The sequence below is a fragment of the Cyphomyrmex costatus genome, unplaced genomic scaffold (genome assembly GCF_001594065.2).
Source record: "Cyphomyrmex costatus isolate MS0001 unplaced genomic scaffold, Ccosl1.0 scaffold235, whole genome shotgun sequence".
NCBI lineage: Eukaryota > Metazoa > Arthropoda > Insecta > Hymenoptera > Formicidae > Cyphomyrmex > Cyphomyrmex costatus.
In genome coordinates, this window is record NW_017276422.1 from 128,366 (window position 1) to 199,278 (window position 70,913).

Genomic DNA, 70,913 nt, shown 5'->3' on the forward strand with positions numbered 1-70,913 from the left:
TTATCTGTCGAGGGCGTCCATAGTTGAGTTACAAAGAACAGCCTACCGTATTATTGGTGTCTCTTCTTGGTAAGCTTCCAGGATTTTGTTTGCATTGCATACTCCAACCTCGAGTGACTTCGAGACTGACGATGTCGACGCACGACACTTTCGTTATTATACCATTCGACACTGTACAACATGACGCTTATACATCTTGTACGTTTTCAGCAAAACACTCGCGAGACAATCTCAACCACGCGCGAACGCGATCGCGAATTCGAACGATTTCCACTCCGCGATCTTTCACGATAGCGCACTCGCTAAGCAACGCGCGAATTTAAAATATCAAAGGAGGCGCGAAATCGTCTTTTAAAGCGCCGCGCCGCAGCGAAGAAGAAAAGTATTGGCTGCGCTCAGTGATTCTTTAATATAATTGGCTCCTTTCTACATATTCAAATCCAGCGTAAAATTTGAATGAAATATTAATTATAATTATAAAGAATTACTATGTACGTGAAGAAGCGTAAAGTGTCTAACGACACATCACAGGTCTAAAGAATTAATTGTCGATATATTTCTTGTTTTATTTTATAAATTATTAAACATATAATTGAGTTAATGTATTTTTATTAAAACGAGAATTATATACCTCTCTCTGATTTGTGTATAATAAATTTCGGAACAGCATCTTTGCTTTCTTTTTTTTTAACGCTCAAATATACATAACAAAATTTATTCACAAACAATATAAACTATAAATGGCACTTAAATTATTCAAAATGGCCGATTGCTTTAAGAATAGGTATTTATAAATCACTTGGTGCTTTGAAATGATAATAAGATATTTAAAGCACTTTTATATTCTTTAATTTGCACTGAAAAACTACACAATATCGCAAATAATTTTTCGTTTTCACATTTTTGTGCATTTTTACTGCGTTAATTTTAACGTTAGAATGTAGATTTATCTATATTTTTTTCAAAGGATGCTAAAGTCCTGTGTTCGTAAGTGCTAGAACTCAGTCCGAGTTTTTAGGTCTAGGAAATATAATATATCAACATGTAATTTTCAACGAAAAACGGCAAGTTGATTGGTTATACATTTCTCGGTCTGAGAATTCAGATCGAATTCTAGCACCGTGGACGTGAACGCGGCTTAATTCAAATCGTATTCACGATTGAGAATTTTAAGCAACACGAATATTTATAAACTTAATCTTTTCCCTTCTGTCTCCACATTAGAAGGAAAAGGAGGAAAGATTCGTGCGCGGGAACGATGCAAAAAACTCAGCTGAAAAAACAAACCTATTCCGCGACTCGTTTCAGCTTTAGCCGGATTTCTTGTCCATCTCTTTTATTCGCAAAGTTTCTCGAGTAATTCAACAATTTTTTGCAAACAAATTCGTCAGATTTTGCGACATCATCTCATTGACGAGAAGAGGAACTATATTCTCACGGCGGAGGAGCCACTACATGCGTAACCCCGGATCTACAATAGACTTTTATGCCTTAAGCCATAAGAAATGGACGAATCATAATCGATTATTCTCCTCGAATTCGACTGTAATTGGTTAATTTCTTATGGCTTAAGCCTTAAGAACACATTGTAGATCCGGAGTAATGAAATTATCAAACGCGCAATCGTAGTCGCCGCGCAGTCGCAGTCGCCGTGACGCACGGCGATTGTTGTCGCGGTTGCGAGAGTTCTATTCACTTCTATTCGAGAATCGTGCTCGTGACGTTCGTGTCGATTCAGCGACCGTCGCGGAAAGCAAATTAGAGGGAAAGAGAGAGAGGGAGGAGAGTGTACGCGCGCGTGTAAACGAAAGGGCGAGCTACGGAACGCAGGTGAAGGCTGGTAAAGGAGGCTTCGAAGGAGAGCGTCGTCGCCGTCGTCGTCGTTGTTATTGTGCCGTGCGATTCGCTCGCAGACGGGGAGGCAATGAAATTCCAGTACAAGGAGGAACATCCATTCGAGAAGAGGAAGGCGGAGGGCGAGAAAATCCGACGGAAATATCCCGATCGGGTGCCCGTAAGTACAAAGCACTTCCCTCCTCCTGGATGATATCCCGGATGGTTAGCTTCCCGAGAGGAGAGTCTCGCGAACTGTTGTCGTCGAGAGGAGGAGACGGGAAGTCCCCTCCGTCGGCTGCTTTCGTAATGTCGCCGTTCCTCGACGGTCCCCCAGTGAAACCCAAGGTCGTCCTCGTATTTTGCGTCGCATATCGTTTCGAACGAGGCCGCTTCTTCCCGACAGGGCCTCTATTTTCTTTTTTGCGCACTTAACAGCGAAATCGCGCTGCGCCTCGCGTATATGTCCTTCCTCGCACGCGTATTGATCTGCTTCACGACGTGCGATCGACCAAGTTTCCCAAGCGCGTCGAAATCCACTTAGAGCTATTTATCTTTGGAATTTATATTTACGTCGGGCTTGCAACTCGATCGCTCCGCGTCTCGGTCTCGAACGGTCTCGAATGTTCTAGTCATTAAGTAAACTTCGAGCAAAAACGTTCCTTCAAAATTATTGGTCTTGTTAACAATTCAGGAAATGATTTGCAATATTTTGCTACTATAGGTTAAACCTAAGTTTCCTCTTTCGAAGCTACGTTAAACATGTGTAAATGTTCTTGAAGCATTGTTTTGAAGCATTATTTTTATTTTTTAATCCAGACATTGTAACAGTTTACACGTATAACGATATCGATTTTTTCATTGTTATAAATTGCCGTGATTTCTCCGCTTTCAGAATCGAATTATTTATTAATTCTCATATTTATATTAATTTTTATTAATTCTCCTCAATTTTTGATGAGTAACAAATAAATTGACAAACACTCACGAATCGAATATATTTTGGTATTAATTTTTTAGATAATTATTTAAGTATTTAATTCTTTTTAAGTATATTTTTGCCTTTCGAAATATATTTTGAATTGAACGTTAGGAAGATCTTTCTGCAAACAGATACGAATTATATTTGCATATTTCGTGAAAAAAAAAAACATGGGTTAGAGATCAAATATTCCGCAAATAAAAAAAAAGAAAAAAAAGTAGAAAAGGATAGACTGATCTTAATGGCTGCTAAAGTTAATTCCTGACAGATTAATCTTCTTTCAATCAACCATTTTTTAAAACACTGATTCATTTCAAAATTTGTCTTAACTCCTATGGTCTGTTTTTTGTTCCTGTACTAGATTGCACTAGAACTGTCGAGAACTCGCTTTCAACAAATATCAAACATATGTCTGTCTCACTTTAAGTTCCAACAGTGTACACTAGTTCAGGGCTGCGTTCAGAATTATCATCTGAGTGCACCCAGGTATCATGTTATCCTTGTTTATCATTCACGAACAAGGATAAAACAACATCTGAGTGCATGTGACGACAATTCTGAACACATCCCAGCCACAGAAAACAGACCTGTAGTACTTTCACGTTCACAATTGTGATTGTTACAAAAGAAACAATAAGTATGTTTATCTTTGCTATATATGAATCATCGATCGCATGACGGTAGTTTCACTCCAAATTATCATCGAATTACACATGCGTTTGTCAGTCCAACAGGACTCGAATTTGACTTATTCAACAGTTGGATGTATTTCAACCAATTCAAATCATTTCACAGCATTAAATATATCATTAAAACTTGACTGTAGTGAGCCAAACAAATTTTTTTAATGATTTTTTTTAGCAAAGGCTGAAATTTTAATTTGCCAGTCAAGTAACAACTTTAATGAAGATATACAGTGATTGATTCGTTTAGTGCTTTTGCAATGACTAATTAAGATATCCTCCTAATGTTGTCAACTAGTATTACATCTTTGTATGTTTAAAAAATATTTGAGAGACATAATATAAATGTTGTTATAGGTAATAGTTGAGAAGGCACCTAAAGCAAAGATTAGTGATCTGGACAAGCAAAAGTATTTGGTACCTTCTGATTTGACTGTTGGTCAGTTTTACTTTTTAATTCGTAAAAGGATTCATTTACGTCCCGAAGATGCTCTGTTCTTCTTCGTAAACAACATCATTCCTCCAACAAGCGCTACCATGGGTTCTCTTTATGCGGTAATTAGAATGATTATTATTCTGAAATGCATATATTAAATGAAATGCTTTGATTTGTACGTTTCATAGTCGCTTGTCTAATCTTATAACTTTTCAACAGGAACATCACGAAGAGGATTTCTTCCTATACATAGCGTATAGCGATGAAAATGTATACGGTCACTAAACCCCTGCAGGATGAGCAAATTGCCAAAACAGCAAAGAATTCAACAACAAATCTACCATCTACCAACGTAGTCCTCATAGACGCTTTCGAAAATCGAGCATACAAAATTACATCTACCGATATACTTTATGTGAAATTTTGTCTTGATACTGCACATTCGCTTCCATAAATCTACATAACTATATCCTTGGATGATAAAAAAAATGCTTATCGATTTCATTCTTTTTGTTTTGCCTCCTAAGAGGGCTTAGTTCACCGTATTATGTAAGAATAACTAATTTGTGTAAAATTATGTGATCATGTAATGTCTAGCCTGGCCATTTAAAAGAAAAAAACAAGAGAAAAAAACCAAAATGTCTGCATTGCCATCATCACTAACATTCTCACACATGGAGTATGATCTAATTTTTACTTGGATGCTCGAGTGTTATATATCTTTGTATAACGTTCAGTAAACAAGATACATAACATCTGGGGAACACTCAAGTAAGAATCCGAATATGCCCCGAAAATTATTTTTTTCACTGCACGTTACAGTCATAATGGTTTTTTTTTTTTTTTTAGACTATAGTAACTATATCGTACTGTATTATTATAAATTCGAAGTATGGTATAGATGATGGAAAGATTCTATCGTGATATCATTTTCAATAATATATATTAGATTAATGTTGTATTATACATATGATTTTGACGTTATTTAATTAATGAAAGAACGAAGAGAAATTGTTGGATATGCGAGCGAGAAAATTTTTCTGTAATCTTGAAAATGTAAGGCCAATAAAAAAAAAGCTAAAAACATGAGAACGTGTCTAAGTCTCTGTTATTCTAAAATATTATTTTCGTCTCATTTAATGTTTCGCTTCTTTTAATAGTGTCGCTTGATCGGTTGCTGACAGAAGTTCTGACATTACTATCAATACCAATACCAGACTTGTTTTGTCCGTACTTCCTAAATTTTTAATCTGTTTGTCCCGAATGCACTCCGCGCTCAATACATGCGAAGACATTAGCAGTCAAACTCTTTCTAGCAACGAAGTAACAGTTTGTACATCATGGATCTGGCGAGTTCTGAGAAAAATGATACAAACGTTACTGTTGAGAGATATGTTAGCTCATTGTATAATCTTACGCAAGAAGATAGCAACTGGATCGTCACGAGTTCCTTCATGATTTTTACAATGCAAACAGGTAATGCTAAAAATAATCTTTCCGAAATGTAAGTTATTTTATCTGTCTGATTAAGATATGAACTATTTATTACTACCGTTATTTTTGTACTTTTATTAATATGCGCGCGAATATTGATTCTCTTGCAAACTGTAGGTTTCGGAATGTTAGAATCCGGCTGTGTATCTTTGAAAAATGAGGTCAATATCATGATGAAGAATGTAGTCGATATAGTTCTTGGTGGCTTGACTTATTGGATTTTTGGATTTGGATTCAGCTTTGGCTTGAGCAAACCCAACAACCCTCTGATCGGCATCGGAGGTTTACTCGTTGATCCTCCCGTCGACGACGAGTACATGGGATCCATTTGCGCCGCATTTTTGTTTCAACTGAGCTTCGCGACCACCTCTACGACTATCGTTAGTGGTGCTATGGCAGAACGGTAGTTATTTTCACAAAGATCTCACCGAAAACGTAGTCGATTATACATTTTGTAATTCTAGATGTAACTTTAAGGCATACTGCCTCTTCTCATTTTTGAATACTATCGTGTACTGCGTACCAGCCGGGTGGGTGTGGGGCGATCATGGTTTTCTGAACCACATGGGGGTCGTTGATATTGCTGGTTCAGGTCCGGTGCATCTTGTTGGTGGTGTTTCAGGTAATACGATTTACAAAGATATCATTGCTAGATAATTAACATAAATATATAAATTTCAATAAATGCATTTACCTGTTAATACAGCTCTCGCTTGCGCTATCATGCTCGGTCCTAGAATAGGCAGATACGATAACGGCATCGACCCTCTACCGCTCGGATGCCCAGTTAATGCTATTATGGGACTGTTCGTGCTATGGTAAAATAATCATAGATTACCGCAATGCTAAATGCAATAAATTGTAAAATATAAAAAAAACTGTGAACCGTAGGTGGGGCTGGTTAGCGTTCAACAGTGGTAGTACTTACGGAGTAACCGGTGATCGGTGGCAGTATGCCGCTCGAGCGGCTGTCTCCACGATGATAGCCAGTATGGGAGGTGGTCTAGTCGGTTTAGGATTCAGCTTGACTAATCCGAATGGAATTGATATCCTTAGTCAGATAAACGGTGTTCTTGGCGCACTGGTGGCAGTTACCGGTACATGCTTAATTAATGTAGAAAACATGAGAAAAACAACCGATTTTTAAGCATTTATGTTGCGTTAGGTGGATGTTTCCTCTATAGAAACTGGGAGGCGATAATAGTTGGAATGGTAGGTGGTTTTATCACGTGTATGGTAATGCCAGCATTAGACAGAATTCATATAGATGATCCCGTTGGTGCAGCTGCTACTCACGGTTCGTTTACGTTAATTCTATTAATACATAAAATTTTTATAAGTTTTTCTCCTTCGCGCGATAATAAACATTCGTATTCGTTTCAAGTATAGGCGCAAGTGGTATTTGGGGAGTTATTGCTATCGGTTTATTTGCTGACAATCCTTATCCTCTTGATACCACAAGTGGAAGGAAGGGCTTATTTAAAGGTATGCTACAATGATTTTTATACATCTTTCTTATTCCGAGTCATCTACAGTGACTCATCTACACAAATTTTTTTCTTTCTCATAGGAGGCGGCTGGTACCTTTTAGGAGTACAAAGTCTATCTGCACTTTGCTTATCGATTTGGAGTTTCTTCACCTCTATCATATTGCTATGGGTTTGTAACTTTATAGTCCTTCAAAAAATATATTATATAAACCATAAATAATATCTGTATAAATATGTTTATCTGTAGATAATAAATAAAATAATACCAATTAGAATGGCTGTTTATGAAGAAGTACTCGGAGCAGATCTTGTAGAGCACAGAATACGCCATTCAAAGGTACGAATTTTCTTAATATCCTAATTTTTTATACGCAATTTTACTTACAATATGTAGTACAAAACGTGTTTATTTACAGATAGGTGTGAGTCGTGCTATGTCAGCTCTTCGACCGTTTACTATGGAAGAAGTACTAAGGAATGTACCTCCTGTAGGCATGAATCCTGGTAAAAGAATTATATCTAAAATCTTTGCCGCGAAATGTGTAGTAATGCGCTCTTTTGATACAGGTCACGATTCATATATTAATCAGCATCAAAAGAAGAAATTAATGAATTTCTCTAAATCTGGGAAACCTCAATTGCCAAAGAAGCTGGTGGCAAAAAATTCCCAAACCAGGACGATCGCGGACTCTACGATAACCGCGGAAGTGAAACCGCAGTTTGCTTGGATAGATTAAAAAAACGAATCCACAGTGAAATTTATACTTTATCAGAGATGTAAATTTATTACAAATGTATAAACATAGATACGTGCACAATGTAATTTCGTTGCATTCTAATATGTCTGAATAATATGTGTATGTGTCTGTGCGAGAGACACACGTTTCTTAATAAGAGTACCTAAATTTTTATTCATTCACACATAAATATTGATCGCGGTCATATATACATGGCTGCGCGTTCGCACACACGACACAAAGATAAATAGACATGATAAGTGGATCACAGACAAACTGAATTTTAACACTGTTTAGTCAGTGGCACAAATATGGTTTCAATCGAATAAATGAAACTAATCGTTCATGACATTTGATAAGATAATGCTTGTTGTTGTAAGAAATAAAATATTTCGATAAATATTTATGCATCTTCCTTAATATCTTTTATATATCGAAGATGCGTATATTTCTACTTTCGTTTGTATATTGACAGGAACTGTTCCTGGAAACCATATTTAGTATATATAATATTCACAAAATATTAGTCCTTTTTTTCTTTTTAAATATTGTACTAATGTATGTTGAGAATATTTACAATTTTATTGTATTTTTGTGATATTTCTTCCAATTTTCTATTCTATTGATATTTCAAAAAATTTTCTAAATTAAATTTAGAAAATGTAATTGGACATATGTATATGAATGATAATATTTGAAAGATATAAGACTAGAGTATCACACGTTTTTTGGATGGCATAATATGTAGACGAAATGTCGCGTATCTTCTTCGTACAATACTTCATTTTTATGACGATTATTAACTAGGAGTAAGAGAGAGATAAGTTTAATAATAATATTCAACATATAAAAATGTATCTAAAAGATTATTATCGATTCCTACTACTAGAAGTATATTCCTTACTAGAGTGATCTAAATATCTATATCTAAATCTTTGTCCTATAAATATGCTAATGAAAAAAAACTTATTAATTACGTGTCATGTATAGTTTTATGGAACACAACAGGTTGAATACTTGAAACTATTGTTATTAAATACTGCTTGACGCCCACTGAGAAACTTCCGTGGGAAGACCAGAATAATTTTTCACAGCCTCAATAACTTGCTGCGATGTTAACGTAAATTTGTAATATTGATATTCTTTTTCAAACTTCGTATTCGTATTTCCAACTGGCAGCAAGATCTCTAAATTCTACAGAATATTATGTTTATTCATATTTTCTTTTCAAGAATCAAATAATTTTAATATGAAAATATTTCTTACCTTGATATGCTCAAAAGCTTTCATGATAACTGGTTTCTGGACAGACTGTACAGAGGAATTCTGATTCGCAAACTTCATATAGCGATTGTATATCGCCTCGAAATTCAATGGCTCGCCGTCGTAAATCTCCGTTTCGTGTTTCATTGCTATTATCTGTGATTATGTCGGAATATAGATAGTATTTGTTATTATTATATAAAGTTGGTTTTAAGAAATAATCGTAAAAAAACATACCAAACACATTTCTAAAATGGACAATCCTTCAAGTATCAACAACTTATCATCCTCCGAAAAGATTTTACTCGCTTCTACAAAATCATTAACTTCTAGTTTCTGATGTTTTTCGGACAACGTCGAGACAGCTACCGCTAAAAAATTTCTAAAGCTCCTCTCACTCACATCAATATGATACATTCTCTTGAGTAAATTCACCATCGTAACGTTGGTAGTTAAACTCTTAATATAGTCATTCCACATAGAACCAAATTGCGGATCTATCGTACAATCATCATATTGTTGCTCTAATTTATTTACATTCTCATCGTCAGGTAAGCTGAGGAGGTCCCGAAAAAGTTCCAGACGATCATCAAACGCGGACATAGGTTGTTCCGATGATGACGTATCGCCGGGAAATAAAAATATTTGGCGATGCGAGAATCTTGATTTGACTCTCTTCTCCAGCAGCTCCATGACGTCTAATCTACAGCTTATTCCAACTACACATATCGGAACCTACAAAAATAAAAGTATTCATCTACATCAAAATTTATAAGATTTTCTTATTCTTCTTTAGCTCGATATTAAATATTTACCTGTGCAGATTGAGCAACATCAAACAGATTATACAGCAATGTCTGATTATGATGTCCACAAAACAGATCAAACTCGTCGAGTATGAAGATGACTGGTTTAGAGCGATGTTTATCACCAGATTTCAGACAATCTAAGAGGAAGCTTAGATTTTCTGCAAATGTACCAAAAACCTTATCCTCAACGACATTTTCTAATTGCATCTGACGAGTTAGATCTTTAAGCGCTAAACGGTCATCAGTGTGTACTAATCCATGAAGATTCACTATTATCGCATTATCTTTAAAACTTTTTAAAGCAGATAATTCCTTCAAGACACTATTAACAAGCTGAAATTATATATAAATAATTATCATTAATTAGAATACAGGATATATTGCCAGGAGTGTGTCTAGTGAATGTGCAATACATGCAGTGTGTAAGTGACAAAAATCAAGATTCATTGTGAATTATATTTGAATATACTACAAATACAACGAAATCGTTTCCTAAATAATTCATCTTCTTAATTCATCGTCTTCATTAAAATTATCTTCCTCTATTATTAATTTTTATCAATGTAGCTTAAGGGGCTATGCAGAATAAAAGGAAACAGAGAACAGAGAATAAGAATTTCAACCTATCAGAAATCATATACAGTAGAATAAACAGTGTGTATTCTATATTCTATAGTACATGATTTCTGATAGATTGAAATTCTTATTCTCTGTTTTCTGTTCTCCGTTCCTTTTATTTTGCGCAGCCCCTATACCTCTATTATCTATTTCTATCAATATAAAGCCTCCTTACATGGTCAATAATACTGAGTCAGTATTACTGATCAGTATAAGATTGGGTCCACAACCTCGCTTTAAGAGGCTCTAAGCTGTAAAGCCGTAAGAAATTAATCAATCACAATCGATTATTTTTCTCACAGTCAATTATGATTGATCAATAACCAGCCTTACTGACAGTATGTATTAGCAATAATCATAAATAATAAAAAGGACGACGTGAGAGTCAAATCAAGATTAAATTGTAGAAATGTTGACATATTTAATTTAAAACTACGAATACATAATTATTAAAAAATAAGATTACAAAAAATATATCTACTTAAATTCTACTTAAATGATGTAAAGATGACGTGACTAGTTTCGACTCTGAATAGAGTCCTCCTCAGACTTGTGAATATGTTTGATGGATAGAATTATTTAAGAAATATATATCATTGTTAATAACTATTTCTGTAAACATTAATCACGAAGTTTTATAATGATATAAATATAGTTAAAAGTAAAAAGAAGATTTACTTACAATAGTTAGTAAATTTAAAATGAAAAAAATGTTCCGGTTTATGTAATAATACAACATTATATATAAAGTGCTGATGAAATATTGCTAACAATGATTGACAAGACGGATCATTGCGAACTGTATGTATTAGTTTTTACAAACTTATACGAACAATATTATTGACAATATATATATTTCACTTCAGTTTGATGTGGTTTGATGTACATTATTATCTATGGCAACATAGATCTTAAGGAAAAAGCATGTATTCAAATCCAAATTATTGTCAGTCTTCTACATCAATCCATCAATATTAATCATGTACAATCAATAATACTATCAGTATTCGTTAATACTGACAGTATTACTGACCATATATAGAGGCCTTTGAAATTATCTTCCTCTATTATTAATTTTTATCAAAGTAGCTTAACTTTATGTCCAATTTTATCTATATATAGATTTAATCTTGATTTAACTTTTTATCTCTTTTTAATTCTCAATATAAGGTTAATCTTGACTTAACTTACTGTTTATTTATCTTTTCCTAAGAAAAAGATAAACTTCTCAGAATGAAAACAAAAAGATAAAAGCTTATAATTAAAATTAAAGCTATTTATATTGATAGAAATAGACATTATATTAAATATAGCTTATTTTTTATCTTTTTCTGGTTTTAAGAATGAACTAAAAAAGGAAAAACAATAAAAAAAAGAAATACAATCTATATTTAGATTCCTTTGTTATCTCCTTGATCGATTTTTACATGCAAATAATTATATATTTACACTTTTGGGACAATAAAATTATTTTTGCAATGTGGTCAACTTTTTACATGCTTTTGTTTCACTATTTTACAATCATAAAGGATAACTATACCGTTGTCTTTCCACTGCCTCTAGGTCCAACTAACAGGACAGAATTACTTTCACCTATTTCAACAGTACGTTTCACTAAATTCATCACATGTAGCCGCTCATTAACGTGATGCCTGAACTTCGTTTCAGGACACATTATTCTACGCTTCAAATACTTTCGCGTAAGCAGTATCATATTGTCTTGAAAATCGATTGCCATATTTTTCTTCTTGCTCATTGTTCTTATTGGTCTTAGACTATTTTAGAAAATTGGAAGACCTGCAAATAATAAAGTCTATCGATTTTTTTTTTCTTAAATACCATTTTTAAAACACTATACAAATTATAATGCAATACTATAAGCAAACTATAAATAAAAAATATATATATATAACATTATATTAATACATATTTAGATATGGAGTCTCTTGACTAATCCCTAATAAATTATCCATTCTTCAGAATAATCAATAACCGACATCACATCCTTTATCCTCACAGATATATCATAATTATGTTAATATATCATAAATAAAACAGTTATGCTCGTCTCTTTATCTAAACTAATTGTAAAACACAATATTTAAAAATATAACGCCTATACGATAGGCTTAAAAAACATAACCCGGGCAATCCGGCCATCTCAAGTTCGATGACACCGAAAGCTTCTTTAATGTAAACTCACTCAAGTTGCTGAGCCTGAATTATCAGTCGATTTTTCGGTCACTTTATTTTGACGCGAATAACAATGCCTAGCGAGTAGTGAAAAGGAAACAACAGGAAACAAACCCGGCTGAATGAGTGTCAGAGGGATGGTGTTTACGTGCGTTTACTAGTGTTTACGAAACAAACATGGACGACGCGGTGCAAGAGCCGGAGAAGAAGAACTGCACCTTTCTATTTAAAAGGCGTAAAATTCGCAATAATGCCACGAGAAAGCGGAGAGGAGCGGACGGCAGTGATAGTGAGTAGTCGTTAACAAACGTCAATTTAAGTACATACTATATATCTGGATATCGCAATTATATCTCTCGGATAAGTTTAGCCAAACCGAAGTTTTAGGTTATGTATAAAAAGAAACATCGTGTGGATAAACGTTTGTATTGATTCCTACGTAGATAGCAGCGAAGATGAGACCATGGTGGTTAAGAAGGAAAAAAAGCAGGATGATCACAATCCCATGATACAAAGCGTAAGTATTCTGCACGGAGACACATAACCTCTACATGGACATTTAAATTGCATAAGTAGTTGCATCAATAACTCTACAATTAATTAGGTCTGTTTGAATTTCTAATTAGACTGCATTGAAACTTTTTGCTTTCGTCAAATGTCAAGCGTATTTCATTTTAAGTTTCCAAAGTGTATGTACACTAGAATTCAACTATAGAAAACAGACCTATGAAGTCCCAAAGCCCGTTTCTAGTAATTAATCTCTGTTTAACTTACTCTTTATTTTTTTCTAATTTTTAGAACTAGAAAATGATAAAAGTAAGTTATGACATATGTAATATTTAAAAAAAATACAGTTTGATACCTGTTTTTGTAGACAAGTGTGAATAAACATCAGAAGAAGATTAATTGCGATGATGATAATAGCGAGGATGACAGCATAACTGTGTCATATAAGAGTAGCAGAACGGCTCTACCGGCTGGTCCAAGTGACCAAGGAGCAACGGCTATTCTGCAGACAGAAACAGAAAAAGATAGAGACGCGCAGGCACTGTTTGAGAAGGCCCAAAAAATAAACGAGGTATGTTTTAAGTGAATAACATTAAGTACTTGTGTGATTATAAAAAAAAGACTCGTCAAGTACATTAGGCGAGTTTGCAATTGACTTAAAAAAAAGTAAAGTTGATAATACGTCTTATTCTTTGTCTTGATCATTAGGAATTAGAAGGGAAAGAAGATGATAAAATTTATAGAGGCTTGAATAATTATGTACAATACTATAAAAAGAAGGATACTGCGGCTGGAAATGCATCCAGCGGAATGGTACGCAAGGGACCAATTCGAGCACCGTCTAATCTTAGAGCAACAGTCAGGTGGGACTATCAACCTGATATATGCAAAGATTACAAAGAGACTGGTTTCTGTGGTTTTGGAGGTATGTCATATTTCAGTTATTCTTTAAATAATCATACTTCTGATTAGTATTAATATAAATTTTTCTATTGTGTTATACAGATAGCTGTAAGTTTTTACACGATCGATCAGATTATAAATTGGGATGGCAATTGGAAAGAGAAGCTGCTACTGGCGAATATAACGACAGTGGAGACGAAGACGATAAGAAATATGAGATTGACAGTGATGAGGACAATTTGCCATTCAAATGCTTTATTTGTAGAAATAGTTTCACGGATCCTGTTGTTACAAAGTATGTAACTATTTTTAGAGTATATCCTTAATCGTTAACTTTTTCGGTGTATTTTTAATATATAATATTTTTTATGACATCCACTTTTTTTTAGATGTAAACATTACTTTTGTGAAAAATGTGCTTTGGAGCAATATAGGAAAAGTACACGATGTTACATCTGCAATGCCCAAACTAACGGTACATTTAATCCTGCAAAAGAACTTATTGCACGAACTAAATTGGAAGAAAAGGAGATAACCGCAGCAAGCGAAGATTCTAGTGAAGATTAAGGAGTAAAACTACTCTAGCACGAAAATTAAGCTTAACTTAACTTTATGAATTTTTTTCGGGAATGTAATGAAAAAAATAAAAATATGTATTTTAGGTCTTTGTTGTATATACATTAAAGTGTAAAATAATTTTTTTTATAATTTTATTACAAAATGGCGACGCTACAGCTCTGCAATGTAACATCTTCTCATGGACAATGCTCTGCGACCGGAACGATAACTCCAGCAATTTTTAATCTAAAATAAAAAAAACAAAAATTTTTTTAATCTACATTCCAAAAGCTAGAGAAAGACATACGAAAATTGCAATATACCATTTTTTTACCATTTAAGCAAAAAAAAAACGATTTTTTGAAAATTCTAGAGTGGCTTTACCCCTTAATAAAATTTTTTACAAGATTATATCTCAGTAGTTTTTATCAAATTTTGTAACTATATATATGTATACATATATATATATAGTGACCGCGCTATACCTGTACGAATGATAAACGTCTGACATCCAGCTTAAAAGTAAATGAAGATAACTCTCATTATTAGTAATCAATAGGAAAAACAATTAGTGGTGAGTAAGCAATCATACAACTTTCCGAATTTTTTTCTAAACGGCAACATTTGTTAAAAATGCATTTTGTATGAATCCATTACAATAAAAATCTGTATATGCACGTGCTTTCATATCTATTCATATTATAAATATATATCATACTATAAATAATTCCAAATATATATTTTTTTTTTCAGAATTAAGCAAGTTCAAATATATAAGCAATTTAAACATATTAAAATAATACAGTATGCAAGCAATATAAAGCACACCGTTTACTTATTAGATAAATAAAAAAAATTTTTGTTATTACATAAAATTTTCAAGTTATTTGTACATCTTCGATGTTTTCAAATACATGAAATATTATACATATTTACAGAATATTTTACTCAGAATCACTCGAAAAACTTCGAGTTTAGGAACCATCTCATTATAGTAATTATCGGATTAACGATTCGCAGGGGGAACTCCGGTCGGGGCGAAGGCGCTACCGATGACTCGCGTCGGGCGTCGCGACGCAAATCGATACACGGCGCAGGCGGCGTGTCGACGGCAGTGTTTGCGGCGGCAGTGTTGTTTCCTTCGTACTGCGAAATGTTGCTGGGCTGTTCGTTTTTCACGGGCTACCACCGAGAACAAGCGGTACGACCGTCATGCCCGTGGCATGCTATCGCGACATAGAGACCACGCGAGATAAGTCTGTGCTTCCGTCGACAGCGTTTTGCAATCTCTTTCATTCGGAAAGGCGCGTCGCAACCGATTCACCGCGCGGCGCCGCCTCTCGTTCCGCCGAGAATCGATCCCTAACGAAAGGACACGGCGCGCGAAACGCGACAGGACGTGAGCTCGACGTTATAATTGTCCTGGTGCGCCGCATTCTTCGGTAAGGAGGAGCATTAATTGACGAGAAAAATTCCGTTACATCTATACATACATTTATAACGGGGAGATACGCGTCCAAGTGTACTCGGATGTGATACTCGCCTCACGGAAGATTTAATATAGTATCGAAGGTCCGTGGCGGTCGCTCGTTGAGGTAGGTCGGTGCCGAAACGACGAAGAAAGATACCACTTGTGTTGAAAGACAGAGAGACGTAATCGAAGTATTCGCGATACGTCTTTAATATATGTCTTCTCGTCTCTTCAATGTCTGTATCATCCGTTATGTAAATATTGAGATTAAATCCCGACGAGACGTTGAAAAGTAGTTGGACGGATTACCCAGCTGTCTACATACGGAATCGTTACGTAAAATTATATTGCGCGTTCGATTGCGTTCGCACTTGTGCTGCCGACGACATATGCTGACGTATTGTAAGGACAGGAGTGCGGACGACTCTGTGACGAACGATCGACGGCAGAGTGTTGGCGAGGAGGTGCGCCGCGTCGCACGCTGTTGAATTAAACAGTAGTCTGCTATTATCTCATTCTTGAGTTGGACTCCAAGTGCCGAAGTCCTCACCGTCATATCGATGGCAATGCTCTTGATCGATAACCCAACGTTCTACGATAGTTAATTTCGACGCACCCGATTTTCTTCATCCCGGTGAAATCTGCAAACAGAAAAACGGCATTATCATTGGGAAGGTGCAGTATTTCACGGCGACTCCCTATCAACCAGGTGGGTGATTTATGCATGGCGCGATAAGAGAGTCGTGATAACTGATTCAAATAATATTAATTCGCACCTGACTGCGACGATGACATACATATGCGTCTATTTCCCTCTATGCTTTCTATGGCTCTCCTAATTTTTTTCTCTTTTATCTGCAAAGAGGAAAAAGATCAAATAAACGACGTGGCGCGTGAAGAGATAGACCAGCCTCGATGAGAGTTTGATGAAAAAAAGAAAGTAATTAATAAATGCTATGAGGGAGTCAAGTTCGAATCCCGATGATTTTATGCGCAATAAATTCTTTACAGTGTTTTACAGATGTCCATTAGCGTCAATAACGCATTAAATTACTTGTCAATTTAATTTGTAATATTATACATACTCCAGCTTCAGTTTAGGACTGTTTCAAAACGGACGAATAATCGAAGCGCAATTTACTTGAGTTGGAAATAGTAAAGCATTTTACAATTACGTAAGTGTACTTGTAAGTGATTACAATTGTAAGAATTGATAAGTCACAGTCGAATATGAAGAAATTATTTGAATGTGAGATTGATCAATTTTTACAAACACAACCACTTACAACTACGCTTACGCAATCATACAAAAAGAAATTATAAGATTACTAAGACCCGCTTTGACCGGATATGACCTTTGTGTTGAATACATGTATTACGCTTAGAAAATGTTCTTGATATTTCATTAATGCGCTATTTGATAAAAAATTGCGTTGACATCAATACCACAACTGCGCTACTTTATAAAACCGTTTAAACGTGAAGGTCTCAGTGAACAGATTTCCTCTTATTCCGATCTGGTTTCCTGTTTATAAGTAGCGTTAATTCCAATCAAAAGAAACGAGTTATTAGTAATTAATAGATACATGCTGTTCTCTTGACGATCAGTTTTGCGCGATAATTAGAATAATCTCGCATTTGTGTCCAAGAATAAGCTTTATAAATTGCGTGTCTCGCTCCTCTCTGCACGACGTATCGTCATTTGGCTCGTGTTCATCGGTCGTATGTACTTATCTATGCATATCGCGTTGGTCCCACGTGCGGTGCATATGTGTCGACAGCATAATACGGCCGAATACGGTGATAATGAGCACGCAATCGTACAAGTTCAGATAACTGCGCGTCGACATACGCGAGACCATCTCATATTAATGAACTATGAAATATTTTTCTTACCTCATTGACATTATGATAAATTAACTTACCGTAAGTATACATATTGATAATATCATGTCTTATAACAGTCTTAAAATTGTTACCTAAATTTTTTCAAGGCAAACGCGTCTTCGAAAGTTATATTTCTGCAATATGAAATAATAAAATGTTGCGTTCGCATGTGTAATTATATGTCCCAGACAAATTTCTGGCATGCAATTCGAAGCCAATCTCCTTAACGAAAATGTCGCAGGACGTCATTCGTCATTCGTCGAGACTTGCGACACTGAATATTTTAGCAAGTACCTCGAATGAAATTTCTGTCTAAACGTGTTCCAATATAAATCAGATGTCTGGTTTTGTTATTTACATGTAAAGTGCGTTGAAAATTTAAACAAGAAAAATAAATCTTCGAAACGTGGATACATCTCTCGCTGTCTTAGCAATCAATAAGAGATCTGTTGCAATTATCCGAAATCGATTTGATTCTCTCTTAAATGTTATTAAGCACAAAAAATGTAAGAAGTACATATTTTATTATATCGACCCAATTTGAAATTTATAAAGGGTGAAACAACTTCTCAAATATTTAGGTCCAGAAATTCGTTTTAAGGGGAGATATTGACGCGACCAAACAAAATTTTTTTAAGGTCTCTCTAATGTAAAAAGATAAAATATTTAAATTATTATTAGTGTTATATTAAAAAAATTATTATTTAACTGTATAAACATAAAACGTTTTATTTAAAATTATATCAACTAAAGAAAAAATAATTAATAAAATCTATATATTTTTTTATACTCAATTTCTTAAATTAAAAAGGGAGAAATTATAGAAACATTAACAAAAATGTGATTAAGCATTTCAGAAATATTAGAAATATATAGTAACATTCTGCTATAAATATTTTTTAAAAAGAAGAGAACTCCCTCTCCGTGGATCCACCAGTCTCAAAGCTAACGTTTACGTTTCATTCTACTCAATTATTAAAAAAAAACAGTGAGATATATAGAAGAGTGTTTCCGACAAAACTTTTATGGTTTTTATATATATTACTTTATAATCGTGTATTTACAATTTTTTTTTAATATCTAATATTTTAAAAATATCCCCATTCCATATTAAGTTTCTAGGGGTTGTTTCATCCATTAAATCCCAAGTTGGGCCAATATAAAACAATATGTCTCCGGATAACTGTGACACTCCCTTAATTGTGAATTTGTGAGTAAACTATTTCTCCTACAAGAGACGCTCTCGTGTGTAAAGCCGAGTACAGACAAAACGCTAATGTCTGCCGATGACGGACGCTACTGTACAGTCGCGTTTCAAAAATAACTAACGGCAAGAAAATAGAGGACTGCGAAAAAGCGAGTCCCCTCGCACGACCATGACTGTCGACGACATTGACGGTTGCGAGGTTGACACGTGCACGTGCATACACGCGGGCGCACACATATTCAACTAGTGTATGCTTGTGTTCGCGCTCGCACTTATATCTCTCTGTGTTCGGAAAATGTGTACACGGGTTTATGCGCGCTACGGAACCGTGTAATCGGTTTTGGATCGATAAATCGCGTACGTATGCGGTCGTAACAAAGCGCCGACGCGTTTCGCGAAATGTTACTAATTATAAACTACATACGCGAAAATCCGGAAATCGGAATCCCGCTACGACGTTAACGTACGCGTGTAAGCTCCGAAAGAGCTCCGATATCGCCACAGAGGTGGAAGAGTACAATTTTAACACCTTTTTTGCGATCGTTGACGTACTAGACTACTAGAGCGTCTTTTTGTTCTTGTAGCTGGGAACCCTTGACGTAATTTCACACCTTTTCACGAGATAAAACTGATAAGGGCGAGCATTTGTCGTGCCGCGGTCATCAAAGCGTTAATGAGAAACTTCCTATAATATGCATTATTTTTTATTACAATTTTATCATATTAATTTTTCCAACATTAGAAGAGCTTCTGTTCTTTCGCATAAATTCGCGGATCTATCTATACTTCTATGCATATTTTGCAGTTTTCATCAAACTTTGTGTATACATACTGAAAGCCGTGTAAAGTTCAATACAGATCGATGAATTATAGTATGTAAGGACACGCGAAAAAGAGAACTTACGCGCGTTGCCGGCGAGTTTTGCACCAATTCCGGGAATTAGTCAGCCTTGGTAGGACACACGACCTCCGCGTGTGTTTCAATGCGGACTCACAAACGGTGAATTATAGCCACGAAAGTATAAGTGCACGCGAACGCTGCTCCGGTTGTGACGGCCAAGTAAGGTCAACAGTAAGGCTGTAGATCTATCGCCGTAGAATACTCAAAGAGTTTCCAAGAACACAATTTTGCATAAACTATCTGTAAAATATACATTACACAAAATTATTTACGAAAATACGTAAACCTATAAAATGATATTTAGACTAATCTTTCTCGAGCATTATAATTTATTCTTATTACTGTCGCGATATGTAAATACAAAGCGCGTTTCTCTTCCACAGTCTTAAATATGTAAATGCTGATTTATCGTTAGCTCATAACCACGGATACAAAATAAAGTCGCGAATGTTGAATATTTCACTTGTCACTATGACGAATATCGTGCACAATGAACCTTGGTCAGTGAACTGCGTTTATAGACAAAGACGTGTAACACATGCCTTTCTATATACGTGCAATGCGTGACAAATCTTACAACTGCAATTCGATTAAGTATTAATTAGCAGTTAATTAGTACCATAAAATTTTTAACAATGCTCGATATCTAGTAAGATACAATTATAATATATCTAATTATTAAATATATTTTCCGAGGATCGTTTTTTTACGCTCCGTCACGATGCAAAGTACCGTTTAATGTTATATCGATAGCGTCAGTCAAACGAAGCGTCGCGAATAGAAATAAAAAGCAGCCGCGAAAGTCACGATGACGCGCACGCATGTATATACAATATACATATATATAATAAAAAAAAATAGGCTCTGTGGCTCTATCGAAGAAGAATTAGCTCTTATTCTAGCAAATTACTTGCTGCTTCTTATTTCGCCCTCTGTTCAACTTCCGGCTTTGTCTTTTAAACGTCAATATTGATTCAGTATTCCTACCTTTATTTCGATTCGCTCATTTTATCTTATCTGCACTAATGCAGAACACAATCTCTCGGTAGAGACAACTTATCTTACTTCCATTGTAGATATCACGATTTCAAGTTCAGTTCGCGGAGAACATCTAGAATGGAAGTAGAGACACATTATAGCAAAACTACGATAGCCATTTGTCCTAAGAGACATGGGAAGTGTAATTATAGCCAGTACTACCGGTAGGATACGTCAGAGCTAGGATAGGATTAACGAGGCATTCGCCGTTCAGCACCCCAGTCATTGTCTCATTATCCGTTAATCCCGCTTCCAGATGGTTTCTGGCAGTGATGCCCTCATCGGAGGAGGAAAGCCAGTGGCTTGTTGGCAGCGGGGGCGGCCTCGCACCCTCCAGCGGCAGTACGACGAAAACGGGTGCCGGCGAGCACGGCGTGAGCACTAGATCCGGCCTCTACACCGAGGAAATGACGACGCAGCCGGCGAGTGTCGCCACAGCCGGCGTAAACTCGGCCTCGGCCGATTCTGCGGAGCATGATCTCATCGACTCCACCGCGGACGCGACTCTCCTGGCGCAGTTTCACGAAGATGCCATCAAGCAGGTGATGATGCTTTATGGATGCAGCTTATGCTTCGTTACCTCGGAATAAAATCTCCGAATTCGGCAAACCTCCGAGAAGACTCGTCATCGTTTTATTTATTTTTTTCTAAATTATGGTCCTGTCTGATAAAAAATTGAAATAATATTTTTAAAATGTCGCTTTTATTCTCACAAAAATCCAATAATGACTAATTTCATATCTACATATAAAACACAGATCATTCCAGTAATATTGCAATGTTTCAGCAATAGAGAATATATATATAGAAATTAAAGAGATGAAAAATAGAGAGGACGAATAGAAAAAAAGGAGAGCTGTTGAAGAGAATAAAGAAAATAGTAGATAAAGAGGAAGAAAAAGAAAGGAATAAAGGAATAGTAATAAAAAGATTATTAGCAATGTTACTACAAATTTCTATATGCTGTACTAAATATTGGTCAATTTAATCCTGAAAAATGATTGATTACTAATTAATATCAAGAACTGAACAATAATTGGTGCTTTGCAACAAGAAAAACACAATGATCATTTCAACTTTGTTTAATATTGACAAACAACAAGGATAGACATTTTCCAGCAAGGACATTGCAGAGTGTAACACAGTGAATCATTACATTCTTGTTTAACATTGACAAACAAGGATGTAATTTATGTAATGATTCACTGCATCACTGTGTCCTTGCTGGAGAAAATGTACAATGTTATTTGTCTCTTACTAGAAACCAGCCAGTTGCACAATCAGTACTTTTAATCAAAATAAATCGTTAATATATATCTATTACTATCCTCCTGCAGTATTAAATTTCTACAAGGATATGACACAGCAAGTCTTTTAAACTCATAAAAAGTAAAATTACCGACTGCCTACCTAACCCTCTCGTCGCAGCTACGGCGTACTTCCTTGACAAAATTAACGCGTCATTATCTCTGTATTCATGATAGTAGCTATGAGTCATTTCTGATCATTTCAAACGTGGTGGATCTCAATCACTGAATCATTATCGAAACGAGGCGTAGCCCCAGTATCGATCATGTTGCTCGATCATCGTGATCGAGAGTTGCCACTCGATTAGCTCTGTCAACGTCAAATACGATATAAAAATATATACAGGGTGCTAGGCGGAACAAAAACATAACCTAGACGAAATGGCGTCGTCGTTCATTTACTTGAAGTGAATGATTTCGTCCTCGTGATTCAGAACGTCTCTTTCTCTCTCTCTTTGCAAAAATGGGCGAAACTCTAGACGATTCTATCGTCAAGGCAAAATACGTACCGCGTGAAGTACCGGGCTATTTGAAGGATTTTCCAGTAAATATTTTTTACTTGATTTTACATAACGGAGGTTACGTTCCGCGGAGCAAAAAAAACTAATACATACCCTTGAACAATATTTATTAAACAATTTATTGTTTATTTGTATTTAAAAATACTAAAAGGAGCATCTTTTTCAGTTAACACTTGAAGAATTATAGGACTGTTTTTTAATAGTTAAAACAGTGTACACTCTGTTCTTAAAAAGTGACATAAATAGAAAAAATCCTAGTGTAATCCAGTGTAGCAATAAAAAAGCAAATCTTATGTGTTCATCCATATCTTTTACTCATAAAAGTTTGATAAATGTTAACTTTATAATAACATATAACTGCAACATACATAATAAGACATCTACTGTATAAAATTGTATTAAGAAATTGGATATAATGTTACAGGCTGGTGTTGGATATTTCCAAATATTTGCTGCTTTCTGCACGGGTTTGAGTCTGGCTGCCGATACCGTTGAAATTTTTGTTGTACCATACATACTGCCAAGCGCAGAGGTTGAGCTTTGCATCGAGGACAATGAAAAAGGATGGCTTGGTGAGTTGTTACTTTTGTGCAAACGTATTTCGCGATATTAAACAACATAATTTTACAGGAAATATTACTCTCGTTGGCCTTGCTCTGGGTGGATTATTTTGGGGTGGTTTAGGTGACAGACTAGGAAGACGCAGATCCCTCTTCTCAGCCATGTCTGTGCATTCTCTGTTTAGTGGTGTCGCAACGTTTATGCCCACTTATGGCACTTTTATGACCGCTAGATTTTGCTCGGCTCTTGGGTAAGTAAATTTTTTTTATTCATTGATTTAAAAACATTTAATATTTTTTCAAACAAGGACTAAAGTAGTTACTTAAATATTATTATTATTATTTAGTATAATTAAATTTACCATATTACAGAGTAGGAGGAGCTGTACCTCTAGCATTCGTATATCTCGCAGAATGCTGTCCACGATTAAGTAGAGGTCGCTGGACAGGTATACTTGTGGCAGCATGTGCACTTGGTGGTGTCTATGCAGCACTCTTGGCTTGGGCAGTAGTACCCACAACAGGAGAAATGGTTGTCCTGGAGAATAAAGAACACTTCAGCGCTTGGCATCGTTTCTTGTTATTATGTTGTCTGCCGGCGTTGTGCTCCACGTTTGGTCTTATCTTTCTACCAGAAAGTCCAAGGTATCTTATAGAAGCTGGTCGAGATGTAGAGGCAATGATGGTTTATCAGGTAAAGATGTGTAACATAAATGATGATAAAATTAATTATTTAGTATTTAATATTCAAATTTATCGATAATTTATGTTTTAGAGGATATATAAGAAAAATAACGCTCGTAAAGGTGCAACAGGTGCTCAATACCAACTCTCTGAACTTGAACTTCCGACTAAAAGACCACGTGGCTTGGCACCGCCATCTCCAAGTAATCACACCAGTGTTTTGGCAGACATAATATATTCAATCGAAATGGTAAATATTTCTGAAAGATATTATATAAAGATATATCTTGACTATAAAATTTAATTTATTCTTTGCCCATAGTTCTGGAATTCTTTCTTGGAATTATTTGCTATACCTCACTTACGTGTGACTTTGGTACTATTAATTATCTGGACCGCTGCTTCATTCAGGTGAGTTTAAGTTAGTTCTTAGGTAATTACTATCAAGTAAGAATTTTATAAACTCACTCTGTGTTTGTTCAGTATTTACGGTCTTATGATATGGTGTCCTGAATATCTGAAACTTTTGCGAGCGAAGGAATACAGGGATCATACCAGACACTTTCAAAGAGAAGAGCACAATGGTACAACATTTACTGGTTCTTGGGAAAATCGTCAGTACAAAGACTCGACATTTTCCAACTGCAAGTACGGATATTATTTCATATGTACCAATGCAAAAATCGAACAAGTATTTTTTTTCTATATAAATATAATTTTTAAATCTTTACAGATTTACTAAAATGATATTCAGCCATGTCGATTTTGACAATTGTACCTTCCAATCGGTTGAATTCAGTAGCATTAAGTCTAGCAAAACCCACTTTAGAGACAGTGTTATTATATATTCAAAGTAAGTGTAACATTTATATTAGATATCTTCTAAATTTATACATATATTTTTAAATAAATGTTTATATTTATCAATACAAATATAAAGTATTATATGAATATATGTACACACACACACACATATATATATATGTATACTTTGTTACAGATTTGTTGACACAGATTTATCTGCACAAGTTTTCACCAGATGTAAATTGGAAAATAACACGGAGCTGAGTTTAAGTGGGTCCTGTCCAACTCTCGATCTCGATTATAACATTTATATCGAAGAGGCGCTACATGCTCATCTTGTTGCTCAATTGGCTTTTGTACCCGCTGCTGCGCTAGCAGGTTTAGCACTTACCGTTCTTCAGCGGCCAAAACTAATTGGTTAGTTAATAAGATTCTTTGAAAATCGCAAGCGGAAAATTTCAATTTCAACTCATTTATGATATTTATTCTCTTTTACCAATAGGTCTCTCACTTTTTCTCTCTTCCGTTGTTGCATTATGTCTGATATTAATTCGCCAAAATAGTTCGGCAGTTCTCGGTTTCGAAGGAGGCTTCACAGCTCTTTTTGCTGTTGGATGGACATCGTTAACTTTGGTGACAGTCGAGAGCTTCCCTACACACTTAAGGTAAAGTAAAAATTTTTAGGATATTACAAAAAAAATTGAAAATTATTTTAAAAGGAAGTATTTATTAATATGTTTCTGTAGATGTACCGGTTTTGGACTCATAGCAGCAGCTATGAGAATATCAGGTCTGATAGGAACCACGACATATCAGACATTGGTGGGTACGCCATTAATTGCGCCCGCATTATTGACTGCGCTAACATTATTAATTGCTAGCGTTATAACTTTTAAATTGCCTCATACTCATACTGTCTTCTTGTAAACTTTCTATGAATAGAAAAGAATATCAGCAACATTGATATATCTAAAACTAAAAATTGATTATCGCATATGAAACAAACTTATACGGTACTCTATCACTGACGAATGAATTCTCAAAAAGAATAATCTCGAATGCGTCAAAGACGTACAGAAGGAGAAGACGTGCTATTCTTTATTCTTCATTCTTAAAACTTATTCGAAAAAAAATGTTCAAAACGTGTCAATAATTCAATTTTATCAAAAAGAATTTTTTTAGAATATAAAACTTTATACAAAGTAACATATCCTAAGTAATAATAGAGCACTGTCGTCTTTCGAGACACTTGCATATTTGAAGCGCACAGAACGTTCACAGCGACTTTAATTTGCTAACGCAGAATAGCGTAATAGTCCCTTGGACTTGGATCAAAGTACTCTTGTATCGTATTACTTATGAAACGCAACATTCACTATATGCGAAGGATATGCAATGTGCGATAAAAATTTAAAAAAAAAAATCGATCGGCTCTGACACGGACGTTTCCGTGTGTATAATAGTCACTCTGAAACTAACGTAATTACTTCACTATTTTACCTTTGACGATATATAAATGGTTACGCAAGTATATTGAGCAAAAGACATACACGTATGTACAACTATTTTAATAAGGCTCATGCCATAAAACGTGTCAATTTTAATAGAGGATGTACAATCATCCATAATGATATATATCATATACATTAAGAAACATTGATTAGAGAGATATATTGATAATGCAATTTGATATCTCAATTATTATTCCGAATACAACGCTTATAAAATACATAGCTGTTCTCTCAATCTATAGATTAAATAATATCGATATATGATGTGTGAAACTTGGATATATTCCGCGATATATATTTCGCGAAAGATATCTATTCGCTCAGATTCAGTAACACAAGACACTACATGAATATCCGCATACAGATCAATTATGATGATGCAACAAATCATTTTATGTTTTTATGCAAGAAGAGAAATGATATTTTTATTTCATGCGCAGAAAACATTTCTATAAAAGGAAAATAATCGGACAATTATATGTTCAATACTTCTGTTTTTTTTAATCAATTTATTAGCATGCACTCCAGATTACCGACTAGATGCTAAAATGCTGCTAATGATAAATAAGGAAGAAAGAGAGGGGTGGAAAGAGACACACACATGATTCACGTAATGTAAACGCTGCCGTATGAAATCTTAAAATATCTAGATGCAAACTTTCGAACGAGAAAAAAAGACAGAGAAGATTCAGCTTCGTAGCGTAAAGACCCAAGATCTATCATCTTCAACGTTAATCGTCTTCTAACTTATGATCAATTACATATATATGAACGTGTGCATCTGACTTTCTAGTGATGTGTATATTAAAACGTAGAACGTTATTTTCTACAAGAACCAGGATCACACGTCTTGACATAAATATATATAAAATGTAATATCTGTGTAATATATATTCACTTGATGAAACTTTGTTAAGGTTTTATCTCCACCGACAACAGACAACAATGTATAACACTGGCAAGTTAAAAAGAACGTAAAGAAAGTTTGTTGAAAGGGAGAAGCAACTTATATCTAGGCAATAAGAATGTATGAAAGTCCGACGCAGATCGAGTCTTGCCTACCAGAATTCAAAAAATATACTTTATAGAATTTTGGAGGAGTTCGTCAAGACAAAGAAAATGTCGGTAGATTTAATAGGATAAATGTCTACGTCCCGTCACGGTTAGTGAATTTTTTTCATATCAGACTGTTGAGACGATCGATATACTTATACATCCTATATATATACACAAAAGTTTAATATCCAGGCCAATCTGGGCCGAGATTTATGAACGTCTCGTCGAGGAAAATAGAAAGAAGAGACCATTACGATGACCGACACACGAACGCCGTTACACATTCCAGTGATTGTCCTGAGGATGATTTCATCTTCTTTCGATGAAAATCCTAACGGAAGTCATTTGTTTCTGCTTAAGGAAATCGCGGTTCGTCGTAAACTTGGTCGTGGAGCGAGTTGTGTCGGTGTCGCAATTGCGATCACATCGATTTATGTGACAATGAATCACGAGGATTATAATACATCTGAACAAAAGATATTCTAATTGAAGTGCGAAATTTAAGTATGCTTACGAAACTTTCGTCGGGACCATACGACGTTTTTATTAGCTCCTTTTTATATTGGACGTTAATCAAAATACAATAATATTGAGATAACATATCGATGCCGGCACACACGCAACCCCACGTAATTAATTCTACTACAACATTCAAGTCTATCATCACACCCGTAGATATATATATATATATTATATATATACATTTTACTCAACATATCATATTTATGAACAAGCACTCTAGATTTAGGCCTTAGTCAGATTATTGATTAGAAACACACATAAACAGAATACGTAAAGACGGTAGTGCGAGATGACTCTCGAGTAGACTGATCGAGATAGAGGATCTGCCGAGGCACTATTTTCCTATCTTATGTTTCTTTAGCGATTATGTTTAGCTAATATATGTAGCGTATATACATGTTTTGTTTTACACAACGAGATTATCAACTGATTAAGTGATAAGAAGAAATGCAATACTCGTATAATCTGGTCAAACGTGCATTTTACTAATATTAAATGCAATTACTCGACTCAATTTTACTAATATTAAATATAATTATTTATTCATCACTGAGAATATTGTATACATATCACGCTGTTCAGACTGGAATTAACGATCAGTTGGTAATCACTGTTTCAGAGAGACTGCTTCTTATTATTAAAATTGAAAGAATTTAATTAGTTAAGATCTTTTACATAGCCGATGATGACACGAGAAACATTGTACAATATATCATTTCTATTTTAGACTTTACGTTTGGTCATATTTTTGACTGATCGCACAGCTTTTAATCCTTATGATACAGGAACGGAAACTTCGAGGCGAGATTTTTACGTGAGATTGTAAAAAATATGTGAATAAGTGATAAGAGATAAGTGTTTTTTAAAATTGTTATTATGAAATTCTTATAGCTATATCGAGATTAGTTACAAAATTTATAGAATTATTTATTCTTGACAAATGCATGAAATTACACAGCAATATTTATTATACATTATCGGTCGTATCGAGAATTTATGTTGGACAAATGTAAGAAAAGACATTTTAGTATATATTATATATTATTTTGCATACGTTAGAATTAGAATAAGAAAATCAATTTTGCACTTTTTTTTTTATTCTTCTCGAGTTTTCTTATTTAAAGTTCTTATATTGTGTGTGTACACAACTTATTAAAATTTTGCTTCATAAAAATAAACTGTCGTTCGAAAGCGATATTTACAGACAATATATTTTTTTTAATTATATATTGCCAATTAATGATATAAATCAAATTTTATTTATACAATTGAAATTAACGTTGCGTCTTTTTTAGCCTGCTGAGTTGTATATTCACGAATATGGATATTGCTTTCGGCATTGAGCTTTCGAATGTATTAGGAAATCTTTCATCGCAATTAAAAAATTAAGTTTCTTAATGGCAAATCTCATTTTATATTTCGGAAAATAATAATCCAAGAGAAAATGTATATTATCTTTAAGATTTCGAGAAGAATTGCGCGTAGCGTTTTACATCACGTAGGGAGACAATTAATTTATTTATACTACTCGTGAAAGCCCGCGTTTAATGCGAGTTCTTCTATTTACGATTATTCATCGGTTAACTCATTTGTACATAGCTCTTATGAAGGTAGCTCTAGTATAATTTCAGTGCCGATCGAATAGTTATCTAGCCACTAACGAAGTGGCGCATCGAAATCGTTTTAGCGTTATCGTTTTGCTCGGCGTATGCAGAAGACCGAGCGAGAACAAGATTACATTCAAGTAATAATTTCGCCAGTGAGTCCAGCGCTCATGATTTTTATAAATTGTATAAATTATATCATTCTTCTGCGAGAAAGTAGATACTTTGTGCAACGCTTCGAATGAGAGCAATTGTAAGCACTTTAATGTATATTATATCTAATATTACATTAATATGCTATATAAAAATTATATACATATAGTATAATATTAATATATTATATACATGAATATATGTTATATATAATGTATAATGTATATTCTTTAAGAAAAATAGAGGAAGAGAGAAAGAGAGAGAGAGAGAGAGAGGTGTGCTTTGCTCAGAATGTACTTTCGAGCTACATACGTTTTTACGCTCTTAGAATCAAGTCCACAGATATATAAATAGCGATCATTTTATAAATCCTGTTCTTTCAAGATCGTTTAATGGCGAGGTAGCGAAACGAGATCGTCGGAATGCGGAGAAATGTTTTCGTAAAATTCGTAATTTTTACGAACGGCGTATACTGTGTACTTGCAAGTAAATTTCGATTTTCTCGAGACTGAAACGACAGCGGCGTTGGGCGTGGCGAACAAGTTTCGAGAGTCCGTTTACACTTTGATCTCGACGTATAATTTTCGTACGATAAAAGTCGCGAGTTGTGACGGTATTTAATAAGATTCAACTGCGAAATGTACGAATGGCATTAATGAGAATTTTATTGAATCGAAAACCACACTTGTTTTATGCCCTTTGATATTCCGAATCCTTTATTTTTAATCCCTCTCAATATTTTAATAAGAAAATGAAATTATAATGTAAATTGAGATTAAAGCTTTCGTAACGAGTAGAAAATTAAAAAATTATATTATAAAAGTTATATATAATAATAAAAATATCAGACTATTGTAAGATTATTTGAGACATTATCAATTATTTCTTGCAATTAATAATTATTACAGTTAGTCAACAATGAAACAGAGCTGTGTTCTTACATTTCAAATTACGTTTAAATGGAATACTTAACGTGTTGTTTACGTTAAGTTTACACGAATATATTGTAGGCAATGTAAGATATGTCAATTATTATAAATTAGATAACACAAAAAAGTAATTAAATTGTATGATTGTTAGTATATCTGACTGTTGCTAAATAAAGTGTACAAACGATGTAAAAATTTTAGTACAATTTAATGCAGTGGCACAGAGAACATATAAATTTTGCAAATACATATAGATTATATTTCTCATAATCCATATGCGATAAAATTTTAACCACAATAGATAATACAGAGAACTTGTTTGTCGATTAAAAATCTATCGGATCTACTTGTTCGGCAGTGTAAATTTAAAGAATCATCGGTAAATATGACCGTAGATGATTGCTTTATCTACAATATATATGTATGTATCATATATTATAAATATTTTTCAAGTAGGATAACGGAATATTTCAACACGATAATTATACATAATTTCGCTGTGTATTACATACACACATGCATACATTATATGTGTGTTTACAATTATCTCCTCTTCGTCAGACATACAAGATCATATTTTCGACAATCGCGCGTGATCTATATTTTCCTCTCGCTCTCTCTCTTCATTATAACGCTTATCGTGTAATAAATCTCCTCAAGCGACATAACGTCAATTAGTTTAATAATATACATTAAAATTCCTGACAAATTCCGGTGCACGCGCGCGCGCATGACATCCTTTCGATCCCGCCGCGTGCTAACCTTGAGCTTGACCCTGGGCATATCTCCCGCGCACCTCCACCCGTCGATGCTGCGGATTATGTCGGAGGATGATCCATGTTGAACGAGTCCTGACCTAACCTATTCTAGGCTATGTCTCTGTTCTCCCATACAGACAAAGCCTAGGAGAGGCTAAACCAAGTTACTCGGTTCTCGCTTTCTTTTTTTTGTTTTATCTTCGTCTGGTCCGCTCCTTTTGCAGTCTCCTTCCCACGGTAGTTTCCGCTTGCCTGCAGCAATGATCCTCTGGCTATGTCATATAACAATTATAAAATAGCGCTCGAATATATACTTAGAATGATATAATTTTGATTGCAATTAGCAAAGAAAGCAATTTTTAACTGTTGTAAAATTCTTCAATATGATTGGTTCCTCATAAGAATCTAAATATATAAACCAATTATATATTGAAAGATTTTATAACAGTCGCAAAGCTGCTTTTTCTGCTGAACGCAGCCTTTAATTAAAAACTAACTACTCAAAAAGATTTTCGAAGAAATCTTTTTTTTATACGGTTTATTTCCTTCCATCTATGTTACTTGATTTGATCGACATTGCACGAATTACTCCAAAAGGTCTATCTACATCAACCTTATTTCATCCACTCCTGGATATCATCGGCCTCCTCTTCCAACCCTTTTCCATTCTACATGGTTTTGAAAGAAAGGAATTTGACAAAAACGCCATGCTTGCCATTGTCTCCTGAGATGGCGATCAATTAAAATTTGGATGTTCCGGATGGGATCAAATACTGAATCTTTGACACAGGAAGCAGTCACACGTTACGCTCTGCGCCACGATCGCCACTTATTAGAATTACTATTGCTATTGAAAATATTTCGAGTCACGGAGTGCCATCGCTCGAGGTATACGAGATTCGAGAATGAACCGGGATTTCAAAGAAAGTCTAAAAAGAAATCGCCGTACAGAATCTATTAAGTATTCTCTCAGTGTCTTTAATATTTAAATTACACTTACTTTACAATATTATATGTACATACATTATAAAGCTAACCTTGGTAACGATCAACAAGAATAAAAAAATATCAAAAAACCCGAAGAACTTGGATGAGCGTAAATGAGCGATTAAACTGGATATAATCCTTCACTTAATAATGTATATATAGCTGCAAAATCAAAAAGAAGTAACTGCAAAAATAATTTTTTTTTCATCTTACAAGTATATAATGATCGCTTTTCGATTCTTTCAAAATTCTTTTCAATTTTCTTGACTACATTTTAACTTCTTACAATTAAACTAGAATTGAATTTATTACATCACAATAGTTTACAAAATGGTTAGCTTGACCGCAACGTTGAATAAAAAATTGTAGAGCTTAATTGACTCGTGAAAGAAACGTTGAGAGAAGAAGGGAGGGAAAGAGTTAAAAAAAAGGAAACAAAAAACGTCAATTTAACAGTACCACGCGTATTCTTTTACGAAGAGTCATTTTTGCGACGGTGGTCCGACCGGCACAAAGAAAGCGTGTCACGCCTAAAAATACGCGAGGCACGCAGGCAGGTAGACATGGAAAGGTCGTAGGGACCCGGGACGGAATACCGAAAGAAGAAAAAAGAGAGAAAACAGACAAGAGGAATTGCACAAGCGATAGCGATTTGGTATTCAAATCGCCAGGCGGGGGAAGGGGGAAGACGCGCGCCCGTCTTTTCTCTTTCTTTTGTACAGGACTTTTTCGATTATCCTAAACGTGCAATAAAATATAAAATTAAAATGTGCAAAGTGTGCGGAATGTAATATAATATAATACACGAAAGAGGAGAATGATTTTGCTGAAGTATCTATAAGAATTTAGCTAGATACAAATTAAAAAATAATTTTGTCGGACCATCAAAATAATTATATAGAATAATAAAATATGTAATATGTGTGTGTATGCGGAATGTAATATTATAACATACAGAAAGAATGATTTTGCTGAATATCTAAAAATTTAATTAAATATAGATCTGAAAATAATTTTGTTGGACTATCAAAATAATTATATATAGGAGATGCTCAAATGGTTGTTAAAATGTCATAACTTTTTGTAACATTACTCATCATTAAGATTCCTACAAAATTATATTCAGATCTAGATAACTTATTTTTAGATATACTTTAGCAAAAAATCGTTTTTTCCGCGTTAAATACACGCGAAGAAGTCAATATAAAACGTCTTGTGAGAAAATATTCGATATACGTGAAGAAACCGAATGGTGATGAGATAAATCGATGTTAATTAATTAATAATATTTATATCCAAACTTTTAGTTATATGTATATAAAATAGTTATCGTGAAACCAAGCTGAAATATTCTTCCACGTCCACTAGATACAGGGAGTCACTTTTAGCGTTCTTATTTCGTCCCTCGGTATTCGTTCCTTGCATCTTTCGTTCTTAATATCTCCCTCTGTTCTTATCTTCACGTTATCGCGTAAATGAAAATTTTTGGGTCCCCTTGCACTTTCTAAAGTTGCCGCCGTTATGTAAACGTTCGACTTATCCTCAGGTAAAGCGCGTCCAAGGTCTCTTCTCCGCTACGATGACTTCGCGATTGTATCAGCATGTTGAAACGCCAGTTTATAACTTGAAAGTGGAGAGAAATAAACGTACGTGACTTACGCTGCGCTCTTTACAATCTCAAAATGTCGAATATAAAATATAAGAATCGTGAACGGTGTATAACGGAATCGGAAGAGCGTCACCGATGATACTCAACGTTCACGCGAACGTCGCACTGGTACACTCAGAAGGCGGCAACAGTGTCATTTCTAAATGGTGACAAGCCGCAGACAGACCATTAGTTTCCCGTACTCATGATTTCTACGTTTTCGTTATCGAGACATTGTGGTTTACGATCCTCCGTCACAATCATCGTCGATGACGAAAATCTATCCCGCTGCACTTATCTGGCAATTCTCTGATATGCACATATACGCACACACGTATGCACTCTTTTTAGATAAAAAAAAAAGAAAGACACTGCGCGACGCGTGAGTAAAGGCACAGATTCTTGCATAACGTATAAAAAAAATTAACCAACCAGTTTTTTTTATTTCATAAAGAGATAAAGACTTTGACTCGTTCATTTTCTTAATATTTATATATAGGTATGCGTTATGCAAGACTCTATGCTCTAAGTTTGTCTCTCTTGCATAAAAAATTATCCAATCATACTTCTCTTATAAAAACATAAAATGTAATTGGATAATTTTCTTTATGCACACGTTTACGCAACTAGGCAAGTTTATCTGAACAGATTCTAATTAGGGTGAAAAGTAGAGACGCGTGCGCGCGCGCTCGATTTGGCGCGCCGGAGAGTCGAATCGTCCAGAGAGACTTTGACGCCCGCACGTGCGATATCTCGCGTATCTCGGCGGTGGCCTCATCGGCGGAGCGATTACATAAACGGAAGCACTCTGTGGCGCGTGTATTTCCGGGAGCAGCTCACTTTCTCTCCGGTGCCGTCCTTAATTCTCGTAACGCGCGAAAAACCCGCGAACGTGAAGAAGAGGACGATGGCCACGAGGGAACCTGCCTTTTGCGACAGCTCCGTTTTACCACTACTACTCCGCAACGAAGGTGAATTAGAAGAAATAGACGGAATACACGTCCTTCCTACTGTGGTACCACACTCGCGGCGACTGCGGAAAAACCGACCACGACCGCGATGTCGTCGGCGACGTGATTACCAGCCGATCGCTCGCGAGGTCGCGATCGATCCCCACCGCAGCGGCGGCGGTGGCGGCGACGGTGATCTCGCTATACGTCCTTGCGGAATCTCTCGTGACACGATCCGCCTTTTAGAGGCGAGACGGCACCAGACGGATGATTCCCCTCGAACCGTCCTCTCGATTCTCATCGATCGTTCTTCATTCGCCAAGTCAAGAGAAAGTCAAAATATAATGATTTTTCTTTGCAGAATTTGACTGTCTTGACGTTAAGAATTAAAAAATTAAATTAATAAGTTATCTTTTATTGTGTGCACCTTGGAATGTGGTTCATCCATAGATACGTTTAGCACTCAGTGATTCTTTTTATTATGATTGGTTGCGTTTAGGTAGAGAAAGCAGCTTTGCAACTGTTGTAAAAAGTTCTTTAATACGACTGGTCTATACATTTATATCCAGTGAAGAACAGAGCAATCAAATTAAAAAGAATTACAACAGTTACAAAGTTGTTTTATCCGCTGCACGCAGAGCCATTAATTCCTACACTTAAATCTATCGAAGAACTGAAATTAAGGCAAGTCTCAACCAAATTAAATAATGATTAAGCTCACAAATCCGTTTTGTCTGCTGAACACGCCCCATATGTCTCAATTACTCGCGGCGCCCAATTAACGCGATTGTCCCCGAATCGTCACGTGGCGGACTGACTTATATGCGCGCGAAAAACGAAGCGTAACGTGGGATTGCGCGTGTCCTGTCTGTCCGCGCGCGTACGTGGCCGGCGTGCGTATCGGACGCGTAAGCAGAATACCCCGACGGTGACGAAGAGGCGATGACGACGACAACGACGACACGCACGGTATGCACAACTCACCGGTAAGCCGCGTGCACACCCACTAACCACTATAACCGACGGACTAACCGCGGGAAGCTAAGATGCGCGTTCGCTCACTCGCTCGCTCGCGACGATAATATATATGTATTTATGTGCGTAGCTATACGTGAGAGAGCGGCGGGCAACAGCAGCAGCAGCATCTTTCGATGGCGAACCGTCTGTGAAGATGGTGGAGGGAGGGAGGAGTTCGAGAAGGAGAAGGGAGTGTTCATATACTTCTCCCGTAAGAAAGCCGGTCTCCCTCTCTCTCTCTCTCGTTCTATACACACCTCGTCCACCTCGTCCCTCCGCCTCGTCGTGGATTCATGGAGAGATCGGGCTCTCCGCGGTGGCTTTCGACCGCTTTTGGCCGACTTCTCCCACGAAATTAATCGAAACGCACCCATGTACGCACGCACACCCGTGCACACACTGTAGAGCAAGAGGAAGATCGCACGAAGCAGAATAACTCGGCGTGTAACCGCAGCTCTTTACAAATTGCACCTTACAAATTGCACGGGCAATGTCGCGAGGAAAAACGAGAAGGTGCGCGAATACACGAGAATCAATCGGCTTTTAAAAATACACCGGCCAATAATCGTTTTCTTGATCTTTTCCTCCTTTTCGATGAGAAACAACATATGGATATCGGTGTGCAATACCAGCGGAATTTCGGTGTTTGTAATCTTCAAACGCAGAGATATTGAAAATCACCATTAAAGATATGCCTCACAAAAGTTTTATCCTCAGCTTCAAATTTAACTTATCCGATCAGCGTCTATAAAGAGTTTTAAGTGAAGCTTTAAACCTTAGGCCGTAAGAAATTGATCAATTTCACTCGAATGTGAGGAGAACATCGACTATGATTGGTCAATTTATCACAGTTTAAATTTTACGTCTTAAAATCTCATTGCAGACGCCGCTTTACAGAAGTTTAATACTATCATTTATTTTAATAACACAAGTTGTAAATGAACAACGATGCTTTTAATATTCAATATTGAATATTAAATTAAATTTGAAAATATAGTAATTAATAACAACCTTCCAGTATTAAGTCCGCGGTCTTGCATCTATCTACCTCTTTACAGAAATTTTATAATTAATACTGGAAGGTGATGATTAAGTATAGCTATTTTAAAAGGACCGTTTAACGCGAGTTATAAAAACACTGAACAGCAGTGTGCTTTTAACATTGAAAATGAGTAATTATAATCACTACTCTTCCCAGTATTACATTTTTCTAAATCATTTATTTTAAGTATTAAAATCAATGTTGTTCAATGCACTTTAATACTTAAACTAAATTATTATAATCACTATCTTTCGATATTAAATTGGATTTCTGCAAAAACAGTTTATGAGATGATTAACGCTTCAGAGCTTATATATATACGAATTATCTTCTCGCGTAAGTAATCTATATGTATATTGACAAGACGTACGTAATGTCAGTAGTTTGCCTTTATTTCTTTTTTGCTCGCGTCTATCTACGTTTTTAACCTCGATTCCATAACGAGTCATAAGATTGAAAAAAGACTTTCGTCACGGATTGGTCTTCTTTTTTTCCTTCAGCATTACCGCTCCTCGTCTACGTGGCGCCGGCTTCGATTTCCACTTTGCGTAGGGGTAACGCCCGTCACGCACCCGACTTTTTTTATTCGTTACATTGTATCTGAAGTACCTGGCATATCTCTCATCGACGAGTTTCGACGAAGGTCGCACGCACCACGCGAATTACCAAGGAACGACGACACGGCTAATGCACGCGTCCTTCATAGCAGTATAGCTTTCGGAGCATGTAATTTGTGAGATACGTCGGACGGAAAACTGTATGTGTATTTGAGATTATCGCAAACTACGAAAACTGATTTAGAAATAGCGTGAAATAGCGTTAATTTACACGGAAACGCTTCAAGTACGCGTATTTCAAGTAAATTTTATTAATTACTTTTTAGTGAAAATTATAAGGAGTCTAGAATTTATGAAGTCTGTTCCAAATATCGTTCGCGAGTAAAAGATATGAAATCGGATCACTTTCAAAATTAAATAAGTAACCCATAGGGTCGTCAGTAGGTCGCCAGCAGTTACAACGAAATCAACGCTTGACCGTCAACGCTATAGGATTATCAACTGATGGCCAAGGTTTTGTCAGCTAAGCCATCGCTGACTGACTATAGCTAAAATGACTAAACTAGTACCACCTGCCAGTATTGGACTCAGGTATTCATCCAATACTAAGCCAGTATAGGTACTGTACATAATTATGGCAGTCATTGTAAAATCCTACATGGATAATATTTATATTTATAAATTATGAAGTATCTAACTGCAATACATTCGTATCGTGCACAAAAAGATATAGAACGTGTACGTGCAGAAGAATTGAATGATGTCGATAACAGAAAAAAAAAAAAAGAAAAAAGAAATCATATATTACGGCAAGCGGAAGCAAATAGCAATCGGTAACCGTTGGTATAATTCGCAACATTGTTTATGCGTGCCAACGGTAACCACCGGCAGCGAGCCCGGTACCGTAAAAAGCTACCTGACGGATGCTGTGACCCATTTAAGGCCAAGGCAATACCAAGTGTGGAAACCCGCGCAAATAAGCGCGCGACCTTCTCGCGCAGGAGGAAGTACGGGCGCCCGACTCGAATTCCGTTTCGTCGCCTTTTTTGTTCGCGAGCCGGCACACGCCCGCACTTTCATACCGGCCGATCAAGATCATTTCAGCGAAAAAGCATTACTATACTTCATTACATTCTCTTTCGCGTGTTCGCAGTTAGCCGTTTTTTGTGAGGCACGCTAATTATATTATTTACGGAAAGTCCATTTCCCTCCCATTAAATCCGCGCTTAGCGACCTGCCCACGTATAGTCGCGGAATCCATCAATTAAATTACCATAATTCAACACTTTGATCATCGGCGTGCGTAAATCACGCCTGTAATTTTCTCGAGAACCCTGACATTAGACTAACGCACAGAAGGTCTTACTCTTCGCTCAATTTACGTTATCCATCTGCGGATAGCGTACGCGAACTAAACGAGAGGTAAAGCCGTCGTTCGTAATTCCCCAACAAATACAGACGTCATCCACGTGACGAGATGCTTAGAATGCTGAGAAAATTTTTTGATAGAAGGTTTCCATTTAACTCTCTTCCTGAATCTGCCGAGCGACATCATTGAGCGTCGTTCGAAGAGCATTTCGCACATCTGTTCCGTTTGTTCGGATTTTCATTCACGATTGATTGCTGATCGAAGCGCGTCGTTTATTCCCAAAAAAGTTAAAATAATATCAATTTGACATCATATTGATCAATAATGACAAAATTTATGTCGTTTTTTTTTTTGCATCAACGAATCTAGAAATTTGTATTGACGCACCTCAAGTGAAATTATTTTTTAATGTTAAATTTAAAAATGTAGAATATATTAAATTCTTATTTAACTTATTATATTAAAAAAGTACTATTTAAAGGAATAATTTATAAAATGTTTTATATAAAATTATATCAATACAAAAGAAGAATAATATGGTATAATAAAATCTATTCTTTTGTATCTGAAATATTTACATTGAAATATTAAAAATGTATGTAACATTTTGTTATAAATACTTTTTAAAAAGAAGATTCCTAGGAGGCCCCCTGTGGATTCACGTTTTTTTTTATCATATGATTTAATTATTAATATAATGACATTATTTTGATTTTCTTGTTCTCCTTGAATTGCTTAGTGACCACCAAGGTCACTCAAATTTCCTATCTCCTTCTCTCCTTCTTACTCTTTCCTTCTTCCTCTCTCTTTTCGTCGAAATTCGTGGGTGGACGATTCTAAGAAACGGGCGATTTTGTCTACACGAATTAAATCGTTCGCGGATCGGCGAGACGCCGAGAACGCTGAAAGCGTTAATTATAAATTTTCTTTCTCGTTCACGGAGATATATGTACAGGTAAATTTTACTGCCGGCTAGATCGCAGCGATGCGCGACTCCTTATTAACTGATAGGACCAATCCATGACTTCCCCCTAAGATTCTTCAGACCAAGTCAGCAGAACGTTCGCCGTGAGGTAGGACACGATACTTGTGTCCTACCTTTTTTATATATTTATATGTAATATAGTACGTACATAACACATGTATGTATACTACCTGGAATCGCGGGCTTCATTTTGCAATTGCCAACGACGCGAGTCCGCGCGCGGACGAAGATGGCGGACTACTATAATTTATTAACTAGTCCGGCGAGTTGGTTCCATAGGACCTGTTGGAAGGCCCGATCGGCCGATCAGCTCGAAACGCAAAAGAACCTCCGGAAAACCGCTCGTCTCTTCGAGCGCGCGTAACCTGATGCATTCCTGATGCATGCGACATAATTTATCTATAATAGCGTTTTAGGTCCGGGCAAAAGTTTGCACCAACCTGAATTAGATTAATGACGTATATCGGTAAAGCATGTAACGTCTACCAATAGCAAAGCATGTGACGTTATTAATCTAACTCGGAGTATTGATCACGTGACTTCTTCTCTAGAACGGAAACGTGAAAAATGAATAATTCATATACATATAAAAAATTTTCACTTTTCATGTTTCCGCCTTAGAGAATATAAGTTACATAATCGATATCCGCAAATCGGTATAAACTCGGACCGAAAATATTACAATTGAGAACGTTCAAGGAACCACCAAGTCAAGAGAAAATCAAGATGACCTCGATGATTTTTAGTTACAAAATTTGACTGTTTGTTGACTTTAAGCGCATCAAAATAAAGTTATTTTAATTTTCGTTGACTCTCGTGTGTTCCTGCAGGTATCCACATTTCTCCCTTCGCATTCCAGCTAGTGACGTCGAAGAGGCACGAGGAAATGATCCCGCGACGGAATTCGCATACGTCGCCTTTTGATGTCGCGGGGCAGAAGAAGGATGGGAAACGACAGTCAGTAATGATCGTAATAACGTCTCGCCGACAACACGGCGCATGGTAAAGAGCAAAGTTCAGCGTTCTTCGCCGTTTTACCTGAGGCGGCGATGGTCTTCGGACTTCTATCCGCGGACAGCCTGCAGAGAAGCGTGAGGAATACACGCGTGTGTCACAAGGACGTTCCGTGCGTGTAGAAATTGCCTGCTCCCTCAAATCTTTGAAGTGAAATAAATTTCACTTTAAAGGAGTGAGAATTGAACCGATCTTGAAAAAGAGTAGTTCAATATTCAATATTTAAGAGTGACATTTCATTCTTCAGAGTGACAATTCACTCTAAAATTTTAGAGTATCTTTAACGCACGAATTACATTAATTTAGTATACAGAATAATAATTGAATGAATCGTTACAAGTAAGAGAATAAAGAAACATATAGGTATGTATACATTTATAGTTACAAATTACGGTCCGTATAAATTTTTATTTGTGTAGCAGCTCTATTTTCCGTTTTTTTTTTAAATTCATTTTGTTTTTTTACTAAGACTTGCTTTTTGCCACTTTCAATGATGCTTACGTATCACAGGAGTGGCTGACAATCTGAAGTATGACTGGCTCTCGAGCAAGGCGATCTAGCGAGCAGCATCCATAATACATCGGCCAGTTTTTGTTGGCCTCCTCAAGGCGTGTATCACATGCGTTTTGCATTCGCGACTGATTCAGCCGCGTGCGGCCAATCGTGCGGCGAGGTGTCCCGGTGAGAATAGCAAGAGACTCTGGCAACTGTTATATGTACATACATGTACGCCGTTGACAAGCGACGCTCTACGAGTTGTAATCTCATGTAATGGGATGCAAAATTTATAATTGCACAGTCCGGACGTTTACGTACGCTATACTTAGGCTCTTATGTAACTTATTATAGTCCCGCGATGAACCTGATGTTAATCGAGAAGGTGTGCGAGATCATAAAAACGTCTCTGACGGAGGTAATTCATCTACTCACACCCTTAGTCGAGGTCCTTAAGAGGCTGTAGGTTTTCAAAAATCGTAAGAAATTATGACCAATCACTATCGACTATTTTTCTTATATTCGACTGTGATCAGTTTTTTACAGCTTTACTGCTTATGATCTCTTTAAGTATGATTATAAATCTAGAATAAGCCTAAACACCTTATTCTCGATAAGAAAAATAAATAGAATTGCCTAAAAACTTACATCGTGTTTATTTTTCAATCTTATAAAAGGGTAGATCTAATAACGTAAATTGAATTATACGCTAGTTACTAAAAAATATAACTATAAAAATAAAAATTTTTTGAGGTATTCTGAGAACCTCATCACCCATACCTATTTAAGGATTAAAGTCTCCCGATGCAAGATATCGAGCGATCGTTTGTCTTAATTAAGAACTCGCGTTTATTTTTTTCTTTTTTTACAACGTGCAGCTAGGAGGAGCGGTGTCAATGTGGCTGATGTACGATAACGAGCGTGATTCCAAGCCGATTCGCTTGGATACCGCGGATTCTTCGGCGACTCGTACTCCGTGCGGCCCTTAACGGTTCGACATCACGCCAGCAACGACGACGGTTGTTCCGCGACGGCGAGCAATCGGCGGGGTAGGAAATTCTCGAGCCGTGACGTAAAAAAGTTATTGCGCCCGGGGGGCGTTTCTTCGGTACGGCGCCGCCAATACAGGACTACGTTTAGTCGCGTACATTGCGAGATGAGCATCCCACTATCCATCTCTTCCTCCTGTCCCGATCTCTTATGCCGAGAGATTGCCGAGTCCGCCGAGTCGGGAGGAGAAGCGAGAGCGAGCGATAACCCTGTGTATATCAAGTCTGGAAAATAAGCTTCTGTAATTTGTAAGGCAAAGGATAAAGTGAAGTATAAAGTAACCGTCCATACATATACATATATGCGGTGTTACTTTACAGTTTACTTCTTTGCTTCTTTACCTTACAAATTAAACCTTATATACGCATATAATTTGTTGGCCAGAGATATTTATGCTTCTCTTGTATTTAATATGTTATTTCATAAATTCCTTTTACAATTAATCTTAGAAGTTCCCTTTCTTGTAACACAAGACTGAAGTAAAGTATAAAGTAACATCGCACACATATTAAATATGTGATGTTACTTTATACTTTACTTCAGTCTTGTGTTACAAGAAAGGGTTAACTTTTATGATTAATTGTAAAAGGAATTTATAAAATAACATTTAATATACAGTAGAAGCGTATAAATACCTCTCTGTCCAACAAATCAAATGTATAAAGGCTTAGTGTGCATCTTTAGTAGTAATAAGTGAGATTATTATAATTCCGCGAATGTATAGTATATACCCGGTGTTTACACGCAAGAATACATGAGTACCAACTGTGATTTCCGATACGGATTCAACCTTAGGACAAGCATACCTTAATTTCCGGCCGTCTACGATTTTAATTACAGACGCGTTCTCCAGAGGAGAAAGCGGAGTGATCCTTCGCCCGCGGCTACCACGCTTCTATCAGGGCCCCAACGCGCGCGAATTCACGTCTCTTTCGGAGGCGAATCCGACGGTTAAATCTTGATTACAGCGAAACAGACCGGATAGTATAATATAATGAATTCCCAGTTAAACATACCTCGAATAATTATCAACGAACCGAAAACGCACCGTCGAGCAAACGTGGCGTTCGCTGCGTGTCGACAACCGGTTGCTTTGGTCGCCGCGTAATCGCTCGGGGACCAAGATCTATCGGTGTTTACGCAGCGTGTTTTCCGGTGGAAAAATTAATGAACGCGGCACGGCACGTTAACGACGCGATACGAGCCTCGTTCAATTTCTCGTGATCATCGCGTTCCCGGTTCTCCTCTGCCGAAGCCGGTCTGAGAGAAATCTTCCCCACGTGAGAACGCCAAGTAAAGTCTAGATCGCGGCCAGAAAATGCGCGATTAATCTTGAGACGTTCCAGCCGTGCGATTCCGTTCGATCGGACCTGCAGGAAAAACAACCTGAGAAAGAAAAAGGAATGACGGAGAAGATCTTGAGGAAAAGAAGCCGAGCGAGTTATAAGAGGAAGCAAATACAGAGAGAACTGAGAGAAATATGTAGATCAATTTTAGATGCAGAAGATTCGTTCTCCGGCTGATATGCATAGCTTCACGGGGTAATGACAATCCGGTTGTGTTTCACATTCCCGTTCGCCGCAACCTTTGATCCGACTGGCACGTGAGAAAATATCCGTTTCTGCGAATAAATTCGTCGGAGTGGCATTGATATTTAATTGGTATTTACTGCGTTATGTCGCTGACGGCCCTGACATTTATACTGCATTTTACATGTATTCGGCATCTACAATGAGATTTTAAAAACTTAAGCTATAAGTCTTAAGTTGCAAGAAATTGACCAATCAGTTGAGTGTGAAGAGAACAATCGACTATGATTGGTCAATTTCTTACGGCCTAAAGTTTAACCCCGCAAACACAATAGAAGTAGTAAGCCGAAGCTTTAAGGAATTGACCAATCATAGTCGATTATTCTTCTCACATTTGACTGTGATTGATCAATTTCTTAAAACTTATAAGCGGAGAGCACAGACTCTTGCATAAAGCATAACAAAAGAAATTCAACCAATCAGAGTTCTTTATTTCATGGAGACGAAGGACTTTGATCGGTACATTTTCTTATGCATTAGTCCAGATCTACAGTAAATGTTTTAAGCTTTAAGCCGTAAGAAATTGTTCAATTACAGTCAAATACGAGGAGAATAATTGACTGTAATTCGTCAATTTCTTATGGCATAAGGCTTAAAATTCTATTACAGATCCTGGCTTATGCATTATGCAAGAATCCATGCTCCCCGTATTAAAGCTTGCTACATTCATTGTGTTTCCGGAATAAATGCTTAAGTTTTACGCCTTCAGATCCCATATTGTAGACACCGTGGTTTGCGTCTTTACTTAGCGATTGAGATACCGGAGAATGCTTTGGTTCGCCAAGATGAAGAAACTTTGAGAAAACCCGTGCAGCGTCCATCTATTTTTCCAACACGGAAAGAACAATTTTGATAAAGTATCCGAAACTTAGCTAGATACAGAGATTTGAAAATAATTTTGTTGATCATCAAAGTAATCACGTATAGCAATTAATCTGAAGCATGTTGAACAATCGCTGTGTTCAATAAAAAAAACAACTTTACAATTGCTGTAAAATTCTTTAATATGATTGATTTATTATACATTTAGATCCAGCAAAAAACTGAGGGCACAAGACCAATCGTATTAAAAAATTTAAAAAATAATACGATGACGTTTTTCTTTCGCGAAATGTAATCATGAGAGGTATATAAAAAAAAAGTAGCACTAAACTTTATAATTTCATTATAATTATATAAGAAGAAAACAATGAACATCGCAGTTTCATTTTTATTCTTAAATCAGATAAAAATTGTTATAATGACTGCGGGCAGGGAACAATGTAATCTCGGTGCGCGTTGCTCGACGGAATTCTCAAAGGGCGCGTTACGTGAATCCTGCATTTTTTTTTTTTTTTTTAAATTATTCTCTCTGGCATCCGTTTCCATATTTATGTGTGTAAACATGATTTGTTACTCTGCCATTTGTACGCGCTGGAGCTAAATCCGCGCAAACCTGTTTAAAGCGCAAACATTGAATCATAAGCCGCTTCCGCGGTAATTGCGTCGCTACTGTTACTGCGACGTATACATATTTCGTCTGTTTGTCCGCGATTCGTAAGTAATGTGGTGAAAGTGATTGCAAAAGATCGGGTTTACCTCTAAATCGCTCGCCATGCGACTAGTTTTCTATCGTACCGGTTATTTAAATTTTCATTCTGTACGCAACTAGCACATTTTTTTTTGTAATAAATATTAATGTTACTACACTGAAAAAAATTTACTAAATCTTAATATACGTTTCTCCTTAATTCTCCGAATAGTATTAAGTAAATAATTTACGTTCTCATTGCCTCCTGATGCCGTCAACCGCCAATGGAACGCAATTAAAATCAACAAGAAATCAGAATAATTTTATTTCGATTTTTAACGTTACTAAATTTTATTACAAAAAATCATTTTGACTTTCTCTTGACTTGGTGTACTCGTATTTCTCGGGCGGATCCGCCCTGGAAATGTCGCTCCTCTCGATCGTGCGAGCAGGATTTTCTCTTTTCCAGGGAATCGCGATCGTTCGCTGTACAGCACGCGAGGTGTTACCCATGCGAATCGCGCAAGTATCCCTCGTGTTGTTGACGGGAACGTCTCGGGGTCAGGAAGAGGTAAGGAGGGACGAGAGGTCCCTTTTTACACGTCGGTGGGGCCCGCCGTACGTGCGCCCGCGTTATTTTCTCGCCGAGATAAGATCGGCATCGCTAAAAATAGCGCACACCAACGGAGACGAGGAGCAAGAGCGTTCCCGAGAGGTACCACGAATTTACGACGATCCGCGCCGGTATAGGATATACTTTATTGAGATTGATGCCTGTTTGTGTACCGGAGAGGGGAGAGGAATGCGAAGTTTAACGGGGTCCTCCCGCCATCACCTCCTCTTGCTCCTCCCGTATATAACGAGCTTCGTTTGCGTACGTATACATTGTATATGTATGCGGGCTGTTGACCGCTTTACATAACGAGGAAAGATACCGCAAGAGCTTTCACGAATCGTTATCGGCGCCATTACATCGCGCTACGTAAAATGTCTTTCAACGCCGGTTTTCAGAACGGGAGGCGAGATATCGGGATTTCTTTTTTTCTTTTTTTTTTTTAATCGACAGAACGCGACGGAATAAGTCGCGAAAAATCTTCGCGCACTCGAAGTTATCGAGAACGGAGTATAGCGCGAGGAGGTCCGCGCAGCCGGCGAAGGCCGCCGCAAGGCCGAGTGCCTCTCTTCATCGTTTCTTCATCGGACCCCGGATGGTAGAAACGCGACTCGCACGCATAACGAGAGCACGATATAATTTAACAGGATCTCGCGTATCAATCTTCATTAAGTACGAGGCTCCAAAAGTATCCAATAATTTCCATACAATACATTCACAGCACATCTTTTGTAACAGACGTCCAGAAGATATCTCTATATGTTTTAAAAACGTTCCCAGGATGTCCCTCGGACGAAGTGTGCTGTATGAGACGAGATTAAAATTAATCTACATTGAGATGCAATATACATATGGATATCCTTATATTTGTTTCCACTAATGTAGATTAACTTGGGTTTCGTTTCACTTACTGCGATGCTCATTTTTTTCTTTCTCAGTTCTAAAATATATCCGTTCCTATCAATTAATGCAGTTTAATTTTTTAAATCTCAGCTTAACTAACTCTTTATTTTTTCTAGTTCTAAGTGATAAAATAAGATGAGTAAATTGAACTGAGATTAACAGTAATCTATATTGGCATAGGAATAAGCGTAAGAATTATGTCCGTTTCTATCAATGTATATTAATTTTAATATCGGTTTAATTTTCTTTTTCCTTTTCTAATTGTTAAAACTAAGAAAAGATAAAAAGTAAGTTAAACCAGGATTAAAGTTAATCCTGGGTGAAACGGCATCAGTCTATTCTTTTTAGTTAAACTATTATTTGCGCATTTCGTATTTTCTCTTTGAGTTATAGATCAACTGTAATTGATCAATTCTGGTTATCTCTGTACTTAACGACAAATATGATTGGTCAGTTCCAATGGAATAATCGGTCAATCGAGCTAATCGCAGATGGTGAAACCGGTTCTTTTTCGTCTCCAACGTAAAATAAAAAAAGAGAGAAGATAAACTATGCAAGAAGTTCAGCTAAAAAAGAAAAGCCTATTGTTACCGAAACATATCGGCAAAGAGGTCAAGATCGAGAAGGAAGAGGAAAAGCATCGCGAATGATGAAAATCGATCGTGTGATTCCATCAAGAATCTGCTCGCGAGGCGCGTGGGAAAAAGAGATTCTTCGAAAAACATTTCTCTCTCCGCGGAGAGATCTCGGGGAGAATGACATACGCCGCAGTTTCCGCATCCAGTCCGGTAAAAAGAAGACGGAAACGTCGCGTTTTTCCGTTTCCGAGAGTCGACCATGGATACCTCGCGACTCCTCGCACCGAGTTAACTCGAGCGAGCGAGCGATCGCGCCCGTAAACGTGGGCGCGCGCGGATTTTTCCATAAAACGAGTCCCTCGTCCTCCTCTCTCTCTCTCTCTTTCGCCGATGTTGCTCAACCAAGCCAGCGTGTGTATCGGGATCAATGACACGCCCGCGAATTCTCTCCCCCATTGGAGGGATGCGTACTCCGCGACCTGTGCGTGATGCTGCGCGGCGGGCGGCTTATATGCAGAATTCCAAGCCGCCGCCGCTGCCGTCTTTCTTGAGTTCGCGCGCGCAGCAGGACCTACTGGTTTCTATTTATATACCTCGAGCACGAGACCTTGCGAACGGACGCGGCTCGCTCACCGATGCCGCCTCTCGCTATGCGTGCTCGACTCGAATTCGCTGCATCGCGCCACCGCCCAAGCATATGTTCGACCCTCCACGCTCTATGCCATTAGCCGAAATGTACAGTCAAATTTAAGCAAATAAAAATTGTCGTATTTTTCGATAAATTTTAATAAATTTAAGTAATATACATATAAGTACAGAAATATCACTTGCGAATATAGACAGAGATGATTTCAGAAAGTTTTGTGTCTTCCATTCATGAGAGATTTTTCAACTACCAGATATATATAGTCCTCTTTATTTACAGTCTTAATATATATGTAAATAAAGATGAATTTTATTACTATTGACCGTGAAAATGACAAGCATTAATAATTAAAACTGAAGCACACTATTTTGTACGTATATTATATGAAAATAAACGACGTGCACAGCAATTATAGAATTACATGCATAATATAATTAATAATAAATCTGATGAAATATATTAACACTTAGATAATTATAAGCTTTAGCAAGAAATAAAAAATAAAGTGATAAATTATCTCAAAGAAATATATGTTATTCTCTTATATTTACATATATTTTGAATAATACGTATACATGATATAATATATAAATACATATATATAATTAAAATTGTATAACATAAATATATATAGCGCACGATAAAATAAGAGATAGTATTCGATTTTTCGTTTGTTGTAATTAATGTTATTGATGTTTGTCATTTTCGTAATATTGGTACAAGAATACATTTAATTAAAAAAAAAACTTTCCCTCTTAAATAGAATATAAATTTTTTGAAATAATTTTTGTCTGTTAATAAATTTTCCGTATCTTTTTACACATTGTTCAATTTTGTTATCAAATGTAAAAAGATGAACCAACCAATCGACCAACTAGCGCCATCTAATTGTAACTTGGTGCATTTTGGCGCGCGAACATCGAGCGGTGTCGCAATCTGTGATCAAGCCAGAGAATTATAATGTACTCGATAACGCATATGCGTTATAGATGTCGCGTCAATGTTTGCTAATTTAGAGTTCCTCTCTCTATGCTAATTGCTGCCGACAGTGCCGACATTTATCAACGTTCATTTGACAAGATTGATTGCGAGACCATCAAGATCGATCGGTGCGTCATTTCTATACGATCCAATATTGTGTGAAAGTAGCCAAAGTAGCTTTTCTTCAGAAATAATGGACGACACCATGTCTTCTACGATAACGGAGATGTTTACTACGTTCCAAGACTTCCTGAACAACGAGCAAGAAATACGCGAGGTGCGTGTGTCGACATGTTCAAGGTTTTGATTAGGTTATGTTGTGAGACAGATTGTTTGGCCGCTGCAATTTCGTGTTTTCCTATTTCTTTTCCAGTCTTGTTTAAATTGTGAAAAATTACGAAAAACGTCTCTCAAATTTAACAGCTCATGTATTCTAACACTACTCCATTCTCAACATAAATTGTCATTTTGAAGAATTACTACGTTTTTCATTAGTAGAATTGATGCACATCTACTGCACATTCAAACCGTCGTACACTACTCTAACCTGGGTATAAAAGTGATATATTTCCATTGATAAAATAGCCAATGTATATTTTATTTAATTGCATAATAAAACGTATTGTGGATTTTACGGTTTACTTTGTTTCAATTTTCATTAAACATACATTTTTATGTTGACTTGTGTACAATGACTTTAAAGTGCATTGAGTGTACACTACAGTTCCATCAATGAAAAACGCTATTAAAGATTGAAAATTAAGTCATTTTTCTTTTCAAGACTGGCTCAGTTTTCAGTCTTTAGAATGACATTTTACTTTCAAAGAATTTATAAAGTATGTTGAGAGACGTTATCAATTTTCTTCTTGTGCTAAAGGCCAGATTGTTTTCCATATTTTTTAAGCCTCATTTTTGCTTTTTATCTCTTGTCTTTTATCATGTTTCTCTTCGTTTTCTATCTTCCAAGATAAAATAAACTTCTGATTAGAAACATGATGGTTGATTGAATGGTTCAAAGGAAGGAAAAAGATAGGAGATAAAATCAAGTTATGAAATACAAAGAGCACATTGTACATCAGGTTTCATAGCAAACAAATATAAGAAAATATTAATAGCAAACAACATTGCTTTTAGCTTTTATTAAAAAATGAATTGGAATATATCGAGATATGTTCTCAGTATTTCATCAAATTTTTCTTTTTGTTGTAGCAAATCCGTGTCATTGTGAAGAATATTGAGAAAAATTCTAGGGATATACTGATGACATTGCAAAATATTCATACAGTACATCACACAATGGAGGAAAATATAAGTACGTTTTTAGAGATAAAATTCTTACATATATATATATATAAAACATACAATATAATACATTTACTTAATGTAACACATTATATTATGTGATATAGTAATTTACTTGTTATTGGTAAATTGCAGTTGTATCAAAATATTGTTCAAAAGCAAGAGAAATATTTGGGGACATAAGGATACAATATGCGAGTCTCGCTGAAGTGGTACCAAGCAATCAGTATTATCGTTACCACGACCAATGGCGTTTTGTCACTCAAAGGCTGTGCTTTCTAGTTGCTCTAGTAATATATTTCGAAATTAAACTCTTAGTCGACAAGAAAACTGTTGCTGATATATTAGGAGGTACATAAATAATTATATTCAATATTTAAATTATTATGTGCCTTTAAATAAAATTTGAAAATGTGCTTTTACATATTGTACTTAATTTTGATAATTTCAGAATAATTTTCATTTATTTTGCAGTAAAAAATAACAGAGAGGATGGCTTCCATTTAGATCTGGAAGATTTCTTACTGGGTCTGCTTCAGTTATCTGCCGAATTGGTATGTATTTTCCGTAATCTTTTCACATACTAGTTTGATAACTACATGTTTTCTTTTAGAGCCGTTTTGCTGTAAATAGTGTCACGAATGGTCATTACTATTGGCCAATAGAAATTGCAACATTTGTTAATGAGCTGAACGCGGGATTCCGGCTATTAAATTTAAAGAATGATATATTGAGAAAACGTTTTGATGCTCTCAAGTATGACGTAAAAAAAATTGAAGAAGTAGTGTATGACTTGTGCATCCGCGGTTTAGTACCGTCCCCTCGGCCTACTGAAGAAACGCCTACTGAAGAGACGCCTACTGAATAGATTTCTGTATCTTTCCATAATATTTTAATATATTTCAATTTATAATAATATACCTCCATGTGTACAATGTCATGTGAAGAGAGATATATATGGTGTTCATGTATAATATATAATACAGAAACATTTATATATTCTTTATTTAGATTTTTATACTTTAGATTATGGTATTAGCAATCGATAAAAATTGCTAATATAATCAAATTATTTCAGGTATTAAGATAAATCGTTTTTTATATTTAAAAACTAGATAAATATGCATTTTAGGTGACACCTTACCGATTTTAATATCTTTTAGATTTATGTAAAGAAGAGTGTCCTGAGTGATTCCCCACAAGAATTAAGTAGGCGGTATCACCTAAAATGTATATTTGTCAAAAACTGTTACTTAAGATTTAATATTTCAGTATATCTAGACGTATCTATCTAATTTATTTCGCTTATTCAATCGAAAATAAATTATATAATTTATTTTGCGAATTTTATGTTATAACAGATGTATGTAAGAGATAGTTTTAATCGAAAAGAAGTAAAGAAAGTAAGTAAAGAACTGTATAAAAAGTGATAGGCATTTTATTTTATTTCTGAAAAATTATATAAGTGTAAGATTAAGTTGTATGTGACTTTAGTATCAGAGATAATTACAAAGCTCAAAATGTCTAAAACATGTTTATTTCAAAATCTGTACGTATATTTTAACAATATATATTTATTGAGTGTACACTTTTTGTCATCCCAATATAACTCTGTATAGATCCAAACCTTTTTTTTAATAGCCTTTATTAAAATCAAATACATTTATCATGCTTTCTCCGTTTATATATCTAACATAATTCGCGGCGAATAGCTTTGCAACATCGTGACTCATTGTTACAGCTGAATTATGTGGTGAGATTGTTACCTATAAACAGATAATATAGTATTACTAGTCCAAAATTTAGATTTTTTATTTGATGAAAACAATTACTTGTGGAAGGTTCCATAATTTGCTCTCCTTTGGCAACGGCTCTTTTTCAAATACATCCAAAATAGCAGCTGAAATCCACTTCTGCTCAAGAGCATTTATCAAGTCTACTTCTCTAATAACGGATCCGCGACCTACGTTAATAAAAACTGTATTTTTGTCTTTGCAATGTTCCAAGACGTTGTCATTTAAAAGTCCTATCGTGTTTTGAGTTGATGGTAACACATTAATGATGTAATCGCAATTTTCCAGAATGTCCAGCAAACTATCTACGGTTCTCTGTTCATCAAGATATGGTAATTTCTCATTCGGAACGGTACGCGTCATTCCCCAGATAGTTGCGCCAAATAGCTTTAGCTTCTCCGCGACTATTTAAATATTATATAAAAGATAAAAAAATTTTTATTGAAATTTTATCAATTGTACATTGGATATAAGATTAATAATAAATTCCATCACTCGCATTACACTGAATTTAATATATTAAAGACTGCTTATAAAGTATCTAAATACTGTAATATAATCAATGTGACAATGAAATAATACATGTATATATTCTAAAAATAGTTTATTTATAATTATGTAATTTTTAATATTATTAAATAAACCAGATTTTCGCTACTTCGATCCAACGTGTGGTATATATGCTCCTTTTTTCTTATTTTTATGTATATATTCTGTTAAGTGACATGATATTATTGGGCATTCAATTATTTTAAAATATTTATGTGTCTTTACATTTACTTTGCTAATTTCCTGTATATCAGTTTTTAGAATGCTCTAATCTATATGTAATGCAAATGAGTGAATTAATTCTTTTGTTATTCGCAGCTTACCCAACTTTCCTATTGTTCCTACTCCTAAGATACCTATGGTTAAATCACGTATAAGTCTATAATTCACCAATTTGCCATCTTGTTTCCATTCAGCAAGCTTTTGATTCTCATATTGTTGTTTCTGATCACGTTCATGGTTGACAATTTGCGCTATCACATATTCGGACATGGCTAGGCCAAAAGACTCGTCTGAGAAACGAGTCAACACATAATCTCTTCGCGTGCTTCGCACATGTGGAATGAATTTATCCAAGCCAGCCCAAGTCGCCTGTATCCATTTGACTGATGTCAAATTGTTTGCATAAGGTATTAATAAATCACAGTCGGCTACTAATATTTCTGCCGCATTAAGTTTAGATAAAGTATCAGCTTGTCCTGTGTGTTTAAGAAATATTAAAATAATTTGGCTATGAGGATATATGTCTTTTTGAAGTTAAATCTTTTTATCATGAGTATCATAATGCAATTTTTTCTCAGAATTTTTTATACAAATTGCAACACTTTTCAGAAATACTGAAAAAGTTTTCTTAAAATTTTCGATATATGAACTCTGAAATATTTTAACATTTTTTATTCTACAATTATTGAAAAAAATACCTTATATTTTTTCGAATTTTGTATAATAAGATTTCACAAGTCATAAAAGTTTTAGAAATCGCAGAATATTAGAATTCATATGTACAATTCTAGAAAAGATTTAGACTTTCTTGACACTTGAAAGGTGTCTCAATTTATATAAAAAGTCTAAGAGAAATTTCTATGAAATTATAAAATTATTCAAAAATTCTGAAACTTATATAAAAATTTTAAGAAAAATATATTTGCACAAGAGATGCAAATAATGTGCTTAAAAATTACGATAATCTTAAATTAATAAGATCTAAAACGCATTTCTAGTAAAATCAACTTTAGGACGTCTATATCATATATATGTTTAAAAAATTAATTCCTGCCATCTCGTTTGAGTCGCGCGGCGAAACATGGTTGGTAGTGTCAAATTTTCCCGCCGCGGTGCGCGCACGCCCCCTTACGGGAGTGGCGGGAGGCCGGCGCCAGTGGCAATGGGAATTCGACACGTGTTCGTCGCGAGGGGGTTATCGGCGGCACGCGGGACGATTGGCGAGCACGGAGACCGCGTCCCGGGGTGCGGTTGCATCGCATCGTGCGCGTGCGAAGCACCGTTACCTGGTGATACGTCCGAAATGCGCAGATTCGGCAACCGCGAGCGCAGGTGGTAAGATAACCTAGGAATCGCGGACAGGACAGCGACGGCCTGAGTCATGTTGCACGTCCAACTTCGTCGTCTCGAATTCCGTGCGATTTCCGCAATGGGCGGGCTACGTGAGTCAAGCATGCAACGACCAGCAATGACCACTCCGTTTAATTTCCGTTCTCCTTCCTTTTCAATCAGCGGAGGCGGTGACACGTGACGACGTATCACCGCGTCCGTCGCGCATTTGGCGCCGTTCGACAGCGACGTTTCACGTGGATAATTTCAAGCGCTTCGTCGATGAACGCGACAGATTGGTTTACTTCATCGTCAAGTTTACCGCCCTCGTTGCCTCTCCTAAAATTTTCACACTTCTTTCCTCGAAGCCTCAAATAAACATGTTCTACTTTATTTTGAGTACAGAAAGCACAATTGAAATGGACGGATCTCGCAATGCGAAGTATCTCTTGTTTCGGATTTGGCGCGATTGAAGGCGGTCCGTAGCTAACTTTTCAAGTCCTCGCCGCACTGGCGACGACGCACGCGCAGAAGCCGCGAGAATAGTTCCTGACATGCCTATGGGACGCCTCATTTCTCTTTGTAATAATAAAAAATTGTTCATTCCTTGTTGAATCGCAATAATTGAATATATAACGAGAGGCACCTGAGTATAATCATGACACAATATAAATAAAACAATTTCTTTTTATTTTATTTTGGACAAAAGAATGTATGCTATATTTGTAAATTCTTATTTCAGAATTAGGTGTTCGAGATTGTATTTGTATGGACGCAAATATAAAGACACAAGAGAGTACGGATTTTGTTAAATAATATCATTTGGACGTATGTTATCTGTGATTTCGATAGTTTTTTTTAGTGAAGCGACGTTCGAGTGAGTGGAACGAGCAGAGGGTGTGCACGGGGTGTACTCGGCTTACGGCGGGAGTGTGTGGGCCAATAGGCGTGCGCGGGCCGCGCGTCGGCCGCGTCACAACGACGGCGATTCCCGCGCTGCGCACGTCGGCCTGCGGAACTGTACGGCGGCGGCCGAACGTGTGTTAAATGGCTGTGCGTCGGCCATGATGGCTTTGAGCAGGGACCGTGTCACGCAAACATGTTTTCAAAGTGATATATCTCGTTTGGTGACTGAGTGACCGTGCTCCAGCGCGATGGCCGGGGAACGATGAGGCCCTGAGCGCTCTCTGTGCCGGGTAATTCGGCCCCCAGGGCCCCCAGCCAGGCCTCAATAGCCCAGGTCCACGGCGTTCCGCGAAACCCGAGGCCCCCCCAGCCGACCCGACTGGCCTCTTACGGTGCGGCCAGCCATCCTTGGTTGTCAACACGCGCGAGCCAGCCGCCCTCAGGATGAGCAAACTGTCGTTCAGGGCGCGCGCCCTGGACGCCTCCAAGCCCATGCCGATCTACATGGCCGAGGAGCTGCCGGATCTGCCAGATTATTCGGCCATTAACCGCGCGGTGCCCCAAATGCCCAGCGGCATGGAAAAGGAGGAGGAATGCGTAAGTCGGAACGTCCAGCATCTCGTTCCAGCATGTTTTCCCCGTCCGCCATCTTACCCACGGCGGAAAATTTCATAAACAACCGGCAGATGGCGACTTACCCGTCGTCGTATACCCTGGAAAATTGACAATTTTCCACTTTTAACGCAATTACCAGCTCACTCGCAATTCTCGCCCGTTATCCCCGTATCCTTCTGCTCTTGATTTGACTGCCTGCGACAGATGTCAATGTCTCCTTCGCCGTTAATCGCGAGTAATCGCGAGTTCTCATACTGTCCTATGTTCCACTGACTCTTTACATCCCAAATGTCAAACATTTCTCTTTCTCGTGCTTGGACAATGTCCTCGCGATGCCTTCTAGGTGCAAGAATCTCCAACTTGGAAATGACGATACGCCAGAATGTCTTTCTCCAGGAAAACTAAAAAATAGATATCCAATTGTTCCAATTTGTTGACTCTGTACTAGACATGTCGCGTTAGACACTGTTTACAATTTGAAGACACATTTGCAGTTGTGTAGCACTCATTCAATCAAGATATTCATCAATTTTCAATCTTTTGTTACATTTTGATATGTTTTAATATAATAGCTTATCAATGATTAAATCTAATATGATTTTTTATATAGTATATGCTATGGTAGAATGTATCATTACATTGAAGATGAGAATAAGTAAACGTCATTTGATATAGCAATGAAATAAGTTCTATTTTGATTTGTATACATAATTTGACAATGCTTACATCAATTATGATATTCAAATGTTTAACTACTTGTTTGAAATGAATCTCTCATAATAAGATTATTTTGTTAAAGGTATTTAAGCTTATTATTAAATATATTGAATATTTTTCTTCCTTTTTGTAAATATATTATATTCTGAAAGTTACATATGTGTAATAGCAATGATTATGTGTTAGATGAGAATATAATATTTTTATTAAATAATTCTATTTATTATATAGGAACACCATCTTCAAAGAGCGATATGCACAGGTCTAATCATTCCTACTCCTGAAGTAACTGATCTGGCAGATGCAGAGATTTATAACAAGATATATCCTGCTGATTATAAGCTGCCTCGCCAGTTAATACATATGCAACGTAAGAACATATTAAAATTGTTTTTATTATTTTTTTTTTTAATTTGTATTAATTCTTGGTAAATAATTAATAAATTTGCTTCTTTTTACAGCCTTTGCTATGGAACAAGACATACCTGATTACGATATGGATTCAGAAGATGAAAAATGGGTTGCGCTACAAAGTCGTAAGATGGAATTGACTCCCCTCCAATTTGAGGAAATGATGGATCGTCTGGAGAAGAGTTCAGGACAAACGGTAGTTACCCTCAATGAAGCCAAGGCACTTTTGAAGGAAGATGATGATTTGATTATTGCAGTGTTTGATTATTGGCTCAACAAACGTCTCAAAACTGTAAGCATCATATTTTTATAATATGCTTTTAGGTTATGTCATATTAATGTGCATGTATTGCTTAAATTATATTTATTAGAAAGATAGGAATATAAGAATATGTACATATTTTATCCTACATATTTTCTCTCTATTTCTCTTCATAAAACTAATAAAATTTTTTATTTCTTAATTTCTTGAATGGGTTAGCTGGAGACACAATAGTGTCTCTGCGCTAAGACATGGCGTGAGACACTGCCATGCTTTTTTACGCAAACTAGCGAGTTGTGCCGCATCGAGATTATCGGGTCTCAATAACGGCTGTCCAAATTGCGAGTTAATAATACTATATATTTTCCACAGCAACATCCTTTGCTGTTAACTGTTAAAACGGAGAATCGATTTGGCTCGGCTGCCAACAATCCATATTTTGCATTCAGACGACGTACAGAGAAGATGCAAACGCGTAAGAATCGTAAAAATGATGAAACCAGCTATGAGAAAATGTTGAAGCTTCGTAGGGATCTTAGTAGAGCGGTCACGCTTCTGGAAATGGTGAAACGCCGAGAAAAGACGAAACGAGAACATCTGCATCTCACAATCGAGATTTACGAAAAACGGTTTGTAAGAAACCATGATGACATCCTTTGTATGCATTACGGTGTTTGTTAAAGGGAATTACTGATTTTTTAGATATCAAGCGCAAGATTTCAGTGGACAAATATTGTCAGAGGTGTCGGCCTTAAAGGCACCGAGACCTGCGTTTGCTCCACTCTTTACTAATCAGTTCGGCGTTCATCAAAATTGGACAAATAAAGTTTGTAAAGTATGTATCAGCTTTAAAGAAAGCGTTTGTTCATCTTTGACATAATTTATTAGGATGTTCCGAAGGAGCGATATTTTCATGTCTGCTATATAATATAATGATTCTTAATATAATTTTTCTTTTAATTTAGGATGAAGTAGTGCCCAGGAAAGAAAAGAGACAGTACAAAAAGCGGAAACATAAAACAGATAGCAGAGGAGGAAGTTTGGACGACACTGGTATTCGTAGCGGAACGGGTAGTGGTGGAGGTCGAGGAAATCGTCCAGGCGTTCTCGGAAGCGGGCTGGACCCGCTTATCAGTTCAGATGAAGATAGCCCGCTCCCTCATTCGCACTCCCAGCCTTCGTTACCTTCTGATCGTGATGACGAGGACGCTACAGACGAAGGTCAATTTGCCTTTCGTCGAAATAGGAATAGCTCTTATTTACCGGTAAGTTGCTATATGTTTCATAACTAAATAGAATTATTTTCCTCAAAATAATTCTATTTAGTTCATTAATTGAAATGATATTAATTATAAGTAAAAATTAGTTAATTAATAAGAATAATTAAGCAAAAGAATCCTGTTGTTGATCAAAGTGGTAGTGAAATACTTTGGTGTATATTTTAATTTTTTTTATAAATATAAGACTACGATTCACTTGGTACTAGAAATGCTTCAAAATATTTTTTGATTGATTATACAATTCTTTTTTCCGATTGATCAATCAAAAGTTTCGAAGCATTTGTAGCGCCAAGTGGACCGCACTCTAAGTATAGTAATTATGTTGATTAATTACTGTGATCATTATCAGATTGAAATTGATGAATCAATATTGATATTGTCTACGATTTAAGTCTACAATTTTTTTCCATAAGCGTTAGTGCAACTAGATAGGTCATTAAGATAGAAATAACCAATTATTTCTTAGGATTCTAAAACTTTTCTCTTTGTACAGCCTGTATCAGGTGGTTTTGGAAATTGGCCTTGGTGTGATAAAAACGAAGGCGGTATTGCTGATAAAAAGTACAGGTTTGCGCTAACTAGCATTAGCAAACCAGTGCCAAGGTGTATTGGTTTTGCACGACGGAGAATTGGTCGTGGTGGCAGGTATGATATCTCTCGACCTGATAAATGTTTTGTGAGATACAGTGACATTTATTTGACTGTTTATTTTCTTGATGATTTACAGAGTGATATTAGACCGTTGTTCGGCCGATATGGATGATATGTGGTCTACTTTAGATTTCACGATACATGATTCCAATCGCGAAACAACAGATTCGAATGCAACTGCCACAGCAATGACTACTGTCAAACAAGAGTGGTATGCTTTTTAATATTTATTATTATTTCTATTTTTGAATAAGGCTCCGAAGATCAGATACAATGGTGAGATACAAAGTCAATGAGAGCCGACACAGGTTGAACGAGTGTATCTTGATATATTTTATTTCCATAAAATTGTGATATAAACGTTTCAACCCTGTATGCTTTGGGTCATCCTCAGTATAATAAAAATTCAATAATTCTTTCTTTAAATGTTGAAGCTCCAAATGTCACTTTTGTGAATATTTAACCAGATACACAAACTGTCATTTAGTAAAATATATCTGTAAAAAACCGTGTTTAAACTTATGTGTGAAATTCTATTGATGAAAATTGTGAAAATTGTGATTTCGTTAAATTTAGTGAAAATTAAGTAACATAACATTCAATACTTAATTTTAATCAAGAAATTTCCTTAAATGTTGGTCGCGTAAGTCTTATTGAATGTTATGTTACTTAATTTTCACTAAATTTAACAAAACTTTTTATTACACAATTTTCATGACATTTGGAGGTCCAATATTTAAAGAAAGAATTATTGAATTTTTATTACACTGAGGATGACCCAAAGCATACAGGGTTGAAACGTTTATATCATTGGCTTTATATCTCACCATTGTACTTATTATTATATTACAATTATAATTAAAGAATATTTAATATTATTTATACTAGTCAATGAAAGAAGAGTAACTTTTATACAATTGTATTTCTGTCTGGGGCAGGTTACATTTTCGACCAAAGACTCCGCCTGTGTCGGTGCATAGTCCAAGCGAGGAAAGTACTGATGACACGGACTCAGACGTTGAGCCAACAGTGTCTCGATCCAAGCTTCCATACCCGTTCCCACCTGACGCGACGTCCATATGCATCGAGGTGGAGCCGGAACGCGCGGGTGACGAATCGCCATTTACATCGGAGTTCAATATTGCGGATTACTTCGTGATGGACACCATGTCGGACACGGATCTCGCAGAGACGGGTCTCGCTAATACGAGTAGTGCGTGCATTAGTGGTCTCTCAGACAGCAGCGTGAACGAATCACGGACAGACGGCGAGCTGGGCAGTTCACATTTTGTAGTGACACCGCTCGTGAATAATCTGTTTGCGCCGCTCACTATGACACAACATACCCGGCTTATCCAATGTAGTGGTGGTTCTAGTGTTGTACATACTTCTACGAGTTCTTCGTTGATTCCTACCTTGTCCTCCGTCGTCGCCTGTACGACAAATCAAGCTATTGTGGCATCAAGTACAATGTCCACGCAGTGCACTGTCGGTGTCAGTGCCGCGGTCGATACACAATCGAATCATCAATCCAAGCAGCAACACAGACAATTGCCGAACAATAGTGCCGCTGCCTCCATTCTCTCGAAATCCTTGACTAGTCCGACAAATAATAGGAATGGTAGTAGCTGCGGTGGTGGTGGTGGTGGTGGTAGTGGCAGTAGTAGTGCAAATGTTAGAGTGTTTAGTGCAAGTACCACGTACAGCGGCAGCAGTGGCGGTAGCAGTAGTAGTAGTAGCGGTAACGGTAGTAACGTCACAAACTTTGGCAATAGCCACCAGAACGGTCCGCTGCCGCACATAAACAACTCTAATAATCTGACGAACAGCACTCACGTTGTGAACAACCAACAGTCCACGTTAGTTATGCCACAGAAGCATCCGCCGTCCAATCTGTTACCCGGCCTCATAACGCAAAGTAAATTGGCGACCCTTGCGAGGAAGCAACAACAGCAGACGCAAAATCAGGCGCCACAGGTCCCAACGTCCGGGGAAATTACGCTTAATAGTAATAGGTAATTCATTACGCTTATAATTAGAAATCTTACATAATTAGAAAAAAAAAAAGATAAAGAATCTTCTTTCGCGAACGCTTGAAATACCAGGATCTAGCAGGAGCATCGTGATGATGAATTCAATAACTGGAACGCGATGGCATGATCTTATATAAAATTTAATTAAACACTGTTCTAAACTTTACCATTGTTCTAATTTATTATTCGTTTGATTTTAGTGAAAATTTGGATATGGAAGTGGATGGAGTGGACAGTTCGCCATGCGATAGCAAGCCGCAGCAGCAGCAGCAGCAGCAGCTTGTACGGGCGAACAAAACAAATTCACTGGCGATGGAAGTGACATGATGCCTGCTATCGGCACCCCTGTTGCCGCCAATACGTCACTGGGGGCTTCGCTAACTCTCTTACCTTGCCTATGATGTCTGCTTCGGGCGGGAGGTCGGATGCGTGATGATATATTGCGCTATGTTGACGTGAATAGCGATACGGCTAGATACAATTGCTCCTCCAATCAGTTGTTTTATCTTGGCGACACTAATCAGCGAATGCGTGGATTCTAATGCAAGTACCAAATTTCTTTCTCTTCTCTCCGTCGGAGGGATCGTGCTCCATATTCTTTAAATTATTTTTTTCCTTGCTCATTGAACGATCAATAGCAATTTACCGCTAAATACACTCAATAGCCATGTGAAAAATATTGCCATTGTTTCTGTAGATACAAGATTTCGAAAGAAACTACTCTATCCGATTAGCTGAAATTAGCACTAACGTTTTTAATAATAAGTACTCGTTTTTTTCTTTGTCTTTAAGAATAAAAAATGAGATATAGCCTAAGAACAAATTGGGTTCTAACTATACGAATAGCTTAACTGTAAAAAAAAAAAAGTAAAAAAGAGATGGTGTATATCATTAAGTCGAAATATAGCGTGCAATACTTCTTTATTATTTTTAGCGACAATAGTTTGCAACAATCTCGTTCGTTCAATGCAAGGAAAATTGTAACCGAAAATCGGAAATGCAATTATGTTTATCTTAACTTAAAAATTTTTCATTTATCAGATTGATATCGTTAAATTATACAATAATTGGGTGTACAATAATGCAACAAGCTTTCTCAGACACAGCATTGATTATTGAATTATAAAAATTCCACGAAAAATTCTTTTAGTTTTCTATATCTCAACATCTATTCGTTTTCAAAATAGACACTCGAGAATATAAAAGCTTTACATGGACATATGGTCCGATTATTAAGAATTGTTTTATTTATCCTAAAATTAAATAAAATCAGATCGTTGTTTTGGAAAAGATTTCGGATAGTTTCCTGTAAGTTTCCTGTAAGTTTCCTGTAAGTTTCATTCGCAACAGTGTATGGAAAATAGATACAAAGCATTACATTAACAGTGGTGGAGATTGTATAGTAATCTGCTTATAAATACAATAGATTATGCTCGAAATACATCTCGTCGCTTTCCAGATAAATAACACTACAAGAAAGTAGATTAATTAATTTCTTATGAAAATGTACGATTTTTCTCAATACTGTATATAGATTCGGTTCGCGAGTATTGTACGACTTTATATAGTAATGCTCCTTATATACATATATATATTATATATATACACATATATATATATATAATACTACGTTAAAGGCTTCCAGGCTGTGAAATATTGAAGCTATTGTTATCAATTAATCTTTGATAGCATTAAGTCATTGTAATCGTAAAATCGATTTTCTTTTTTTCCCCCCCTCTTTCTCTCCAATAATCGCTAAACTGTACATTTTGATATCTGTATATCTGTCACGCGACCGATATACAATTATAATGTAATGTAACTATATAATGTTGCGTTTGGAAAGCTTGTATCACTGGATTTGTGTTTACGCGAAAAGATCATTATATACTGTGTTAGAATCTACAAAGCTTACTGGGGGCAATGTATAAGAATACTTATGTCTTTCACATCAGTGACTGAAATTACCACTATCGATGTAGGGAAATACTTCGAGCTACGGTGTTTGGCAAAGTAAATATACAAGCGGTTAAATTTCATTGTTTCTAAAGGCAGATTCATTAACTGTACATGTGTTCTTCTACACGCGAATTTATTTCGTGACTTTTTTTATCTCTCCCGTATAAATGAATTTAACGAGATAAGATCGAAGCAAGCTATTACGATACTGCACCTCATATCACACTTTTATCTGTCCTCTCACAGGTATTCTACCGTACCGTAGATAAACGTAAACGTCAAAAAGCAGTTCGATACGTGTTCTTATTTGTAGAATAGAATTCTTATGGCTCTCGAATACAAATACGGATACGAATGTCGGAATTCAAACCCGTGTGAATCTTGCCACGTCTTATAGGCATATTGAGAGATTCGAGCATGCTAATAAAATTCGGGCGTGCCATTAAATCTCTGTTTGGACAGGTATCTCAACGTTATCCTCCAAGAAAGCAACGTCATCAAATTATACATGAGTGGCATTCGTTCCCTTCACTGATGTACATGTAATTCGCCTCAAAGTTCGAGAGGTAGAGTCTGTTGATACAACTAAACAAATTATCTTGAATGTATCTACAGTTTACTCGAGCAAATATCTCATCGTACTCGTACATTTAATCGACACAAACTTCCTCTAGATAAAACGTGTACGTTTTCGCTAACTCGGTATTTAATTCATTACCGTGAAAAAAAAAAACATAGTATCTCCTGGGTTTTCCACATATAGATAACATGTATAACAGCTCTCTTCCTCTCTTAGTCTTTCTATAAGACACCATTTGCTTTTCTGTCTTCTTCATCAAATTGCAAAATGTGAAAATGTAAAAATATTAAAAAACGTATAGAAGAAACGAGAGATTATCTTTGTGATCGAACTCATGATCTGTATACTTTATTTTCATAAACACGCACGGTGATCTAAACTTTTCCAAATTAACAATATATTTTCGGGTTATACTGAGAGAGAGAGAGAAAGAGAGAGGGGGGAGGAAAGGGGGGAGAGAGAGAGAGAGAGAGAGACAGATCAGAACGATTGTATGGTCGGAGTGCCTTGCAGAGAAACAGATCACTTTTGTACCCTTTGTAATCACACTCGACTCTCATATTATTCTTTGACATACTGATAGTTGTACTTTTCTTGTTATTGCAAACAGAATAACCGCGTACAAGAATGAATGATGAATTTGAGATTACGCAACAATTGATTGTTATTTGTTGCAAGTTAAAATATGCAAATACTGATCATTGAGTATAATTGCCGGTGTAAACAAAGAATTTTTGATTTCTGATCTGTGAACGCCTGGTCTCAAAGGAATCTCTCGCGGTAGCGAGCCATAAAACGTCGCCAGTTGTAATGCGAGAATAAGGGGGAGTAAGACTATGGTGCGAGTGATTACAAAAATCGTAGGAAAACTTTTCGAAATCGTAATAAAATAAAATAAAAAAATCAGATATATTGTATATATAAAAATAATTACGCTTATTGTATCTCTTACTTTTAGGTAATTAATTAACTGAATAACTGTAATTAAAAAAAAAGAAACGTTGTTGTGGTAGACGCACAGCGAAATGTGTATGAAAATTTATGAATTTCAAGACGATTTTAGAAAGGAGGAGTAATAAAGAAATTTTATCCTGGATAGAACTTATTATTTTGTTAAGATCTTCACACTTTCGCCTATATATTGTCGGGACGTGTTATTTTTTTGTGAGATCCGTTTTCTGACACGTGTTTGTATATAGTCTTTAATATTAGAAATAGAAACTTTCTCTCGTTTTTCTCAGATTCACTGTTGAGCGTGAAACCGAAATTCCTCCGTTCTCTCAACCTTGTTTGCTCTTGTGTATTCATAGTATCTAGCTTTTATAAACGTTACCGTGAACACGTACACGTACACATACACAAACAGAAACGCCAGCGTGTGTATACATATATATGTGTATATATATATATATATATATATGTATATGCTGCTAAAGAGATTTCTAGCGACGCCTTGAAAACGAAAGAAGCGATAACTCTTCCGCCAAATGATTTTGAGAAGAACGAGCGACTTTATGCGAATGAAAAGGAGGAAAAGATAAACAAAGATTCGAAAATGTATCTGTAAAGAGAAGAATCCGTTTATTTTAGTTGGAATGCTTTAAGAACAACGTATAGCGGATGTATATGAATTTTTATATAAAATTTATTAATGTTAAAGGTAATCCGATAGCCATTAAAGTTAAATAAAACGTCGAGAATCGAGATTTGAGGATCGCTCCAACCAAAGACTGAGTTCGCTTTACATTTCTCTGGTTTGGCAAACACGAAATTCCACTGCGGCTACGACCGACAGCTGCGCGTTGAGAGACGTTCCGAAAAATTGATTGACCGAAAGAAAATAAGAGAAGAAGCAAAATAGAGAGGTCGGTCGTATCTCGAACGGTGAGACTTCGTGTTTACCTAATTCGTTGCATTCGCGAGAAACAATAGTGTATCATATAAGTAGAAGTTAAGACCGATCAATGCAAATATTTCGAGTTGATGGTCGAGATGAGATGAAGGTGACGAAAGGATAAGCCGGCTCGTTTATGCGTAGGGAAGGAGATTATCAGGAGGAGAGATGATCGAGCTTAAAACTGGTAAATAGATCTACCTAAACGAGAAGGCTCCACGACACTATTTCTGCGTGTTAAACAGATTTACGATTTAATATCAACCGATGCGTCGAGGCACGATGTGTACCTACTTATATACATGTATTTTATTCTGTGAATACAGTGTAGGGCTTCCGCGTCGCTGTGCGACGCAGGAAGGTTCGATCGGGACGAAAAGGAAAGAAACAAATAAATGAAAGAAGAGAAAAAGGACAGAGACGACGCTTCAGCCAAAGCTTCAATTTGAACGCGAGACTTTGGGCGCAAGTAATCTCTTAATTGACAAGAACAATTGTACAGTCGGAGGACTGAAACAGTCGGGAGCTGAAAGAGGAGACACTGGGAGTTCTATATACGATCGCGTACATACGCGGGATGTGTACATACAGGATATGTTGCACGAATCCAGCATTGTAGGAAAAAAATTAAAAAGGATAAGACAAAAAAGCTTTTACAATAGCTCTATATAACCTGCTCAAAATATGTCTGTCATTTTCATTACAAAGTTTATGCAAGAAATGAAACGCATAATGCCCTACAAAGCTGGACTTACAGGACATCCCGTAGAACATTGACTCCGGACGGCCCTTCGACCTGTTCCTCGACACAACACGTCGTCTCATCAAGTCCGTCACCTGTTAACACCCCTCGATGCTACGTAACGTCTTATTTATTGAGATAGCCGTGATACTGTACCCATGAATTATTTTACACATATATTACTATTATGTAAATTATATAAAATTATTACGCATATTATTTAAATTATATGAAATTATTACGCATATTATTGTAATTTAACCGTATATTTTATTTTTTCAAGCTTTCAGTTGCAACCTTTCGTTCAAAGACGACAAATATTATCTCGATCTTTATTGTTGATACGATAGAGAATAGAGAGGTGTTATCAGGTGGACGAGTCGGCATTTTCCCGCAATTTATGTATAGAGACCTAAGTATTAATTACTCGTAATCATTGCGATTAACAGCGCGCGCGAGGTAGCGGATATAATTGAGTGTGTGTTGTGTGTGTGTGTGTGTGTGTGTGTGTGTGTGTGTGTGTGTGTGTGTGTGTGTGTGTGTGTGTGTATATGTGTGTATATATATATATATATTATAAGTCAATTTACGGGTTGCATTTTTTGGCTATTAAATATATTCTAACTAGCGTGTAACTTCGAGGGGGAGGGAGAAGAACGAAATCGGCGGATGCATACTGAATGACTTGTACATATTCGTATACATATGTACGTATACACATAGCGCATTTCGTGGGCTCTGTACATGCAAACACGACATACATAAATACATATACATATATATGTGTATATAAATTTATGTATGCATATATATATATATATATATAAAGATAAAAATATATAAAATGAGAGAGAGAAAGAAGAATGCTACGCGTTAAGGCGCAACTTGCTGTATACAATATCTATGAGCAACTCGGCGAGCCGAATGCAAAATGATACGAATGTATAAAATTGGGTTTTATTTGCATTCGTCACGCGGCAACAAGACGTCACTTTTAAAAGGCGTGTCACGAATCCCGTTTCTTTATATTTGTTGAACAAGAGAAAAATAGATAGCGTCGTTCTTACGTTTTGAGAAAATTACATTTGATATAACAGACGACAAAATCCGAACAAAATGGACCTGCCAAAATAAATTCCGATTACGCTGGCTATTAAACAATATTTCTTTTCTGTTTTTTTTTTTTTTAAAGCTTACCTAACTCTTCAGGATTAATGCTTTAATTTTTTTCTGTTAAATTTGGATATATAGAGCAAATCTGTTCTCACAAAATTCTATTTTTTTTTTCATATTTAAGTAATATTGTAGAATGTATAATTTTTCCTTGTAAGAGGGATTTCTTAAAACGTGCGTTTTTTTAACATTAAATTGACGTTTTATTTTTGTTATACGAACTATAACTTTTCAGACTTGCAGTGAATAACGGAACGCAGCCTTTACGTATCGAATGACGTAATCATCGCATTAAATTACAACTGTACTATAATGTTCTTTACTCGGTCACTGAGTTTTTGCAAGCTAATATTTTATAGCCTCGTATTTATAAATAATATTTTTACGTATCGAGTGGCGTGAATTATCACGTTGGATTACCATTGCTGTGACGTTAATAAGTTATTAAAATGTAGGGCTTTTACCAGAAGATTACATTTGCCGCGCTCATTTTCCGCCAGGCGAGATGCGCACGACGTCTGCGCATGCGCGGAAGAGTGATTCTAACCCTATCTGACGTTATCACGGTAACGTGATATATCCGCTCGCCGAGTTGGTGATTAATTTTATACAGTGGTGTGTTTTCGACTTCGAGACGCAGATTTGCAATCCCTTTAGTCTTTCCTACGGCGTACGTACGCGCGACTTCTGGACCTTTATCTTTAAGGTAAAGCGAGAAGGATGATAAAACTCACCGTTTCGCTAGGCTTTACACACCCTCGGACGTCCTTCAGTAGTTTAAACTTCGGGAAGAATTGCAAGACAGAGTATTAAAACGCCATTGATACTTAGGCTTCGTCGCGACACGATCCACATTCTGGATCTGTATAGCTTAGACAAACGACACACTTGTATCCGCCGGTGATTTGTATGGTGTAAATACTGTAATTTTCTTGGTCGATATGCTATGGTTTAAACTAAGTTTTACTTTTAAGGATAGGATAATGTACGAACGAAATAAAAAAGGATTGAGAGCAAATAGTTGATGCAAAAGTGATCCTCCGTTCGTTCCTCCAGGTGTCCAAGGATGTGATTACAATCGTGTCTGCACTTGGGTCCCTTTTGTTTATTCCAGTGATGCATTAGTATGACGTTATACAGTATTATTACACTAATTTGTCAGAATACCATAAATATAATTTGACTTAAGCTGAACATATTTCCTATAATAATGGCACAAACCAGAATAGATCAGTTCTATAAAGTTACAACTGGCAACAAAAATTCTAAAAGTGTAAACGGCAACATCAAAAAGTTGCCTAATAAGAGATCTAGAAGTTCAGTTATTGGTAGAATGGTAAGTTACAATTGTCATTAACTGTCTAATGAACATGGTAACAATTTGAGTCTGATATTAATAATATAATGAATTTTTTTGTCTTATGCAGGAAGGTAAACTAGTATCAGACAATTCAAGAACTCTTGTACATAAGAACAACAATCAAAGTTCATATAAAATAAATAAACAAAATAGAAAGCATGATAATGTCTCGTTAGACAACAGGGCATCTCCTCTTGGAAATAATATGAATAACAGTCCAATTATAATTATAGAAAATATGACAGTAATGTCACCAACCACTAAACGTTCTTCTTCTCCTGATATAATATATATTGGAAGTCAACAACGTACTGTACCATGCAGCAGTAGAAACCGCAAGTCTACTACATTTACTTCAAAAACATCATCTCCAATAAAAAACATGATAGATGAATCACCACCTGCAAAGATACCGCGCAGGAAACTATTCATAGATGAAGCCAAGTACAGTCCAGCTAAATCATTTGATGATAGAATCGAGAATAGTCCAACTAAAATTACAGAAAATAAAATGTCGCCAACTATTAAATATACTTCTCATGTAGTATATATTGAAAGTCAACAATGTGCTGTATCACGCAGTGGTACACAATTTACGCCAAAGAAATCGACTCCAATAAAAAATGCGCTAGACAAGTCGTCATCCATGATGAGAGCGCGAAAGAAATTGTTCGATGATAGAATTGAGGAACTGATATCCGCAACAATAAATAATCTAAATTTAGCCAAAGAAGGAGCCATTGCTAACAATAACATTGATCTGGAAAAGGTTTACTCGAGTAAGAGATTTAACTATAAATACAATCCCATAGACACTACAGTTTCGACAAAATACGAAATTAACGATGTAGTTGTACCTACGGATAAGAATTCGCTGCATTTCTTCTTAGCTGTTGTTACCGTATTGTCTAATCCAGTCAATTGCGGATATTTCGATCAGGACGAGTTGGATTTTATATTTTCGATGATTACTCTTCAAAAAAGTGCACAAGCGTTACTGATACGTATGCTGAAAAGGAAGCACATGTGGCACAGGATAAACAATATTAAATACGATGAGATATCAAATGATTTGAAACCCATCTTTGATGAGCTTGTATCACGATCTATGTTTAAAAATAACATTGATGAAGAAGAGGTATCTGTTTTACTGAACTTGTTGCAAGCCGATGAACTTCGCAGGATTTGTCGGGAATCAAAGATCAAAGTTTCTGGAAAAAAGTTGAGTATTCAATCGATTCTGACATTCTGCAAAACAAAACCATTGTTTCCTGGAATGGTGACTCCTGAAACGAAACTACGCGCGTCGGTCAACAAGCTTTTGGGGAATTGCATATTATTAAACGACAAAGTAAAAGAATTGGTTGATAGAATAATTACTTTGCTGATACCTAATCGAGATCCTACCGAGACGTTGGTGGATGTATTTCGAATGTTGTGGAGCGTTGAGGCTGGTGATACAAAGTTTCCAGATGTAGCCAAAAGTGACCTGCCTATCTTTGTCAGCAAAAAACATTTGCTAAAGTATAATTATTTTTTTATTTTATGATCCATTATACCTTTTATCACTTTTGAATCTTATTTTAATTTGAATTTTGTACTTTACAGTTATATTGAGGCTAAAAATACGTTAAGTAATGTATTGACGGCAATCGAGAAAAAACAATGGGATACCGTAAAAAATATTGGAAATTTAGCTGCACAACGTTTGCCGCTCTTCTTAGAGTCGGAAAGGTAAGGAAAATGTAATTAACAGAATATATTTATTTAAAAGAAGATCAT

The 70,913-nt window shown here is 36.2% G+C and overlaps 9 protein-coding genes across 10 annotated transcripts in view; 7 read left to right on the plus strand and 2 right to left on the minus strand.

The window, feature by feature from the left end:
* Window positions 1–1,684: 1,684 nt before the first annotated feature.
* Window positions 1,685–4,255, plus strand: Atg8a (GABA type A receptor-associated protein autophagy-related 8a). The gene is made up of 3 exons (XM_018540171.1): window positions 1,685–2,014; window positions 3,856–4,053; window positions 4,154–4,255. Exons 1-3 carry the CDS (start codon window positions 1,925–1,927, stop codon window positions 4,217–4,219), a joined length of 354 nt encoding a protein of 117 aa, XP_018395673.1. The 5' UTR covers window positions 1,685–1,924; the 3' UTR covers window positions 4,220–4,255.
* Window positions 4,256–5,274: 1,019 nt separating this feature from the next.
* Amt (Ammonium transporter) lies at window positions 5,275–8,057 on the plus strand. Its single transcript, XM_018540168.1, has 11 exons — window positions 5,275–5,410; window positions 5,546–5,831; window positions 5,893–6,050; window positions 6,135–6,246; window positions 6,320–6,525; window positions 6,594–6,725; window positions 6,818–6,913; window positions 6,999–7,087; window positions 7,166–7,255; window positions 7,335–7,422; window positions 7,486–8,057. The coding sequence occupies exons 1-11, from the start codon at window positions 5,275–5,277 to the stop codon at window positions 7,653–7,655; spliced, it is 1,563 nt and encodes a 520-aa protein (XP_018395670.1). The 3' UTR covers window positions 7,656–8,057.
* A 541-nt stretch (window positions 8,058–8,598) lies between these two features.
* Window positions 8,599–12,598, minus strand: Orc4 (origin recognition complex subunit 4). The gene is made up of 6 exons (XM_018540169.1): window positions 12,549–12,598; window positions 11,886–12,142; window positions 9,734–10,060; window positions 9,156–9,653; window positions 8,922–9,074; window positions 8,599–8,849 (listed from the first exon to the last, which is right to left on the minus strand). Exons 2-6 carry the CDS (start codon window positions 12,099–12,101, stop codon window positions 8,688–8,690), a joined length of 1,356 nt encoding a protein of 451 aa, XP_018395671.1. The 5' UTR covers window positions 12,102–12,142; window positions 12,549–12,598; the 3' UTR covers window positions 8,599–8,687.
* A 117-nt stretch (window positions 12,599–12,715) lies between these two features.
* mdlc (RING finger protein mdlc) lies at window positions 12,716–14,885 on the plus strand. The gene is made up of 6 exons (XM_018540170.1): window positions 12,716–12,827; window positions 12,982–13,055; window positions 13,413–13,616; window positions 13,754–13,970; window positions 14,051–14,243; window positions 14,338–14,885. Exons 1-6 carry the CDS (start codon window positions 12,716–12,718, stop codon window positions 14,513–14,515), a joined length of 978 nt encoding a protein of 325 aa, XP_018395672.1. The 3' UTR covers window positions 14,516–14,885.
* A 1,731-nt stretch (window positions 14,886–16,616) lies between these two features.
* Window positions 16,617–28,929, plus strand: LOC108774137 (synaptic vesicle glycoprotein 2B). 2 transcript variants are annotated; one of them, XM_018540167.1, is made up of 12 exons: window positions 16,617–16,686; window positions 21,267–21,552; window positions 23,263–23,410; window positions 23,469–23,649; window positions 23,771–24,092; window positions 24,174–24,332; window positions 24,405–24,493; window positions 24,566–24,730; window positions 24,816–24,935; window positions 25,083–25,303; window positions 25,389–25,551; window positions 25,633–25,813. In XM_018540167.1, the coding sequence occupies exons 2-12, from the start codon at window positions 21,283–21,285 to the stop codon at window positions 25,811–25,813; spliced, it is 2,019 nt and encodes a 672-aa protein (XP_018395669.1). In that variant the 5' UTR covers window positions 16,617–16,686; window positions 21,267–21,282. The 2 variants fall into 2 exon arrangements, with proteins under 2 accessions (XP_018395669.1, XP_018395668.1); XM_018540166.1 differs by lacking the exon at window positions 16,617–16,686 and adding an exon at window positions 21,089–21,174 and having other exon boundaries at window positions 25,633–28,929.
* A 20,491-nt stretch (window positions 28,930–49,420) lies between these two features.
* On the plus strand, window positions 49,421–51,568 carry trsn (translin). The gene is made up of 5 exons (XM_018540154.1): window positions 49,421–49,630; window positions 50,563–50,665; window positions 50,791–51,006; window positions 51,130–51,209; window positions 51,269–51,568. The coding sequence occupies exons 1-5, from the start codon at window positions 49,547–49,549 to the stop codon at window positions 51,521–51,523; spliced, it is 738 nt and encodes a 245-aa protein (XP_018395656.1). The 5' UTR covers window positions 49,421–49,546; the 3' UTR covers window positions 51,524–51,568.
* Window positions 51,569–52,289: 721 nt separating this feature from the next.
* On the minus strand, window positions 52,290–54,614 carry LOC108774132 (glyoxylate/hydroxypyruvate reductase A). The gene is made up of 4 exons (XM_018540155.1): window positions 54,506–54,614; window positions 53,321–53,695; window positions 52,488–52,852; window positions 52,290–52,421 (listed from the first exon to the last, which is right to left on the minus strand). Exons 1-4 carry the CDS (start codon window positions 54,600–54,602, stop codon window positions 52,290–52,292), a joined length of 969 nt encoding a protein of 322 aa, XP_018395657.1. The 5' UTR covers window positions 54,603–54,614.
* A 1,284-nt stretch (window positions 54,615–55,898) lies between these two features.
* E(Pc) (Enhancer of Polycomb) lies at window positions 55,899–62,007 on the plus strand. The gene is made up of 10 exons (XM_018540149.1): window positions 55,899–56,051; window positions 57,018–57,156; window positions 57,248–57,489; window positions 57,832–58,088; window positions 58,162–58,294; window positions 58,425–58,724; window positions 59,233–59,384; window positions 59,467–59,601; window positions 60,329–61,405; window positions 61,624–62,007. The coding sequence occupies exons 1-10, from the start codon at window positions 55,899–55,901 to the stop codon at window positions 61,748–61,750; spliced, it is 2,715 nt and encodes a 904-aa protein (XP_018395651.1). The 3' UTR covers window positions 61,751–62,007.
* Window positions 62,008–68,780: 6,773 nt separating this feature from the next.
* The window catches only part of LOC108774114 (fanconi-associated nuclease 1), a 3,992-nt gene continuing 1,859 nt past the window's right edge, over window positions 68,781–70,913 (plus strand). The window contains exons 1-3 of the mRNA XM_018540131.1: window positions 68,781–69,107; window positions 69,199–70,655; window positions 70,740–70,865. Coding sequence (XP_018395633.1) covers window positions 68,982–69,107; window positions 69,199–70,655; window positions 70,740–70,865 — 1,709 coding nt within the window. The 5' untranslated portion in view covers window positions 68,781–68,981. The remainder of the gene's footprint in view (window positions 69,108–69,198; window positions 70,656–70,739; window positions 70,866–70,913) is intronic.

Coding starts and splice junctions, on each gene's coding strand:
- LOC108774132 (XM_018540155.1), bottom strand. CDS start 54,602: ATGACTCAGGCCGTCGCTGTCCTGTCCGCGATTCCTAGGTTATCTTAC. Junction 53,696..54,505: donor CATTTCGGACGTATCACCAG/GTAACGGTGCTT, acceptor TTAAACACACAG/GACAAGCTGATACTTTATCT. Junction 52,422..52,487: donor AATTATGGAACCTTCCACAA/GTAATTGTTTTC, acceptor ATCTGTTTATAG/GTAACAATCTCACCACATAA.
- LOC108774137 (XM_018540166.1), top strand. CDS start 21,089: ATGGAAGTAGAGACACATTATAGCAAAACTACGATAGCCATTTGTCCT. Junction 24,731..24,815: donor TCGACATTTTCCAACTGCAA/GTACGGATATTA, acceptor AAATCTTTACAG/ATTTACTAAAATGATATTCA. Junction 25,552..25,632: donor AGCTTCCCTACACACTTAAG/GTAAAGTAAAAA, acceptor ATGTTTCTGTAG/ATGTACCGGTTTTGGACTCA.
- mdlc (XM_018540170.1), top strand. CDS start 12,716: ATGGACGACGCGGTGCAAGAGCCGGAGAAGAAGAACTGCACCTTTCTA. Junction 12,828..12,981: donor AGGAGCGGACGGCAGTGATA/GTGAGTAGTCGT, acceptor ATTCCTACGTAG/ATAGCAGCGAAGATGAGACC. Junction 14,244..14,337: donor ACGGATCCTGTTGTTACAAA/GTATGTAACTAT, acceptor ACTTTTTTTTAG/ATGTAAACATTACTTTTGTG.
- Amt (XM_018540168.1), top strand. CDS start 5,275: ATGGATCTGGCGAGTTCTGAGAAAAATGATACAAACGTTACTGTTGAG. Junction 6,051..6,134: donor TCTTGTTGGTGGTGTTTCAG/GTAATACGATTT, acceptor CTGTTAATACAG/CTCTCGCTTGCGCTATCATG. Junction 7,423..7,485: donor TCCTGTAGGCATGAATCCTG/GTAAAAGAATTA, acceptor CTTTTGATACAG/GTCACGATTCATATATTAAT.
- Orc4 (XM_018540169.1), bottom strand. CDS start 12,101: ATGAGCAAGAAGAAAAATATGGCAATCGATTTTCAAGACAATATGATA. Junction 10,061..11,885: donor GAGGCAGTGGAAAGACAACG/GTATAGTTATCC, acceptor ATATAATTTCAG/CTTGTTAATAGTGTCTTGAA. Junction 9,654..9,733: donor ATGTTGCTCAATCTGCACAG/GTAAATATTTAA, acceptor TTATTTTTGTAG/GTTCCGATATGTGTAGTTGG.
- trsn (XM_018540154.1), top strand. CDS start 49,547: ATGGACGACACCATGTCTTCTACGATAACGGAGATGTTTACTACGTTC. Junction 50,666..50,790: donor CACAATGGAGGAAAATATAA/GTACGTTTTTAG, acceptor GGTAAATTGCAG/TTGTATCAAAATATTGTTCA. Junction 51,007..51,129: donor TGTTGCTGATATATTAGGAG/GTACATAAATAA, acceptor TTTATTTTGCAG/TAAAAAATAACAGAGAGGAT.
- Atg8a (XM_018540171.1), top strand. CDS start 1,925: ATGAAATTCCAGTACAAGGAGGAACATCCATTCGAGAAGAGGAAGGCG. Junction 2,015..3,855: donor AATATCCCGATCGGGTGCCC/GTAAGTACAAAG, acceptor ATGTTGTTATAG/GTAATAGTTGAGAAGGCACC. Junction 4,054..4,153: donor CCATGGGTTCTCTTTATGCG/GTAATTAGAATG, acceptor ACTTTTCAACAG/GAACATCACGAAGAGGATTT.